This window comes from Mustela nivalis (assembly GCF_964662115.1).
Source record: "Mustela nivalis genome assembly, chromosome: 4".
In the NCBI taxonomy this organism is placed as follows: Eukaryota; Metazoa; Chordata; class Mammalia; order Carnivora; family Mustelidae; genus Mustela; species Mustela nivalis.
Window position 1 is genome coordinate 44,802,144 of NC_139023.1, and position 72,089 is coordinate 44,874,232.

At 35.5% G+C, this 72,089-nt stretch overlaps 1 long non-coding RNA gene across 1 annotated transcript; it reads right to left on the minus strand.

Annotated features, from left to right (window-relative positions):
• Positions 1-8,749: 8,749 nt before the first annotated feature.
• On the minus strand, positions 8,750-35,171 carry LOC309863171. The gene is made up of 3 exons (XR_014310909.1): positions 35,126-35,171; positions 28,547-28,589; positions 8,750-8,773 (listed from the first exon to the last, which is right to left on the minus strand). It is a non-coding gene; the product is annotated as an uncharacterized lncRNA (long non-coding RNA).
• Between the last annotated feature and the right edge of the window lie 36,918 nt (positions 35,172-72,089).

Genomic DNA, 72,089 nt, shown 5'->3' on the forward strand with positions numbered 1-72,089 from the left:
TTTTCCCACCATCCCTCAGAGTAGAGTTTAAAATAGAAATCATTTTGTTGTGCAGTGTTAAAAATCACATTTCTGCCTGCCTGAAACTGTGCCCTAGATTTGTACCTAATGTGGAATGTGTATCAATAGCATACAAAACAAAGCAAAACAGAATGCACACAAGCATCTACCATAGGTTGGATGCTTCTGACTTTCTGTAGATTGCTGATTATCTACATTTCAAATAAATTTTGCTGTGTTAAACCTATTATTTAAAACCTCCTGAATTCTTTATTCCTCCTGAATGCTTTATTTTTTGTGGATTTTGAGCAGTGCTTCCTGTTTCAAAGTCCCCATCACTAGATTTTTTCAGTGTTTGACTCAACTTGGACTTAAAGCATGTCAGAGCTTTCAAGTTGATCCTGGAGAGCCAGGCGACCAAACCCAAGACCAGACCGCTCACACATTAGGCAAATTCAAGTGATTTCTAGTCTTTATACAGCATTAGACATCAAAACAATCAGCAGTTTCACACCCCTCCTCCCCATACACACACAGTTTACCACATTTCCACTATGTATAAGTATGATGGAATACCTCAGACGGGCATGGGATGGAGCTGTATCTTCAATGTATTCATTGATTGCAGGACTGGCTTTTCAGCTGGGTCTAAAGAGAAAAGGAATGAGAAGGTCAATTGGTAACTAAAATTAAATGAAGAGAGAGGATGATCTGGGATCAGGGAAGAGCGGGTTCCCTCTACTGCAGAATAACAAGATGCACAACAAATTTCCTCAGGGGATGAGTTGCTTCAGAGCAAGGACTCCCCCACTTTTCTGCCCTCCAAGTAACCTGCACCCCCCACCCCATACACCAACCAAAAACACAAACAAGCTTAAAAAAAAAAAAGTTAGAAGACAGAGATTCCCTGATAGGGAGTGACCACATAAAGAGAGTTTCTTGTCTTTCATTTCTGAAGATATGGTAAATTATGTATGTTGACCACTACTTCCACTAACCACTGTTTTTTATCTAAGGTGAACCAGAAGATGCTTAACACAGAGTCAAAATGACAGTGGCTGAAAAAAATGGAGTACACAAGTGTATTTCTCTCACCTAGCTGTGTATAGCTCTTAGGTTGCCATACTGCAGGCATGTTTAAGAATTGAGAGGGAGGGGCGTGCCTGGGTGACTCAAGTCAGCTAAGGTTCTGCCTTTGGCTCAGGTCATGATCCCAGGGTTCTGGGATCCAGTCCCTTTTTGGGCTCCCCCTCAGTGGAGAGTGTACTTCTACCTCTCCTCCCTGGTATCTTCTCTAGCTCTCTAACAAGTAAAATCTGAGAAAAAAAAAAAAAAAAATTGGAGGGAAAGGACAGAAGCCCTGTTGCTTACCTACAGTGGAACTGAAATGAAATAATAGGGGTATCCTCATGGGACGGAGGGATCAGCAGTACTCCCACAACCAAAGAATGCCCCAAACCTCACAAAAAGTAACCCCGACCGAGTAGGTTGTACTTCCTGCCTCACAACTCGGTGGCCACTTGCCAGTTGCAAAGAATAAGAATATATTCATGAGCAAGTCAGAATCTGTCCTGTTTAATGCCTGTGGGATGAAGGTCAGCATCCGCTCTGTCTCTCGAATTTGATTACAGAAAAGACAATCTAAACAGAGAATTCTGACCTGGATATCAGAAAAGGAGAGGATTTTTTTTTTTTTTTGAGGGGTACAGTAGGAACTGCTACAAGATCATCCAGACTCATCTGCATATCCATGAGCTACTTGTCATAGGCAGAAGTTAATTTAGCATAGTTTCACTTCTTATACATGTATATACATGAAGTGTATTTCCTTTGAATCTAACTTGTATTGACTAATTTGTAGATTTAATAATTTTACTTACTCTGAGCATTTACACTTCCTTCCTCACTCTGTAGTCATAAGCTGCCCTCAATACACTGTAGTACATTCTGCATCACACACCTACCACAACACCCAGAAAACCTGCAATGCACATCATTTTGAAGAGTGAAAATGGCTGGAGAGCATGAAGTCTCATTATGCAGAGGTAAGGGACTGAAATCTGTGTCTAGATATTTAAATATAAATAGTTCCTGATATCTGGGCTGTGACAGATGTAACTCACATTATCACTTCGTAATTACCCCCATTACTAACTTCATTACTTCTCTTTGGCTTTAGGAGGACCCCATGTGAGCTCATGGGGCTCAACTGCTTCGGGTTAGAGAGAAATGAGCACTTTTCCATGGGTACATTGCTGGCATTTTGTTGACACACATCACACTCGGAGCCCAGGTTTCATTAAACGAGTGGCTGAAATGATGCTTGGGGAGTTCACTGTGGCGTGGGCTCCCACAGCACTCAAGTGCCTAAAGCCAGCCCTGCCTATCGCATTTTCCAGTCTCTGCCTGTTCATATCACCTTGTCTCCTGGAGCCCATGGCGCAGTGTTGTACCTAGAGGGACATTTTGCTTTTCTTAGATAACAGGTCTATTTTGCCATCGACATTCTTTTCCTACCGTTGAGATACAATTTATTTTTTAAGAAAAATCTCCATAGTGTCATGCTATATTAGGCAATGGGACTTTAACTGTCCCAGAAGTATATGAAGTCTGAAGGGCTGAATTGAAAAAACAAGATCACATTTCCTTAGTTGTCGATAGAAATGGGACAATTAACTCTGTCTTACACATGCACTTTGGAGCATATTTTGTTGGTGGTTGATATTTTTCAATAATACCCTCTCTAGAGCTTTCCTGTCTCTGATTATCAACTGATAATCTTCAAATCCCTTTGCCCTTTTCTCTTTCATGCAGATATTTAAGCTCCTTCATTTATATATTTATGTAATGTATTCACTGAGTGCTTGTCAGAGCTGCTGCTTCTATGTTTTTTTTTTTTTTTTTTTCAGAATCTTTCTTGGCAATTGATAACTAAGATTTTTACCTGCATTGAAAGAAACAGTCTATGTTGAAATTATGTCAAAATAGTTTACTGGAAAGTGGAAAATTCAAGATACCTCTTTTGAACTCTATAAGAGATTATTTAACAGACATTTAAATTAGTTTTTTGTCTGCTTTTTAAAATTAATTAATTAATTAATTAATTAGACAGAGAGAGAGTGAGAGAGAGCACAAACAGGCAGAGTAGCAGGCAGAGAGAGAGGGAAAAGCAGACTGAGTAAGAAGTCTGACAGGGGGCTCCAACCCAGTACCCTGACATGGGACTCCATCCCAGGATGCTGGGATCATGACCCAAGTGAAGGCAGTTGCTTAACCAACTGGGCCACCTAGGTGCCCAACAGACATTTAAAAATGCTAAGCACTCTGCCAGGCACTCGTGTCCAATACACACTCCCTGGTTCCAATTAGACAGCTTGGCAAGGTAGAGCAGTCAGTTAGGTAATAGGACAGGAGAAAGGAAGACGGCAGGAGGGCCATTGCCAGGAACCACCCAGTCTCCACCCAGAGACCGCCCCTCTTCCCTTACACCAAGCCCTTTTGCAGTAAATTTAGCACAGTTTGGTAAGCAAGAGATAAGGGCCAGAGGGACCATCCCAACTTTGAAGCCAATATGCCTAAGGAAAACGTTGTCCACTAGTAATCCCAATACTATTATAATATTAGCATAATATCATTTACATTGCATTCACCCACGTCTCCACACTCCTCCCCCTGCTCCACCGTGGGTTTCCCTTAGGTGCTCATGAGAAGATGGAGGATGCAAACGGGCTGAAAATGTTAGGGGTGTGGTAAGAAACCAGGTCAGATCCAGAGGGTGGTGTGATACTGAAAACATGGGTAGAAAAAGACCAAATAGACCCCCATAAAAAACCACAACTCAGAACTCTGCAGGCTGCTACCTTTCTTCCCGTCAACCAGCTCCCATGGCTCTAGAGTGCACTTTCGCTTTGCTAAATATTACCTTTGCTGCTTTAACTCTCTATCCGGTCTTTCCACTGAATTCTTTCACAAGAACCGAGGAGTTTTACAGTCTACCACTGGTAACAAGCATCACATAAATAAAGTGTGAAAATGCAAGTTATATGAACTATAAGGAACGATAAAATGAGTGACACTGACTCAAATTCGGTTTTTGCCATACTAACTGTGAAACCCTGGGCCAAAGTTACCTACTTTGAACTTGATATTCTCCTTCGTATAATGGGATGATAAAAATAATGCCTGCTCTGAGGAAGGAATGGGAGCATAAACATAAAGTTCTTAGAACAGTATCTGGCACACCGTCAGCATTAAATAAACGTTAGTTATTTTTACTATTATCCTTAAAGCAGAACAGAAATTCAGAACTGTGCTCGGAATCATGGGAGCTAGGGAGGGAGAAAATGTCTCTCTTGAATAAACGTAGGAAACAAACAAAACAAAACAGAAACGAGTGGCTGCAAAGGCAATGAATGAATTGCATAGCACTTCATGGATTCGTAGAAACATCCTTTGGTTCTGGCCAGCTGTTAAAGATGGGTGTATGGGTTTGTGAGCATATGTGAGTATATATGTATTATGTGTGTGCTGGAGGATTTCAGAGACAGTTTTATTTTGCATTTTGTATTTTTTCGTTGCCAAATAAAGGACTGTATTCATTAAATTCATTATATCATGCATATACTTTATAACTCTATGATTGCAACATAGTCTAATTTGACTATTTATAAAGAAATGTATCAGAAGTTTGGGGGAATGCACAGGATCAAACAGAACGGTGAGGAACCCAACCCAAAGAAGTGAGAAACCCAGCAGCCATGGTAATAGAGACTATTCAAGGGGATCCTTTGGATTCTTCTGCTGAATTGAATTAACTCTTGGCGGCTTTCATGCTTCCCCTCAAGATTCAAGGTTCTTGTTACTGTCCGACCTCTGTCTCCCTCCAGAGTCTGCTATCCACCCCACTTTAAAGGTGTCAGTGTCAGAAAATACCCACCATGCCAGTGACAGGGTCACAAAGAATTTAGTGTTTAATTCCTCAGGAATATGAAAGTTCCTGAATGACAAGAGCTTCCGGGTCAAGGGATTCACCACCAGCAAGAAGTAGAGGGAGAAGGAGAGGGAAAGAGTATGGTTCTCTGCCCATAAGATGTTTGCATAATGTGGGGAGCAGACTAATCATGGCAGGTGTCTCCTGTTAAATGGGAGGAATTCAGAAGTGTAGGGCTAGTTGCCTTGTCTTGATTTATAGGGCTTAATAGAGATGAGTAGCCTGGATGTCAGACATGGTGTCTGTTGTGGCTACTGTTAATGGCTTAGCTAGATGCTGTTTTGCTGTGAGTGTCTTATTGCTTCCAGTTCTATTTCTCTACAGTTCCTGTGGGACAGAGACTGATTGGTCATGCTTTGGTAATCTGACCACCCCCCATCACAGCACCACACACTGGAGGACGACTAATCCCAAAAGCAAAGACAATGAATAAATACTGGGCAGCCAGATGACCAGAAGGAGTAGTCTGAAGGTGTGATGATCCCCAGTCTTTAACGTCTCTTGAAAAGCTTTTTTGGTTTCCTTTTATGCATTATAATAAATGCAAAAAAGAAAAGAGGGACACATTTTTGGAGGAAGATAGTTTATGTAGGAAGGGACAGGAATAGACAGGACAGAGGGAGTGAGATAGATTAAAAAAATAGAAAAATAAAAATAAAGATAGTATTCAGATTTTAAATTTAATTCATGTCTTTCAAATGTGTAATATACACTAAACTGTGCATATCATTCCCAGGTCCACTGTTGACTAACTTTATATCCTTTGGAAAAGAACTCCTCTTCTGTTTGTTTGTGAAAAGATACGTGACTCTCTTGGGTTGTTTTTAGATGAAAAGTGCTAAAGTATCTCCTAATAGACATGCAAAATATAGTTATGGGCTTTGGCATGCTCCTACATATCCTTGAGAATAATTGCTTTGTGTTCAATATCCAAGAGAATATAAGAGCAGTCTGGCAATTAAAGGAAAGAGGTATCTATAGCTGGTTGAGATTTTCCTTAAAGTATCGACAAACTCTGGGCACTTGAAAATATGTTTTCATTATGCTCCTGTCTGAGAGTCTTAGGGGCCAGTAAGATGAGATAATTCAGGGAAATTCTTTTAAAAATGTTTATTGAACCCTTTTATCTAGGAATTCTGCTACTGTGGAGATGAGTAAACCAACATAAAAATCTTTCATTCTAAAGAAAAATGCAGACACGTAAGTAAAAATAATAATAATATCAATACTTGAAAAATCAACAGAAATACAATGCAAATGCACTAGAGGGAATGTTTGAGTCATTTTTCTCAGGGCATTTGCTCTTGAGATCTTGTGATACAAAATTGTAAAACCGGTGGTGTGCTGGAAACAGCTCCTAAGGCTCATACCTGCTGATTGTGGGCATCTCTTTCCAACTCTTTTTTCAGTGATGTCATGTTAATAACTTGAAATTGGCCATGGCAGGGACATATACACCAAAGAAATAAACATGTATTATAAATAGAGACTTTCCTTTACTGCAATGCCTATTATCATTTTTTTCAAATGTTTGTAGGGCGATGTTTTTATGCTACTGTCTACCATTCTAAAATAAAATAGTTGAAGAGAAAAGGAAAATACTTTTATGTCTTTAGGCTAGGACAGCTTAACATTTTACATATTTTTTCTTATATCTGTGAAGTCATGTTTTGCATGCTGATGATAGCTTCAGAATGATTGTCTTCTTTATGTGTATCTAGGAACCTCCAGGAAAAAAAAAATGTAGTAAATAATTCAAAGCTCTTAATGAATGGTCTCCTTATTAAGATATCAGATAATTTTATGAGTGATAATCTCGTTGGAGGTTAAGTGATTTTTAAGCGTTTTTTCCCTTAGCCTATAGTCTTATCATTAAATGTCATGTTCCAGATCAATGAATGGTAAACATAAAATACCCAACTGGTAGACTGCTACAGGAATTAACCAAGCACTAACTTCAGTGTTCAAATAACCTGAGGTGATCCTCACTTGCCAAAGTACCAACTGAAATTCAGAGGACAGCTTTGTTGGACTGAGTGCAGTTTTGCTTAGTACAAATTAATTTCACAATTTCCCCTTTCACCAGTGATCACCAAAGATCCATGTCCTACTGCCAATAAATAAGACTTCATTTGTTTCTTGAAATAATTATTAGTGTGAAATTGAACTCGCAGAAGCAAGTCGTTGTGGCCTGTGGCTATTTCTCCTCCACTAGAGCACTCTAAATTCGTTAACTTTTAGCAATTACTTTTGTACCAGACGATTATCTTTCTAACCCAATCGATTTGCCCATATTGTTCTCGCTGCACAGTCTGTACACTGGGGAGAAAAATCTCTACCTGTTTGGAGACCTAGTAGAAGCCAAATTTCCATTGTAGCTTTTACTTTTTGGTTTATGAAATTATAAAAACCTGACTTCTTTAGTAATGTTCATTCTTTTCTTACTCAGTTATTATCAGTGATGTGTAATGTTGAGTAATAATGTGATGTGTAATAATGATTCCACCACTCTTCTCAGGCTTCATTAACCATGGAGAAGGGTTTTAAAGAGTTTTAGGTGAGTAAATATAACCTCCTCCCTGAATTACTGCTGATGGGTACAAGTTATAGGATTGAGCTCCTTCTTAGTGGTCTGTACACCTAGGGCAGGTCTGTTAGGCTCCCCGAGTTCTGCTGCAGGAAGCTCTTGATTCCTGGGGGAATGGAAGGTTCTAATTGCTAATACTTTCTGAAGGCAGATAAAGGTTAGCAAGTAAGGGAAGGAGAAAATGTCAGCAACACATAACGACCCTTTTCCCCAGAGTCCTAGCCAAAAAATATATGAAACAGGAGATACCTGTTGCATTTTTCAGAGGATGTTTGAAAGGCATATTTGTTCTGTTCGAGATCTAAGGTTCTAAAAGCATGATGAGTCATGAAAAGGACCTGGATTCATTATTTTTTTTATCGATTTCTCTTCTAGATTTATGAGATGTCCTCCCCACTATTGGCAAGGTAAGTTTCTATAGGACTGAGAAGCCAATACAGTCTGAGAACAGACAGACACGACCCTCTTCCAAAGGGAGTATTGGAAGACAGTGGACTGATTTGGTAAGGGTAAGTACAGGGATTGGAGAACCACAGGGTTTGAGTGGGAAACCTGATTCACAACTTAGGAAATTTGCAACTTTGGCCAAATTTCTTACTTCTTGAAGCCCTGAATGATTGATTTATAGCCTTGTGGTAAAAAGGCTAGCTAGTACAACAATATCTTCCCTCCACCCCCTCCCCTGCCCTTATCCACAGTTTGATATTTGCCTTTCAGTTGCCTGTCTGGAAGCAGATGGTCCTCCCTCTGAAGTATTGTTAGAAGACCAATAGCAGCCTAACCCTCATCATGCTATGTCATTCATCATAATTCTCTTCACATAGGCTCTTTATCATCTCACATCATGGCAAGAAGGGTGAATAGAGTATAATAAGAAGGGTGGATACAAAAAGATATTTTGAGAGAGAAAAATACTACATTAATGTAAGTTTTATTACAGTTTATAGTTAGAATTATTTTATTTTATTATAATAAATCTCTTAATGTGCCTAATTTATTAATCTCTCATTTACCTAATTTAAAATTACACTTTATTGGGGTACCTGGGTGGCTTAGTCGGTTAAGTGTCCGACTCTTGGTTTCAGCTCAGGTCATGATTTCAGGGTCTTGAGATCATGCCGGAGTTGGGCTCCAGGCTCGGCAGGGAGACGGCTTTCCCTCTTCGTCCACCCTCCATCCCCACTCGCACACTCTCTCTCACAAATAAATAAATAAATATTTTAAAAAATATATAAAATTCAACTTTATCATACTACCCACAGTTTTAGGCATCCACTGGGGGTCTCATATCATATTCCCTGGACTCCCTACAAGGGGTAACTTCTGTGTATGTTGAACATGTAAACAAGCCTATCACCAAATTAGCTTTACCTCCTCCAACTGTCTTCATCTTTTTAACAATTCTATGAGGTATATGTTGCCATTACCTGTATTTTCAAGTGAGGAATTGGAATTTTAAGAGTGATTGAATAGTTCTCTCCAAGTCGCATTGCTAACAAAGGGCAGTTCGAATTCGAACGCAGAAAGTCCCTTTGCAAAGATCACACTCTATTGATAAGACTTTAGCAATCCCTGTATTTCTCACCTAGTTGATAGCTATGTGAAGTACATATGAAAAGTATTGGTTGCCCACTGCTGTGTAACAAAATGCCATAAATTTAATGGCTGGAAACAACACCTATCTATTAACTTATAGTTCTATAGGTCAGAAGTCCTGAACAGGCTAGTTTTTCTGCTCAAGAATGAAAATAAGGTGTCAGCTGGGCTGTTTTTTTCACTCAGAGGCTCAGAACAACAACAACAACAAAAACCCAGAAAAATAAAAAAAACAAAAACAAAAAACAAAAGCAAAAATCTGCTTCCAGCTCATTCTTATGGTTGGTAGACAACAATTCCTTTCGATTAAGAGGACTGAAGTCCTATTTCCCCCCAGAACTCTCTTCTGGGCACTACTCTTAGCTACTATTTCTTCCCTGGGGAGTTTGCAACATGGATGTTTGCTTTCCTCCAGACCATCCAGTCAGCTATTTCTGATTTCTTGACCAGTAGGAGAAATCTCTTTGCTCTTAAGTGGTTATGAGATTAAATCAGGCTCACTTGAATAAACTCCCTTTCTTAAAGTTACATGAAAGCCCACTTAATATAACTTGGTCATGGAAATAAAATGCATCTTATTCACAGCTCCAGGTCTTATGCACGACATTTACACAAGGAGCCAAAAGTGCTGAGGACCATGTTAGCATTCTGTCTACCACATGAGGAATGAGTGACAGTCTCAAGGTGTTGTGAGGATTAAGGGTAATAATTGTTAAGTAGTGAATTGAGAATCTTTATTAGCATATTACACTTGATGCATGGTAACAATAATGATGAGACATCATGGAGGGACATGCATGGAGACCAAATCAGGAAATAAGATCAGACATGTAGTGTCAAATAGCCCAGATAAGAAACATGACTGGGATGTGCAGTGAGGTGTTCAGACTTCCTTGTTGGCGACTGAGTATAATATTTATAACCTACAGACTGTATTGATTGGTTACTGGTAGGTAGGGATTAGAACAAATTTTAAGACATAGCATTATCTGTATTGATTTCTAGACTTTGCACTGCCAGTTTAGTTGCATCCAAGATATGCTGTTTCTCTCTGATTCTACTTACTATTCTTGGAATAAACCATAGGCTTCCCTGTCTTAGAAATTTTCTTTGTCTCTTTCCTATATTACCAAAGTCCCTAGTACTAGTTCATTGTTATCTACCATGCACTATTACCAATTCATACATCTACCAAGAGGACATTTTTTAAAGAGTTTATTTATTTATTTGACAGAGATCATAAGTAGGCAGAGAGGCAGGCCGGGGTGGGGGGCTCCCCACTAAGCAGAAAGCCTGGTTTGGGGCTTGATCCCAGGACCCTGAGATCATGACCTGAGCCAAAGACAGAGGCTTTAACCCACTGAGCCACCCAGGCACCCCTACCAAGAGGAATTTTATATCTTCTCTGTGATACATTTTTTTTAGATACTAAGTTACAGTGAGGGAAAATATACATACATATATATACATCCAAATTATGTCTTATTATGCAGATGTGCAATAAAAGCCATGATAGTTGACTAATATAAATTATGATCTTGTCAGATAAAGCTTTGGCATAGCATCTATTAGATCAGGTTATGGCAGCTGTATGGGAGCTCATAATTCTTTCTTGTCCATATTTTATCACAACTTATGTAAAACCAAATTGTAAACAAGAATATAAGATAGGGTATGCTACTATTAATCATCAGATTTTACAACAAAGCAATAATTATCAAGATATAGAGATTCTATATCAAGAACACTTGGCATTAATGAGAATGGTAATTATTGAATAAAAAGAGCTCCCTTCCTTCATAAAACATTTAAGGAGAGCCTAGTTTGTGCTAGACACTGGTGGTATGTAGCAGGGATAAATAATATCTGCTCTCAAAGAGATTATGATGCATTTAGGGGTAAAACAGAGAAGTAAATCAATGATTAAAGAGTATGTTGAGCTATGCCAGAGTTATGCACAGAAAGCTATAGGGACAAGTGTTATTTTAAAATCCCAGAAGGGTTATAACTTGAGTAGTAGACTTTGATTTGACTGTTTATATGTGCCGTCGAGGCATAGATTCCAGATTTATCCCACTCTTCATGTTTCCTATCATATTATCACACATAGAATAGATTTGTAATTCATATATGTTCAAGGACTAAATGAGAAAAAAGTTAGTTGATTATTTATTTGACTACTAGTGTCTTTGTTTCTTTCTTTTACTTATTTATCCTCAAATAAAAATTACGATCTAACCATACCATTTTCTTCCCAGAATCTGCCCTACCCCTGATTTAGGGTTCAGACCTAACTCCATCAGCCTAATCTAGTGGTTCTTGACAGGGAACATTTTCCCTCTATTCAGCAATGCCTAGAGACATTTTTGTGAGGGGACCAATGGTAGTGTGGGTTGTTACCGGCATCTAGAGGGTAGAAGCTCAGGTTGTTACCACACATCTATAATGAAGAGAATCATCCTTCTCCTCATCAAAGAATTATCTGGCCCAAATGCCAATAGTATAGATGTTGAAAACCCTGATCTAATTTCATCTTTCTAACACCAGGAATTGGTGCAGGGAAGAGCACCTGATCTAAACTGATCTACTCAGACAAAAGGTTGGAGGTTTTCCTTGATGTCAAGAGAAATGAAGCTCTATCAGTGAAATATAATTCTGAAAGCATCCATTGAATGTGGAAGTGTCTAGAGCTGAGACCTAAAGGAGCAATTTTAGACCATGAAGAGGAAGTTATAGAGGATTAGCATCCGTACCAAGGGAGATGAGCTAAGAAATGTAAAAAGAGATTAGTATAATTTGAACAAGAAGATAAAACATAGCCTGAAGCATTCATTACCTATGAATGTTTTAGTAATATAATCCAATAGATTCTCTTAAAATTGTTTAAATATGGGGTCCTGACAACTTGCAAAAAAAAAAAAAAAAAAAAAACCTTCAATCCAATAAAGAGTAAATGAGTGCATTACAAATAATACATAGGTAAAGGCAAAAAAGAAAACCATAGGTGAAGGAAGGGGTTAACAAAAGTAAAGGGGATTGTGAATCAACATGATTTATTCCAGCCTCTCTACTCAGACATAGTATAAGTACCATCAAGAACACACATTATGGTAAGAGAAATGCTGGTTCCACTATCATGTTCAGAAAAATCTCATTGATTCTCAGCACAGTCACCTTGGCATTCAGAAATCCCTTGAACTAAAAGATGCTGTGCCCCCTCCCCCAATTCACACAGTCATAAAGATTTCCCATTAAGTCTTCCCCTTCTGTGGAGTCTCCCCAGATACCACTGCTCATAATTAGCACCATCTTTTCCCCACCAATACATATCAATTACTTTAATTTCTTCCATATATGCTATTATAGTCTGAGAATTAAGTGCTATGTTTTTTTTTTCCCACTCACTAGATTTGAGCTACTGAAAACTAAGAACAGTCTTTATCACCTTTGTGACCCACAATTTAGAAGACTATTTATACCTAGTAGAAACTCATGAGGCCTTGTTTAAATAATGCTATATATCTCAAAAACAAAAATAGTTGTTTTTTTCTTTTTTTCATTTGGGGGTAAAATAACATTTTAAAATCCTTATGGAAGATTGTCTTTCAAGTTTAAAGCTCTCCCCTCCTCCTGATGTGATCCTAAAAAAAAAAAAAAAAAAAAAAAATTTGGTTCCTCTACTTTTATCCGTGTTCATTATTTTGGAGCATGGAAATAGAAGAGTATCACAGAACACTGCTATTATCCTCAGAAGGAAGTCAGAGGGCACTGCTATTTCAGTGTGTATTTGTCTCAAACAAATAGAGCAATAACAATCCCCTTGTGCTAATTGAAGCTGACATTTACATACTTTTAGATTCTTCTTGGGAGTAACACACTGTGCAGACATGGAATGTAGCTTCTCTGCTCTATCTCCTACTACTAGGGAAATATCTCTGAAAATTTGTTCAGATCCTGAACCCTATTTATTAGTTTTTCAAATCTCAAAGATACAAGCCAGAATGTTTTGCATAGCATCTTAGGACCATTGGATGCTATTTCTTGCCTCCATCTCGGCCACCCCTTCCTCATAGGCTCTCCTCTGACCATCTGTTAGTATGCATTCATTACTAAAGTTCTTTCAACAAAGCATGCTCCTTCCTACATCACTGGATTTGCATACGATGCTTGCTCTATTAGGAGGCATTCAGCACTCCTTTGGTGACATGACTTATTTCTATCCATACTTATGATTTAATTTTGAACCTTAAAGATCTTCTGACCATCCCACCATAGGGCAAGATGAGAACTCCCTCCTCTCTGCATTATCAGCACCCTGTGGAATTTCTTTTTCTGATTGCTGTTTCCATCCCTAAACTATTTGGAAGTCCTTTAAGGAAGGAAACTTTTTGTAATGATGTGTTTATCCATTAAATGAGGGGCTTTCTAATATTTGGAACTGTACTCCGTATCAATAATATAGGTCAAATAGAGGCTCGGAACACAGGTGTGTGTGTGTGTGTGTGTGTGTGTTTCTAACTGAAATTCACTATGAAATTTTCTTCTTTTCTTTTTCATCTTCTATACATTTTATTTTTATAAAAACTACCCTCTCCCCTACTATTCTGTCTTTCACACTTAAGTAATCAGCATCACCATCTACTCAACTGTTCCTATACACATCATAGGGATCTCTTTCTTTTCCCATTCCTCCCTAGCACCCCAGCTACCCTACCTCTAAGGGTTCCATCTCAATTCAAGTGTTAGTCCAGGCCATAACCACTGCTGCTCTAGGTAATGGAAATAGCCACCATGTGGATTTTGCACTTCCATAATTCTCTTTCCATAATCTTCTAAAAATGCAAATATTAGTTTCCTAGGATTTTCATAACAAATTACTACAAAGTTGGTATCCTAAAACAACAGAAATTTATTTTCTCACAGTTCTAATGGACAGAAGTCCTAAATCAAGGTGTTGGCAGGGCTGGACTCCCTCTGAAATTTCTAGGGAAGAACACTCCCTACCCTTTCTCAGCTTCTGGTTGGATACAAAGTTTTCTTGACTTGTGGCCATGTAACTCCAATCTCTGCCTTCACTTAAACATAGCTTCCTCCTTTGTGCATCTTGGTCTCAATTTCTCTTTTGCCATATAACTCCAGTCTCTGTCTTCACCTTCACTTGGGTTTCTCCTTTGTGCATCCTGATGTCAGTTTCTCCTTTGCCCTTTCTTATGAAGACATCTTTTAGATTTATTGGCCGCTTTCATTCTAGGCTATCTTTATCTTGAGATCTTTAATTATGTCTTCTAAGACCCCTTTTCCAAATAAAATTATAATTACATGTTCCTGGTGGACCTATCTTGGGGTGGTGAGGGAGTGGTACTATTTAACCATTTGATGGTTTCCTTATGCCTAGGTACATCATTTTTTTAAATGTTTACTGCATGCTAATAGTAGGTATAAAATAAAAGGTAAAGAAATTCAAATTGAAAAAAAAATTGTTAACTTTCGTTTTTGTGGCTCCTATTAAAATGTGTTTACATATTTTCATGTGCCCCAGACTAGACAATAACTAAGTTTCATGAGGGCACATAACATATATACAATTTCTAGCAGTATAAACCCAGATGTCTAGAACATCAATGACATTCACTAAATATGTTGGACAAGTAAATTAAATAATTATTGAAGAAAATAGGGAATGGATAGTGTTAAAAATAAGAATTCAACTAAGTAAATTTGAAGATCTTGTTGGCTTTATTAAGCAATTCATGAATTGGGTAGCATCCCATCTAGCAAGCAGAGAGATCCTATGGAAGCTATACAAAATGGAAAAATTTCATAGGCAGAAACAGGAGAGACAACTAGCAAAAGGAAGTAAAAGATTATTTCAGGCACGATCGCCTTCCCTTAGGAGGGAAGAGCATCGGCTCTTATTAGATGGATTATCACATTTCCCTTGGGGAATGAAAAGGGCCCATGTGACATATTACTTCACTGATGATGACCAGAAAATGCCTGACTGACCAGTTAAGACTACATTTCTGGGGGAGGTTGAAACTGCAATTAGATTGGGCATTAAGCCTCAATTGGTGATCTGGCCTTCCCCAAGTGACCCTAATTGGGACTTGGGGTTTAACAATAGAGATAGAATCTCATTGACCCATTCTAAAATAATTATTATATGTTCTGCTACTCCCACCATGTCTGAGGAATAACTTGAACACGCTACTAAAGTTAATGTACTGAGAAGGGCTCAGATTAGTTCTTCTACCTTATAAATGCTCAAAATTGAGGATTTACAATGAGGATAGGGAAACTTACCTATTTAGAAAGAGAAATAAATCTTGACCTAAATGTAGCTTTATCTATCCTTTTGTTTTTTTCTTAAACAAAAACATTAAATATTCTGTAATGAAAGAATTTTAAGTCAACTTCATGAGCTTGATTCATATAACACTTCATGTTTTAATATTGTATGCAAAACAGCTTTTATATAGCTCAAAGGAAATTATGGAATCTGCTTAACAAAATCAAATAATATTAATACTGCCAGAACAAAAAGTTTTATATATATGATAAGTATTAAAAAAGAAAAGCCATATAAGATAATTCCAATGACATCAAAGTGATAACATAGCTAGATATTTTAAATTGACTAATAAGAACTTACAGCCTACCACTTTACCTAAACATTTACCTTAAAAGCAAAATTAGTCATTGTTTGAATTTTAATCTTTGTTTAAAGCTTATAGCATGAAAAAGTATTCAAGTTCATTTAAGCATAAAACTATATTTTTATTTTAATCAAATTAATGAAAAAAAATTCCCAATCTATTTAGAAATGTTAACATTTTTCTCAGAATAATAAATTAGATAGGTTAAACTTTAATTATAAGTATTTTTGAGTCATTGCAATATTCAAATATTTCTCAAGTATTTATTTAGAACTCTTATTGACCTCAAAAGTTAGAAACAGAATAAGAATTACGATTACAAAGTACATTGTTTTTCAGCTTTCACACTTTAAAAGAAAATTGAGCAAGTGAGAATATTTATCAATATAACCAATATCAAAAAGAAAATAGAATTGCATCAAAGTTATTCAATTTTTTATTTTTTTATTAAGTACCCACTGTGTCAAAGAAACTGGATAATGTAGGCTAATATATGTATTTTCATTTTATGAATCAAGTTTGATACAAAACATAAACATAAAAATAGACAGTGAAAAGAAATAGCTAAAACTGAAGTATCATTTAATTCTACAGAAAATGTACTAATTCCTTTCATAGACATTTATTGGGCACCAATATGTGACAGGGAATATGCATTATATAAATTACGCCGTTACGGATGACATGCATTTCCTTTCCTCAGACAAATAACTTTTTGTTCCCTAGGCATTTTATTACCCTTTCTTGCCCTTATTCATTCACTCAATAATTATTTATTGAGTGCCTACTATGTAATGGACATTATGTTATTTGTTGGGTAAATAATGGTGAACATTAATTCCTCAGTGATTCACTCTTCACCATAATGAGGTCACATGGATTATCAGTGAATTCTTTTGATGTAGTACAATTTATTATTATTATTGTTATTATTATTATTACCACCGTTATTTTGATCATGGTCAACATCTTAGACCAGCTCACCAACATCCTCTCAGAGACTTTGGAAATATATTCAAAATCTCCTATCACGTCTTTTCCAAACCACATTCTATATAGCTTATCACACCTTTGAAACCACTTACACTGAAACTGAAATAAAATGCAAACTCTGTTCTAGTGATCAATAAAGACGTGAGATTTAACTGAGGCATTTTCGCTCACCAGCCTATGTAAGTTACCATACTTTTAGCCTACCCTCATTTGCCCAGTGAGTCCGATGACTTTTCCTTTCTAGTACTTTAGGTCTCTTAAATATTATTTCCACAGAAAGATAATCTCTGGTAACTCTACCTGTCTAGCTTCTTATTTCCCAGAATATTATCATCTGGAGTACCATATAAGTTTCTTTCACAGTATAAATGGGAAAATAAATTCATAGGCTTTTAGTTTATAGGAGCTAAGGATAGGTCTACAGAAACTATAAATAAGTAAACAGACATTTATAAATTGAGCGATAAATACTATGTTGATGTAAGTGCAGGCTATACAATCACTGAGCAAAATGTTAAGCATAGCTCTGTCTCTAAATTTCCATAAAAATGTATAAATTAATATGCACAGGATTAGTAGAGCTGGCTGTCCAAAGTTAGAAAGTTGGGGTTTAAAAAAGAAAAAGGAGTTAAAAGCAATATGGAGTACAAAAATATTAGGAATAAACAAGAATAAAGAGGTAAACAAAGACCAGATCATAAAGTACTCTATAATCCGTTTGAAGGAACTTAGTCTTCATCCTGAGTACCATAGTTGCCATTGAACGTACTTTAGCTACCAAAAACTTTGGTGTAGAGGTGCTACATACTTTTCTACTGCTGCTCCAGAAAAAAAAAAAAAAAAAATATATATATATATATATATAATATATATATATATATATTATTCAAATATGTATATTTATACATTTTACACTTATGCATTAAACATACATATTTATATCCTTATACATATATATTTATATAAAATAATATAATGTCTCTTATATTTGTGAAAGTTTTGTACTTCCTTTATCATTAAAGTATGCTATATATTCCCTAGATTTTTGTTATTTTTTATTTCTAGTACACAGAAATATATTGATCTTGAATTACGCAGTTTTATTAAATGATACTAATTTTTTAGGTTTCTACTTGATTTATTTTAATTCATATCAGATAGGGAAATAATGATATGTAGATCAATTTTACTCTGTAAATACTTTGATGATACTACACTTAAAGTTCCTAGCCCTGGGAAAGAAATATTGCATTTTAAACCTTTTCAAATTAAAGGAATTTTACAAGTCATCTAGTGAAGCATTTTTCAAATTTTTGGCCACAATTCATTGTAAAAAAAGAATGTTTTACATCACATCCCAGTATATTTATATACACACATCCCAGTATATTTATATACACACAATCAAACTAAAGCTTTGTAATGTAGCACTTACCTGTTTTATTTGTGATGCCCTGTGTATTTTTTTCTTCTATCTATTTAACCTCACTTCTAAAGTGTTTGTTGCAAAATTGTTTTCAAACCCACTTAAGTGTTGAGAGATGTTTGAAAATCATTTTAGCCCAACACTAATTTTATAGGTAAATTAACTGAGAATCATGGCCTGTAAGAAGCTTGTCCCAGGTTATTCAAATAGACATTGAGAATTCATCTGCCCAAAAGAGAAATTTTAAAAAGACGAGATGAAGAATAAATAAAAACAGAATTGTTTTTCTTTTTACTCTCCAAAGAATCATCTCATCTACCGTATTTTAAAGCCCATTGACTAGAAGAGTATTTGTCAAGAGTTTTTGATTATGTTTATTAAAAACACATATTTGAGGGCCTCATCTCAGATTTACTGAGCCAAAATTGCTCTAATGACTAAATAGTATTCTAACCTTTAATAAATGTTCTAATCTGTTAGGTTTCTACCAAATCTCTCACATATTTCAGTAAATTGGGCAATGCCAATCTCTACCTGCTCACGTTGCATTAGTACATGTGAAATTAGAAACCAGCATTTTACCAAGTTGCAATTGACTAAGGCAATTTCTAGTCTCTACTCTGGCAAACATTGACAGAATATATGTCACATATGGACTTTGATTGGTTGGGAAAGTGACTACATGTGTTCAACCTCCCCTCCTCTTCATGAAATGTAACCATTTCTTTTTTTTTCCCCTTAAAGATTTTATTAATTTATTTGACAGAGAGTGAGATCACAAGTAAGCAGAGCAGCAGGCAGAGAGATGGGGGAAGGAGGCTCCCCGCTGAGCAGGGAGACTGATGCAGGGCTTGATCCCAGGACCCTGAGATCATGACCTGAGCCAAAGGCAGAGGCTTAACCCACTGAGCCACCCCGATGCCCCTGTAACCACTTCTAAGTTAGGATTTAAAAATATTTTTTCCTTTGGGTTTCTGGGTGGCTCAGCCATTAAGTTGCTGCCTTCAACTCAGGTTATGATCCCAGAGTCCTGGAATGGAGCCTGGCATTGGGCTCTTTGCTCAGCAGGAAGCCTGTTTCTCCTTCTCCCACTCCTCCTGCTTGTGTTCTCTCTCTTGCTCTCTCTCTCTCTCTGTCAAATAAATTAATAAAATCTTAAAAAAATATTTTTCCCTTGAATTTCTAGAATTTTCTTGGTTTCAAGATTAAGTTTTGCAATACATTTGTTTTCTGATTATTGTCCACTCACTTTATCAAAATTTAACTTGGAAACTACTGAATGTTAATCACTGAAAATTGGTGTTTGATCTATTTTTTTTTTTAAGATTTTATTTATTTATTTGAGAAAGAATGAGTGAGAGAGAGCATAAGAGAGAAGAAGGTCAGAGGGAGAAGCCGACTCCCCAAGGAGCTGGGAGCCCGATGCAGGACTCAATCCTGGAAGTTCAGGATCATGACCTGAGCCGAAGGCAGTGGCTCAACCAACTGAACCACCCAGGCGCCCTGATCTATGTTTTAAAGACTTACTCTTTCATTTGGGAAATCATATTTTATTGAAGTAAATATATTTTAACACTAAAAGATTTGCTAGGTGGAAAACATAGTGCCTGGAAGAATTAATTACAAACTTTACATTATATCTTTCCTTCAAGAAAGGCAAAAGAATTTTATATATTATCCTACTCACTTCCATATGTCTTCCAAATAATTATAGACTCATTACATAAAAACTGTAAACATTTTGCACTGCAAAAGAATGGAACTGGGTCACTTTCTTATATCATATACAAAAATAAACTTAAAATGGATTAAAGACCTGAGTCCATACAATCCCTAAAAGAAAATAGGCATTGAAGTCTTAGACATTGGTCTTAGTAAAAATTTTTGGATCTCTCTCCTCAGGCAAAGGCAATAAAAGCAATAATAAACAATTAAGATGGTATCACTAGAAAACTTTTCTATTGTAAAGGAAACCATTAACAAAATGAAAATGCAACCTACTGAATGGGAGAAGACATTTGAAAATGATATATTTATTTCATAAGGGGTTATTATCCAAAATATATAAAGAAGACCTACAAGTCAACATCAAAACCAAAATAAAACAGAACAAAAACAATCTCACTAAAAAATAAACAGAGGTCCTGAATAGACTTTTTTTTTTCCAGAGAAGACACACAGATGGCCAATAGACACATGAAAAGATGCTCAAAAATGATCATGAGGATAATGCAAATCAAAATCACAATAAGATGTCAAGTCACAACTATCAGAATGCCTATTATCAAAGACAAGAAGTAGCAAGTGTTGGTGAGGATGTGGAAAAAAGAGAACCTGTGTAGTGTGTGGGAATGTAAATTGGTGTAGCCTCTCTGAAAAACAGTATGGAGAGTCCTCAAAAAATTAAAAAGAGAAATACTGTATGGTCCAGCAATTCTATTTCTGGGTATTTTTCTGAAGAAAACAAAAACACTAATTTGAAAAAGTCATGTGTACCTCTATGTTCACTGTAGCCTTATTTAAAACAGCCAAGACATGGGAGTAACCTAAGTGTCCATAAACAGATAAATGAATAAAGAAGGTTTGGTATACACACACACACTGGAATATTATTCAGCTATTAAAAAAATGAAATATTGCCATTTGTGACAACATGGATAGAACTAGAGGGTACTATGATAAGTGAAATAAACCAGGCAGAAAAAGAGAAATAGTACATAACTTCACTTATATATGCAATCTCAAAAAAAAAAAAAAAAAAAAAGATCAAGCAAAACAAAACAGAAGCAGACCCATAAACACAGAGAACAAACTGTTGGTTGCCAAAAGGGAGGAAGATTGGGAGTATGCATGAAATAAGTGAGGGGGATTGATTGAGAGCTACAAACTTCTAGTTATTAAAAATATCAGCTTCAGTGAAATGAAATAACAGCATAGGGGACACAGCCAATGATGTGGGAAGTTTGTATGGTGACAGATGGTAACTACACTTATTGTGGATTTTTTTTCATAATGTAAATACATGTTGAATCATTATGTTGTATACCTGAAACTAATATAATATTGTATGTCAACTACAGTTTAATAAAAAAGTAATAATGGTTGAAAATATTTTAAAAATCATGAACATGCTAATAAAGACATTGTTCCCTGCCATTCATTGTAACCTTAAATATTCACACATACTCACATCATACTCACATACACACACATATTATAACATGGCTATTGACACATTCCACCAAAAAACACTGCATTTACTATTAATTTCCTGAACTCTACATCTGAAACTATTGATTTACTATATGTTGGCTAGCTAAATTTAAATTAAAAAAGTATTGAACAAGGAATTTTACATGACTGTCTGTTTTAAATATGTAAGTACATCTGTCATGATGTTACCAAAATTAGTGACAGGCATGTCAATAACTTAAGCTTTCCAGATTTCCAGTCAGCTATTTTTATTTTTATTTATTTTTTTTAAGATTTTATTTATTTTATTTGAAGGACAGAGATCACGAGGCAGGCAGAGAGAGAGAGGGGGGAAGCAGGCTCCCTGCTGAGCAGAGAACCCTATGTAGGGCTCAATCCCAGGACCCTGGGATCATGACCTGAGCCGAAAGCAGAGGCTTTAACCCACTGAGCCACCCAGGTGCCCCTAGTCAGCTCTTTTTAATGATCAAAAAGGACAAATAGGATTTATCTTTCAGTTTGCTGTGTTGAGATGGATTGTAATCCTGAACACCATGTCCAGCAGACAGAGTATGATAACTACTTGAAAGATGAACATGTTTTCCAATGTGCATCCAATGTGGAATCCCGAATGGAATTATTAATTATCAAACTGTTTCCATATGCCTGAATGGTCTTAGTAATCTTGCTTAGAATTCTTGGCAGAACACTCCACAAAAATTATTCTACAAGGGGTGCTAATGTCAAGTTTTATAAATGAATAATTCAAAGTAGCAAAAGGAATTTTAAGGAAACTTTTCTTTTAGGCAATTTGTCCTGCCTTTGGGCAACACTGACTAAACAGAAATCATTTTCCAGCTCTATTTATTTGTCTGTTTGTTTTTAGGATATCCCTCTACAACGTTCTGAGGGAATCCTCTGTGTAACTTGAGCATCCATTACTCAAAAACAAAACTAAAACAAAACTAAATATTTCTCATCAGAATTTAGTCATGGAGGTAACACTAGTAGGTAAGTGACTCACAGAAGAGTCAAGTTAGGGAGATGGCTGCATTAATTTGTTAGTTGGATGGAAGACCTTATAACCATTAGCTATCATTAACAGCAGCTAGAAAATGTTCTGGCACTTATTTGGTATTTAATTAGTGGAATGCATAAGTGATCAAATAAGTAATTGCCTGAATAGGGGAATGAATAAAACAAACAGAACTTGTCTTTATGAATCCATTTCAGTTACTATTTTATTATTTTATTTACCAGAGGTCTTTAATGCTTTGTATATTTCTTAGTCTAAATTTTATATTTGCACTCTCATGTGGTCAGTGAATCTAACACTACAGTTTTTCTTATGTTTTCCTCTAGAGTAGCTTTGTTAATAAATGATAGGGTTTTTTAGAAGAAAGGTGGCATCTATTGATGGACACAAGTTGCTTCCAGATCTTGGCTATTGTAAATAATGCAGCAATAAACATAAGGGTGCATATGCCTTTTCAAATTAGCATGGATAAAGAAGATATGGTATATTTATAAAATAGATATTACTCAGCCATAAAAGAGAATGAACTCTTGCAATTTGTACAAATTGGCTGGACCTGAAGGGTATTATGCTAAGAGAAATAAGTCACACGGAGAAAGACAAATAACATAAGATTTCGCTTACATGTAGAATCTAAGGAAACAGAACCTTCCAACTAACCAACCACCACTATAAGCAACAAAATAGTAACAGGTCTATAGAGAATGAACTGTTTTGTTTTGTTTTGTTTTGTTTTGTTTTGTTTTTTGTCAGAAGGGAGGGGAATGGGAGTATGTGTGAAATGGATGAAGGGGATTAGGAGGTATAGTTGTGGAGTGAATAAATCACAGGAACAAAAGGTTCAGCATCAGGAGTATACTCTATGGTATTATAATAACATTGTATGGTGATAGATAAGAGCTCTGTTTGTGGTGAGCCGAGCATAATGTATAGAGTTGTCTAACCTCTATGTTGTACACCTGAAACTAGAGTAACATTTTTTTAAATTTTATTTTACTTTATTAATTATTTTTATTAATATATAATGTATTATTTGCCCCAGGGGTACAGGTATGTGAATCATCAGGCTTACACACTTTACAGCACTCACCATAGCACACACCCTCCCCAATGTCCATAGCCCAACCACCCTCTCCCTACCCACCTCCCCCCAGCAACCCTCAGTTTGTTTTGTGAGATTAAGAGTCTCTTACGGATTGTCTCCCTCCTGATCCCATCTTGTTTCATTTTTTCCTTCCCACCCCCCGAGGCCCCCATTCTGCCTCTCAAATTCCTCATATCAGGGAGATCATATGATAATTGTCTTTCTCTGATTGACTCATTTTCTATCAACTATACTTCAATTTAAAAAAAAAAGGCTGAGGGGTTGGAAGGAAGGTCGTTCAATGAAGCAGTTTCTACCCATTTCAGTAACAGCTAAAACATGTCCTAGGCCTACTATGATTCTGAACATTCTTAGACAATATTAAAGCTACAGTGTTTGTTTTATAGGATCCCATCAATTTCTAGGGAGTAGAGTGAAAGTTTTGTTACTCTTCTGAGACACCTCCTTTACAACTTTGTGGATGCCATTGAATATGTTTCTTGCATAAATATAATTCATCTGTATTCTCTAAAGGGATAAAATATTTTTTAAAAATGACTAGTTTTTACTTATCACTTCCCCACTATAAAGTAGAGTTTCATTTTAAGCATTTTGTTATTTGACATATTTCTTATCTCTGATTAGGAACAGTCAAAGAAAAGAGAAAATATGGTGAAATAATGAACTGAGGATTTATAGGAAAAAGTACTGAAAATATGTCTCTCACTGAGACTTCCTGAAAGGGATTTGCCCTCTGGCTTACTAAGTACACAGTGGTTACTGGTTTTTGAAGGCTGCCTTAAATATTCAAATTCACTTGTGGCTTAAGATCTATCTGGCATAAAAACTGGAATATTATAATAATTATTAACATTTATTGAATACTCACTACATGCTAGGTGCTACACTAACTGTTTTAAATAATAACTGATCATTACTTTTAAATGTCAGCAACCCTGTGAGGTAGACCTATTGTTCCTTCCATTTTACTTACGAGGACACTGAAGTTCAGAAAATAAAGTAGCTTTCTCAACTATTGGGTGGAAGATTTAGGATTTAAAATATTTCTCTCTGATTCCAAATCCCATCTTACTAATAATCTGCATATTCATTAATTTCTTCAGGCATCAAAAGGTTTATTCAAGTCCTGGGCTGGAGAAGACAAGCAAACAAGAGAATGTGCCTACCCTCACAGAGTGATTAATTATGCACCATGAGACTAGTAGATATTTATTAAATAATATAAGTCAATAATTGAATCTTTCTTTTAATGATGTTCTTATCTTAAATAAGTACATCTTACATGCATTTTTTCCCCCAATTATTCTTTTTAGGTCTTGGATACCATGAAAAATGGGCTAAATTGACATATTCTTTTCTTATCATTCTTGGAATTTTAAAAATGTTACCGATTTGTCTTAGAGTAAGTTAAATAAGTAAATTTAAAAAACTGTTAAATTGCTGGTATTTGAAGTGACCCTTGTTCCCACTCCTTCCCAATGCCTAGTTTTTGTAGTTTTAGTTCACTTTCAATGGCTGGAAACACTAGAAACTTCCAAACTGGAATTTCTCTGTCTCATGTCCTGATACATTTGCTCTAATCACTGAACTGCATTTATCCCTTTTACTCTCTTGGGACAGTATGATATAATGGTCACTACAAGGATGAGCAGATTTGATTTGCATATTTTTAAATCCATGCCTTATTAAAGCAAATCTCTCCTGCTTGATCATTCACCCTGTTCCTCTGATTCTATCGCCTAAGTACTTCAGAAATCCATCCATGCTTTCCTATTACTATTACCACTGCTGTCAGTCACACACGCATGTTGTTTTATCTGAAGAACATGAGCCTCCTAATTGGTGTCCCTATCTATTCTTGCCTTTCCCACAGCACCCCCATGCCATGCCCTGTATCTAGAAGCAATTAGGATGAGGTAAGGTGCAAGTCTGTCATAACACTTTCATAACACAGTATTCCAACATTTATAATACTTTACTTCATTAGAAAGAGATGGTTGTATTCCCAAATTATCACAGGTTCCTTTAACTAAGGGTGACTACGTATTGTAACACTGAGTAATATCTATAGTATAGTGTTATTTAGAAAACATTTGTTGAACTGACCTGAAATAAGTATGCATTAACTTTGCATAGAGACTAATTATTTATTTGGCTTAAGATTGCTATCCTCCCTTCATTCCTTGTTTCCATCATTCTCTTCCTTCCTTCCTTTCTCCTTCTTTCCTTCCTTCCTTTCTTCCTTCTCTTCATTCTTAGAGTATTTTTATATGCTTATTATTGACAGAATCTTGGTGTTTGGGATCCAGCAAAACAAAAGTCTTTTCCTTGCGGAAGCTAGGTTATGTAATTAAGAATTAAAAATAAATGCAGAAAATGTAGTAGATAGATTATGTAATATATTATCAGATTTAAGTCCTATGGGGAAAATAAGTAAAAGTTGAGCAAAGTAGAGTTGATCCAGAACGCCAGAGGGGACGGTTGGAACAGGTTGGAGTATGAAACAGGGCTGTCAGAGTAGATCTCATCGAGAAGTAAGACCTGAGCAAACATGTGAGGGTGAAGGGCTGAGCCAAATAGATAATCTCAGAAAAACTCATCTCACGCACAGAAAAGTGCTGTAGCAAAGCCAGCTCATATTTGGTATCTCTCTTCATCTGATTTTCACCAGCTAAAGATACAAGTCTAAGCTACACTGAAGACCTTTAAAAAACTGAATTACAATTGCATATGAATATTGATTTGTCCTATAGTCCATGGCTATAGAACTTGCACTGTAGTTTTCATTCACTTGCATTAGTTCCTGTTTCTAAGCAGCAGCTCTGAGTACTGGAAGGAAGATTGTGCCAGAAGGTAACCGTGTGTGGGAGGAGGGAGAAAAGCTGTAAGCAATTCAACTGAAGCTGTTGTAGAGGTAGGCCAACACCGCAGAAGAGCCAGGCAGCAGAGCACCAGATGAATGCAGAGTGGCTGGAAGTGAGGCACCAGATACCAACATGGGAAAATGCAGCTCTAGGAGAAGAGGAAGCTTTTAGGCATGTTGACTGTGTAACACAAAGACAGAAGCTCAGGTATAAAGAAATGTCAGGGAAAGAAAACAGAGGCAACATTTTTCTGAAGTCGTAGCAAGTCAATAAATAACTAGATTCACAAAACGTTGCTTTTCTGTTAACAAGGGCTTCCTTAAAGATTCACAAGACTAGTAAAACAGATGCAAACAGTAGGAACAATTAATAAGAGCCCTACAGAATCAGGGGTAGGCATTTATGTGCTTGTGATACCTTAGAGAATTTTTTTCAGAACAGTCAAATCAAGAACTTTTTTCCCCTATATACTTATTTTGCTCTTATAGTGGCTGGTGTAGTTTTATTTTAACACTTTAAGAACTCACAGTGGCCTTCCAGAAAAATTTGCAAAGATAAAACATCTAAGATATCATGAATATCATGAATACTACTTCTTTTTCTTGCAATTTTATAAAACAAACATAAACACAGAGAATTCAGAACATCCAGAAGACAGACCATAAGTTTATTCTTGTTGTCTTCTTCATTTTTTTTTCTTTTTTTACCCTTTATTATTTCTTTATTCAATTGGGTTACACAGGGAATCCTTTGATGAAAGAGTTTTGCTTCTTGGGTTTACGTATGACTTTGGGTTGTTTAGTTATGGGTGGAGAGTGACGGTGATGCCAGTGGTTTACTAGATGGGCAAAATAAGCAAATATAAGAAGTGTGTGGGAAAACATTTTCAAGTCAGAGAAAAGGAAGGTTTGTCCATAGTGATTGGCTAACAGAAACTACAGCAAGGGATAAACCAGGAAGATGATGTTTCCAGGGAACATGCATATACAAGGCAAGTATCTAACCACAAAAAAAAAAAAAAGACAAAGATTACCCGGAGTGGTAAATGAAGAATTAGAAAACACTCTCAGGAAACTTGGCAAAGGATGAGTTTAAGACCCTGTGGTCAATGCTTGTAATTGTTGCAGGACAAAGTAAGATGTGATCTAAGAAGTCAGTCCTGTGAATTCAGGAAGTTGGACTAAGCAGCAATGGGAAAATGAAGAAACAATGGGAGATGAGGCCATGAACTCTGTGAGGGCAGTGAGCAAATAAATACTAGGTTTCAGGGATTTAGCAATGCAAGAAAAGACAGAAAGGAAGAAATTGTCTAATTGCAGAGTAGTGTGGGTCAGAGAATTATCTACTAAGAACAGAAGAATTTCTTTCTTCCTTTCTTTCTTTCTTTCTTTCTTTCTTTCTTTCTTTCTTTCTTTCTTTTTTTTTTTTTTTTGCTGAGGTTAAAGTAGGTAAAGGGCATAAACCTAAAGCACCAAAGCAAAAGATGAAACAATTATGAAATTATACAATAACAGTAATAACCACAATTTGAGTACTAGGTACTCAGTTAAGTGGTTTACATTTTCTACTTCCTAATCTTCCTCCAGAAGGGTTATTAATACCTTCTGTTTTCCAAAGAGGAAACTGAAATAATTATGACATGGCCCAGATCACATAGCTCATACTTTGTGGAAAGGATATTTAAATCCAATTTTGTTAAAGCAAAAAACCATAGACTTTATTGCAATTCTCATGAGGTAGAGGGATGGTGTTAGGAGCAAGGGGATGGGGGAGGGGTTTGTATTGAAGCTGAATAATGATGAAAGCTTGGAAAAAAGTATTGATTTCAGTGTGTGTGTGTGTGTGTGTGTGTGTGTGAGTGTGTGCATGAGACAGAGAGAGAGAGATAAATAGTAAGGGATTTAAGCCTGAAATGGTACTGAAATTTAAAGAATTTTATACTTGTGAGGAATCAGGAATGTAGCTGATAAAGCTGAACAAAATATTTGCTGAGCAATATTGAGAGAATAGCTGGGGAAAGATATCAGCTATGTAGCATTAGGAAGTCCATAAAAAAAAAAAAAAAAAAAAAAAGAGTACACAATTGATTCTTCATACTCACCACCTATAGGGCACCAGGCTCTGGACAACTTCCACTGTATCACCTGGAATGAGATAAGAAACACATTTTATTGGAGAATCTCAAACGTTAAAAATTAACAAGAGAGGTTATGAATCAGCTTCTCTTTCATCATCCCAATGATGAAGTGAGTGGGACCAGGTGCACTTAGATCCTCAGAATGTACTTACGGTTCCAAACACTGTGGAATGGTATAGATCTTTTGAAGATGCTTTCTGCATTTTTGGCTTCTTGAGCAAAATGAATTGACATGTTAGAGAATGTCTCCTTCACTTCAGTCCTATTTGCTCTTCACTTTTAAGCACATTGGATCTAAAGCCATCTGCTCCTGTACAAAAGATAATAAAACTAATCCCACCCCAGCAACCACAGGGAAATTCTAAGAGTCGTAAACTTGCAGACTTACCTTCTTTCCCCTCTGGAGACACTGGTTGGTATTCCAGAGGGCAAAAACACAGCCTTTACCATTCTCTTCCCCAGAAGAATACGTTTACATTAGAGAGATTAAATTTCTCTCCTCTCAAGAGTGAAAGAAACAAGGTGTATAAGTACCAGATATCTTCAGGGTCCCTGCCCTATAATACAGACCCTGGTATATTTAGGATAATATCTGACTCTCATCACCTTGCTCTGGAAGAGAGGGGAATTGAGCCAAAGAAGAATCAATGTGGTTATTACTATAATAATAGTAACCTTTCTCTGTCCCAGAAGGACAGGTCTGCTTTTAAATAATAGGAATAAATGTAGGTATGAGAAACTCCTCACTTCGCACCCATAGGCGATTGCCTTTTCTATTTGAAGTTCAAGCTTGAAATAAAATTATCATTGTGATGACAAGCAATCTGTGTTTGAATGCAACTATTTCCAGGAGCTGTCTGAGAGCCAGACATCTAGCATGTAGAGTCATGGGTCCATGAGGAATTGTGAACCTTTCACCGGTGAGAGGGAGAAAGACACTGACTCCATGGAAATTCTAGCCTGGTGCAGCACTTTTGTCTGCCAGATTCCTGATAGTGAGCAATAGAGCTTCAAAGAAGCCTGCTCGTGGCATAACAGAAAAGAAAAATGTGGTTGGTCCATCCAGTACATGGCACAATCCACAGAAGATGAAAATGGAGGATGTTAGTGAGAATATCATTGAAATGACTAAGCAAATTTCTGAGGTTACACTGGAAGGAAAATATGTCAGATTAAATTCTAGAGTATTGGAAAACTGGACAGTAGAGAGTCATTTTGGTAATGTTAAACTGAACACTGAATTCAGTGGGAGAAGTGTGGAGATTTTGGAGGAGTATTTATTTAGAATTGGCCAAGGAATATCAGATTTTAACACATGAAAGATGTTACAACTCTAGACAGTGCGATAGTCTAGGATGTTATGCTAAGAATAGATTGTTTAAGTAGAAAAGAACAGTAGGTGGTTGAAGGCAGAAAGTTAAGGAAAACCATAACTTCAAATGGTCTCTTTGTGAAGATCTTACTGTTGCCAAGCATTAAAGCAAAGGATGGAAACTAGTCTATGATCCAGGCATGGAAAGTATAGGTAAGATGTGACAATGAGGAGATGGAATCTATTTAATTAGGAGATGTTATTTTCAAGAACTTTTTGCAGATGCAACCTAGAAGCAGAAATAAAGTATCCAGAAAAATACTAACTTAATATCAAGACCCTATACTATAACAAGTTGAGAGATGAAGACATGAAAACTGAGAAACCTATATCTGAGACTGTTCCATTAAGCCTTTTTTCTACACAGTCTACAAATTATTGTTATCTACAAATAAATTATCTGGTCCAACTTGAACTTAACCCTCTTTAGAAGAACTGAGTCTGATTCATCAAACTAGGTTTGAAAACTCGGCCACTCACAAGCAAAGGAAAATCATCTGTCTTCTCTACCCATAAGTTTCTTAACCTACAAAACATGGATCTTATAGTCTAACTTATTAAATTAGATACTTCCTTGGATATTAAATGAAGCGATAGGCATAAACTGCATAAATCTTTCAGCACAGGACAAGGCACAGTCTGTGTTCAATCTAGGGCTTTTATCATTATTTTATTATAGTTTCTTTCTCAGCAATGCCCTCATTACCAAAACCATTGGCCTTTTTTGCCATGAAGTGTTTTTGTTTGTCTTTATTTTTTTACGCCTTTTATCATATTCTCTAGGTATCCTAAAGGTTGTGGTTTATGTTTCCTGATATGAGACACTGAAACAGAGATGCATATTCATTTCGGATCAACACCTATAGAAGGGAGGGGAGAGAAGAAATTGAATTATAATACAGACTCAATAAAATCTTGGTCAACTTCCTGAGGAAACATGGAGTGAATATTGCTTATAAGTGTTGACCGATGTTGGGCCAAAATACCGATGTTTACATACCTGACTCACCCAGTCACTAGATATGGACGAACAAAGCAATAGAGTAACCCACCATGAGGTGTCTCCTCTGCAGTTGAGGCACACCCATAGTCATGAAGAGGCCAGTAGGTGGAGGCTGACTGCTGACCATATTCCTGGTAGCTGGGACAAGTCCTTTGTTGAGGGAAAATCTGGAAGGCTCTTTCCTGAGTCTTCCACAGTGGTTTCTGCCTTACATTAGCCACTTACTTAAAAACTAGTTTTTATTTATACCATTACTTTACAAGCTTCATTCTTATAATCCTAATTAGAATATAAGCTACATACTATAGGAACCAAGTTTAATTTTTCTCTTATAGGCATCATAGCACCATACAGAGGCATACATAGCACCATGCAGCAAAAACAAAGTATGAAGAAAGTACCTATATTTTGAATCACAGGTAAAATGATTTAAACTGTAGCATCTCCTTTATCCAAATTGCATTGTGAATATTGTTAGAATCTTTATTATTATTATTATTTATTAATTTTTTTGGAGCAGGAAGTGGGGAGGGACAGAGGGAGTGGAAGAGAGAGAATCTCATCTTAAGCAGGGTCCACGCCCAGTGAGGCACCCAACCTGGGGCTCCATCTTACAACACTAAGATCACAAGCTGAGCCTAAATCAAAAGTCAGACACTTAACTGACTGAGCCACCCAGGCGTCCCATGTTAAAATCTATTCTGAAGTCCCAAAAGTTCATTTTTGCTTTTGTGTCCTTTGCCTTTGAAGACATATCTTGAAAGAAGTTGCTGTGGCCGATGTCGAAGAGGTTACTGCCTATGTTCTTTTCTAGGCTTTTGATAGATTCCTGCCTCATGTTGAGGTCTTTTATCCATTTCGAGTTTATCTTTGTGTATGGTGTAAGAGAATGGTCGAGTTTCATTCTTCTATACATAGCTGTCTAATTTTCCCAGCACCATTTATTGAAGAGACTGTCTTTTTTTCACTGTATATATTTTTTCCTGCTTCATTGAAGATTATTTGACCATAGAGTTAAGAGTCCATATCTGGGCTCTCTACTCTGTTCCACTGGTCTATGTGCCTGGTTTTGTGCCAGTATCATGCTGTCTTGGTGATCACAGCATTGTAAGTAAAGCTTGAAATCAGGCAACATGATGCTTCCAGTTTTGTTTTTCTTTTTCAACATTTCCTTAGCGATTTCTGGTCCCTTCTGGTTCCATACAGATTTTAGGATTGTTTGTTCCAGCTTTTTGAAAAATGCTAGTGGAATTATGATCGGGATGGCATAGGAAATATTGATTGCTCTAGGCAGTATAGACATTTTAATAATGTTTATTCTGATTCATGAGCATGGAATGCTCTTCCATCTTTTTGTGTCTTCTTCAGTTTGTTTCATGAGTGTTCTGTAGTTCCTCAAGTACAGATCCTTTACGTCTTTGTTTAGGTTTTTCCAAGGTATCTTATGGTTCATGGTGCTATAGTAAATGGAATCAATTCTCTAATTTCCCTTTCCATATTTTCATTGTTAGTGTAAAGAAAGCAACTGATTTCTGCACATTGATTTTGTATCCGTCCACATTAGTGAATGCCTGTATGAGTTCTAGTAGTTTGGGTGGAGTCTTTTGGGTTTTCCATATAAAGTATTATGTCCTCTGCGAAGAGATAGAGTTTGACTTCTTCTTTGCCAATTTGAATACATTTTATTTCTTTTTGTTGTTTTATTGCTGTTGCTAGGACTTCTAGTACTATGTTGAACAACAGTAGCGAGAGTGGACATCCTTGTCATGTTCCTGATCTCAAAAAGGGAAGGCTGTCATCTTTTCCCCATTGAGGATAATATTCTCTGTGGGTTTTTCATAGATAGATTTAATGAAGTTGAGGAGTATTCCCTCTATCCCTATACTCTGAAGGGTTTTAATTAGGAATGGATACTGTATATCCGGTCAAATACCTTTTCTGCATCAATTGAGAGGACTATGTGGTTCTTCTCTCTTCTCTTATTGATTTGTTCTATCACATTGATTTGTGAATGTTGAACCACACTTGCACCCCATGGATAAATTCCACTAGGTCATGGTGGATAATCATTTTTAATGTACTATTAGATCCAATTAGCTAGGATCTTGTTGAGAATCTTGGCATCCATATTCATCAGGGATATTGATCTGAAATTCTCCTTTTTGGTGGGGTCTTTCCTGGTTTGGGGATCAGGGTAATTCTGGCTTCATAAAAAGAGTCTGGAAGTTTCATTAAGATGAAAACTTTCTGCACAGCAGAGGAGACAGTCAAGAAAACAAAGGGGCAACGCGCAGAATGGGAGAAGATATTTGCAAATGACACTACAAACAAAGGGCTGATATCCAAGATCTATAAAAAACTCCTCAAACTCAGCACACACAAAACAGATAATCATGTCAAAAAATGGGCAGAAGACAGGAACAGACACTTTTCCAAAGAAGACATGCAAATGGCTAACACACATGAAAAAATGTTCATCATCATTAGCCATCAGGGAGGGTCAAATCAAAACCACATTGAGATACCATTTTACACCAGTTAGAATTGCCAAAATTAACAAGACAGTAAACAGCAAGTATTGGAGAGGATGTGGAGAAGGGGGAACCATCTTTCACTGTTGGTGGGAATGCAAGTTGGTGCAGCCACTTTGGAAAACAGCATGGAGATTCCTTAAGAAATTAAAAATAGAGCTACCCTAGGACCTTGCAATTGCACTAGTGGGTATTTACCACAAAGATACAGATGTAGTGAAAAGAAGGAGCATATGTACCCCAATGTTCATAACAGCAATGGCCACAATCACCACACTGCAGAAAGAGCCACGATACCCTGGAACAGATGAATAGGTAAAGTAGATATGGTGCATAAATACAATGGAGTATTATGCCTCCATCAGAAAGCAGGAATACCCAACTTTTGTATCAACATGGGTAGGACCAGAAGAGATTATGGAAGAGACTGGAAGAGACTATGCTAAGTCAAGCAGAGAGAGTCAATGATCATATGGTTTCACTTATTTGTCAAGCATAAGGAATAACATAGGTGATATTGGGAGATGGAGAGGAGAAGTGAGTTGGGGGAAATCGGAGGTGGAGACAAATCATGAGAGACTATGGACTCTGAGAAATAAACTGAAGGTTTTGGAGGGGGTTGGCTGAGCCTGGTGGTGAGTATTAGGGAGGACACGTATTACATGGAGCACTGGGAGAGGTATATAAACAATGAATTTTGGAACACTGAAAAAAATAAAATAAAATGAAAAAAAAAATCTATTCTGAAGGGCAAGTCAGTATGTATTTTAGGATAAGTACCAATTATCCTAAATGTGTGGCAGACATTGTATAAGTACACCCTCAGCCTGACTGAAGTTACCCATCTAACATATATGTATTAACTTCTGATTTTATGTCCGGTGCTGTTCTCAGCCCTGAAAATGCAGCAGCAAACATGTAGATTACTTATCTGTCCTCACATAAAGGATTTTCTGGTAGTACTATAGTGGCTTTCTGAAGAGGACCACCAGAGCTTTAACTATAAAACGAAGAAATTTATTACCACAGTTGACCTGACAAAATGGCAGAAAAGACACCTATAGGCAGTTCTTACTCTGCTTTGTGGAACAAAGTTTATTTGCCAACAAAGAAGATTCCTAGCCTTGGTAAAGTGTTTTAAGAACAACTTCCGAAGAATGTTCCAAGTATCTGACCCACTTGGTAGGAGAAAGCTGGCATGTCTTTCAGTCCTACTGAAAATCACAGAGCTGGATTTCTAGTATTCCCAATTACATATAGTTTAACACACAAAACCCAACCATCTTCCTCCAGTTTCTGACAACAGGTGTTCAGTGGATTCTGCATCTTGCTTCTCTGTGCAAAAACACAGACTATCCATACCCTGTGTGTTTTCTGCCCTCATACAGCACAGTATCAAACACTCCTTATCTATATGGCAAAAACAAGGAGTTGAGGTAGCGAACCCAACTCAGAAAAAAAGGATGACATAATACAGTAGGTCAAAGTCTGGCTACTGGGTATTATTGATTTCCTAGTTGCCCACCATGAGACAAGAGTCCATTCACACAATTTTAACAATTATTTGATCTACACTCATACCTCTGTTCCTAAATAAGATTTAGAATTACACAACCACCAACAGGAATATTGCTTACCTGCCAGTGGTCAGTTAAGTAGCTCTACAGTTGGCAGAAAATTTTGGAGCTTAAAGCTGCACTGTGAACAAAAGCAAAGGTTAAAAGCATTATTTTAAAAAGTGTTTCACCCCAGGGATGTCTTCTGGAAATGTAAGCCAGCTCTCCTGGGAGAAGCTGGAGCTCTTTGAGCATTTGTGCATCTGTGATTTCATCCCAGGGGAACAAATTTCTTACACACAAACACAGATCTGTCTTAGCAACAGAGCTCTTTTTGCTAGGACTCTAGTCATGTTGAAGGCACGTAAATTAGTGTAGTGCAGTACGGTGCAAAGGCAGAAAGTCATACCAAAGTGTCTTCCAAAAAAAGGAAATGAGTTGACATGAAGGAGGCAAAGAAGGGGACTGAGTAGGGGTCACATGAGCACATAGATTATGCTAACTGTTTATATAGGTTATTATGTGTGTGTGCCTTTGAAGGTATAAAGAATATTGTAAATCTCTGTATAAAGGTATCATCATCATCATCATTACCATCTTCATCATCATCATCATCATCGTTATTATATGTCATATGTTATATGTCAACTTCCATCTGAAAAATATATTCTTTCTCTTTCAGAAATCCTCTTCTACCAAGGTCATTGTCACTCCAGAAACAACAATTACAAAAGGATTGATTACCTTCCCTGAAATCTCCTTGTGGCCCACAAGTAAAATGCAAAGAATTAAAAAGGTAAACCATCAGCAAAAGATCTATGTTGCTCTGAAGAATCTTTCCATAACCTTTCTTTTAAAGTCTTTTCTACATCCAGCTGTCAGCAACATTTTCCTATAGTGGGGGGAACGTACTGGGTATTTTTATTATAAAATATCTCCTTCCTTCCTTTTCCCCTTTTATCCTTTTTTTCCCTTCTTTTCTTAATTTATTTTCTTCCTCACCCCTTCCTTCTTTTCTTTAAATACTTGTGTAGCAGTTTATGCAAAACAATCTAGAAGTTATTAATATGCCTTTGTTCTTGTTTTTGATGACTTACAGTATGAGCAGTGAAGTTTTATCTATACCAAGAATTTGTGCTCAATGGTTTTCTTCTTTGTAAAAAATTCAATTCATTTGCCTCAAGGTCAAGAGACAACATATTGATTTATAGCTGCCAGCTTGATTGTATTTTCTTGCTAAAATATACTTTAAAAAATATTAAAATATGTTAATTAATTATAATTACTTATGTTACCCAATAAATTTAAATGAAAAACTGACTCATTTTACTTCTTATGATCTGATTCAACATTTTACACAAATCTTTTGTTCTTGGGGTTAGGGATAATTGGTGCCCTTTTTATAGGACAGGGAAATCTAAAAATAGTGTAAGTGTGTTATATTAGTTTCCTAGGGCTTCAGTAACAAATTATAAAAATCTTGGTGGTTTAAAACAATAAATATTTATTTAGGTTGTAAAAGTCAGCAATCCAGAGGACTGAGATCAAGTTTTTAATAGAGCCATGCTCCTTCCAAAGGCTGTTGATAAGAAAACGTCCTTATCTTTTGCAGCTTCTGGTGTCTGCTGGTGTTCCCTGGTTTGTGGCAGCATAATACAAATCTTTGGCTCTGTCTTCACATGACCTTCTTCTTGGTATCTCTTGTGTGTTCTTTTCTTAGAAGCTCATTCACATTGGATTAAGGGCCCACCCCAGGCCAGTATGATTTTGTTTCAATCCTTACCTTTATTACATCTGCAAGGACCCTATTTCTAAATACAATCATATTCTGAGGTTGTGGGTAGACATGAATTCTGGAAGAACACTACTAAACCCACTACATGCTTTAATGCAAAAGGTGAGCATTCTAGGGTTGTTACAAGATTAGATGGCTGCTGAGATAACCCACTAAGAGCTTTCTTGAGTAAAGACTCACTAGATTTGCCCCAGGCAGGATACCTTCAAACATCAGTAATTCCATTTGGGAATTATCTCAGCTGAAATGGGCCACGTAGCCCAGAAATCTCTGAGCAGCTTGCATCAAATGACTGATTGAAGGGGGAAGGGGATAAAGATGCAACCCTTTTCACCCCAATTTTATAGTTCTCAAGGAACATCAGGCCTCCTCAGCTCAGATCTCCACTGAGGTTGCATTGCACCTGGACATCTGCATCTGCCTAGTGCAGTTCTTATCTCTCCTATCCTTCTCTTCTCCTCCCTTACTGGGTACCTCCTACATGCCATGCAAGGGCATGCACTTACAAACCTCCCTAATACTAAACTTGTTCCAGATTCCACTTCCAGGGGATTTCCTCCTGCTATATAAGATATGGATACACAACTTATACAGATGTTTCACAAAATAATACTAATCTCCAATATCTATGATACCTCTTACTGTATCATTATTCAGTTTTATTCCATCCTTCTTATTCTATTCTACCTGTCTTATCTATCCTATCCTAACCTAATCTTACCATCTTATCCTATTCTATCATCTTAACTTATCCTATCATAAACTATCCCATTCTGTCCCATTGTCTATTGTGGGCTGAGATTAGAGAATCTTTGTCAAGATAGATTCCATGGGCACCACAAACAACAGTTGGAAGAAACATAGCTCTTGCTTGCTGGCTGTGAAAATAAAGCACATCTTTCTAACTGAAGTTACATTAACTCCTAAAAGAAATTTTTTAAATTGACAAATATATTAATAAATAGCCCTCTAGACTATGCAAATTGTAATTTGGGTTATTAAGTTTTGCCAAAATATTATTATAATTTCTAGAATGCCTATAAATATGCATGTTAGAAATGTAACCAACTACTCATTAGATTCACATTAACAAAAAGTCATAAAATATGAAATATAAACTGGAAACATTCTTATTTAAAATATTTAAATGTCTCATTCTTGTCAGGGTGGTCAAGAAAGTCTGATTCAACAAGCAAATAAGCAAACACATATTTCTTACTCTAAATCAGAATTTGCCCTGTTACTTTTAAACTTGCAAGGTAAATAACACATAACACAATTTCTTATGGTAGCAGATCTCTGAGATTTGCACTACACTTTCTGCTTTCTACCCGGTATACTTTTAGAATGAGTTACACACTCCAACTATGTTAAGTACTATGTTACTATGTTAAGTCAAATTATGTTAAGAACATCATTCCCTGCCATTTATTTTCTCTTCCTTTAAATATGTCAAATTTTATTGTTTTTATTTTCAAAATATTCTTGCTTTGGTATGGTTGTTTATTGGTCTTTAAGATTAAATAATTGGAAAAAAATGATACTTGTGCAATACAGTGGGAAAAATTCTAACTTTAGTCTCCAGGTTGCTCAGTTTAAATTCTATTAGTCAATGTGGGGGGGAAAAAAGAAGAAATAAGTATTGGGTTTTTCCTGTCTGCATTTAAAAATAATTAAAATAAGACTAGCAAAAGTGTTTTAAGGTAGACTGAATGCAAAGATGATTCTTTAAGGAAAGCTTCTGAAAGGAATCTAGAGTTCTAGACACATCATATGGCCTTGAGAGTAATTACAATAATTAAAAAAATAAAGTTTCAAAAGTTGATTTAAAGTCAATTGTTAAGTTGATGTTTGGTGCGTCCTCTTGCAATACTTCAGGAACTATACTGATTTTAGAGAACTATCTTCTTTCCTTTTTGAGAAACTACTATATGTAGGTTCCATTAGGACCAAGATATAAAGATATAAGAATGAGTTAGATATTTTCAGAAGCCATTAAAAAAAGAGAGAGGAAATGGAATAAAAGAGATAATTACCAGCCTGAGTTTGTTACTATTAACAATGGGAACACTGACATAAGAGAGACACAATTGAGTTTTCAAAAATAAAACAGGAAATCAGATGTTAAAAGTTTTCTTAAAAGAAAATGGACCACTGCACATCTGTTATAATGACAAAAGCCAATAATCTGACCATGTCAGATGTTGGTGAGGATGTGGAGAAACAGAACTCTCATTCATTGCCTATGGTAATGCAACTTGGTAGAGCCACTTTGAAGGACAGTTTGGAACTTTTTCATAAAACTCTATACTCTTACCATATAATTTAGCAATCTTATTCTTCGCCATTTACTCAGATAAGTTGAAAAGTTATGTCTACACAAAAATCTGAAAACAAATGTTTATAGCAGCTTTATTCATAATTTCAGAACTTGTAATTCCCAAGGTGTACTTCAGAAGGTGAAGGGATAAGCTGTGGTACATCCAGATGATGGAATATTATTCATCATTTAAAAGAAATAAGCTAAGTCATGAAAATACATGGAAGAAATTTGAATGCATACTACTAAGTGATAAAAACCAGTCTAGAAAGGCGACATACTGTATGATTCCAGCTATATGACTTTCTGGAAAAGATAAAACAATTGAGAAAGTTCAACAATCAGTGGTTGGCAGGGATTAGGGAGAGGAGGACTGAATAGGCAGAATGGATAATATTTTTAGGACAGTGATACTATACTACTGCATACATATCATGACACATTTATCGAAATCTGCAGAATGTATAACACAAGCAATGAACCCCAAGAGAAAGCATGAACATTGAATGATAATGATGTGAGAATGTAGGTTCATTGACTGTAACAAATGTATAACTCTATCCCAAGATGCTGATCCTGGGAGAGACTGTGGGTGTGGAGGGCAAGGTATATAGGTGAACCTTATTTTCTCCTCAATTTTGCTGTGGCTAAAACTAAAACTAAAAGTCTATTAAAATAAAATAAAATAAACCAAAACAAATGTATGTAACAAATTCTAGAGAGTTGTAATAAAACTAAAAGTGTGTCCTTAAAAATAAACAAGCAAACGAATAAACAAAAACGCCAGGGCACCTGGGTGCCTCATCTGTTAAGCCTCTGCCTTCAGCTCAGGTCATGATCCCAGGCTCCTCAAATCGAGCCCTGTATCAGGCTCCCTGCTCTGTGGGAAGATTGCTTCTCCCTCTCCCACTCCCCCTGGTTATAGTCTTTCTTCCACTGTGTCTCTTTCTTTCAAATAAATAAGTAAGTTCTTTAAAAATAAAAAAAAAAGGCATTATAGCATTAAGTGACAAAGAATGATCTTAGAAAATATTTCCTTGTTTTTGGTGAAATCAATTTTACATATTATAAATTATCATAAAGAACTAATGGATATCAGCAAAGATTATTTTATAAACTGACCCATTACTATATTTATATAAGGAATACAATTTAAACTTTCCTCCATATGTAGAAATAGAAGATTCCTTGAATAAAAGATGATTGGTACCACATAGCAGGATATTTTATAGTCATTAAAAATGAAGATGTAAAGCAGAATTAATGAAGGAACAAGTAAAAAGCCAAAAGGATAATTTAATTTTTGATTATCTCAATGGACATTTATATATCTGTTCATTAGTATTTAGAAAAACAATTCACTCTCCAGCTCCCAGGAGACTAAGAGAAAGGCACGCCTTTCAATTGCTGAAAACTTAGTGGAGTTGCCAAGAAACCAGCATGGAAATAAACACATGCTTCTAATAGGGCCATTTTTTTTTCCCCTCAAAAGATGAAGTAATGTTTAAGATAAATCAGCAGCAAGCTATCTTCCTGTCATCAACAGTCTATAAGTAGCAAAAAGAAAGAAGTGGAAAGAGTTGAGCAGCTGAATAATGGATGTGTGTGTGTACATTTTGTCAGATACTACATATAAAGAAAGATACATATGTATAATAAATACATAATATATATTATATATTCAACTTAAGGCCCCATTTTGGTATTATATATAACCAAATTATATGTATTTAGTATATATTTATGTATTATTATACACACACACACATACACACACATATAATAAAATAAAAATGAGGATCCAAAGATTCAAAATCCATTGCAAAAGAAAGCAAAGTGGGAGAATTAAAGTCACAGATTGATTCACTCAGAACATTCAGAAAAGAAAATAAATCTTATAAATGTTCTTCAAACTAGCAGCTGAATGACTTGAAGCTCTAAATTAAATTGGATAAAAAATAACAAAATCTTTCCTTTTTCATTAGGCACTATCCTTAAAAAAAAAAATCTACATTTTCAACATTGAAATATTGACTGAAAAGGTTCTATCTCAAGTCATTTTTTTTTTAAGATTTTATTTATTTATTTGACAGAGACAGAGATCACAAGTAGGCAGAAAGACAGGCAGAGAGAGAGGGAGAAGCAGACTCCCCACTGAATAGGGAGCCCAATGTGGGGCTCGATCCCAGGATCCCAAGATCACGACCCGAGCCGAAGGCAGAGGCTTAACCCACTGAGCCACCCAGGTGCCCCTCAAGTCATGGGTTCTAATGAATGACCAGAAGTACAAGGGTCTGAGATAGCCAGCCAGATGTCGTATATTACAAATGAGTGGCACAAGAAAGGAGATCAAAACAAATTCCAGCTCTTATTTTATTTTCTGGCTTCTTTATATGACATATAATACTAACTTTGTGGTGTTACATGGGATATTAATATTTGACATATTTCTGCTTAGTTAGGTCATAGTCCTGAGTCTCACCCTTCTTGCCATAGATAGGATAGGATATTAAATAGTGTTTTCCAGAGACTACTGGGTCGCTCAGTTTGTTAAACATCTGCCTTTGGCTAAGGTCAGGATCCTGGAGTCATGGGATCAAGCCCTATGTTGGGCTTATGCTTAGTGGGAAGTCTGTTTCTTGCTCTGCCCCTCACCCTCTCTCTCAAGTAAATAAAATCTAAAAAAAGAAAAAAAATTAGCGTTTTCCAGATGTGTGAGTTTATACAGTAACAGATAATAAAACCATAATAACCTAAAGTGGAGGGGGGGGAATCTTAGGAACATTAAGACAACAAAAATGCAAAAAAAAAGCAAAAAAAAATATATCTTTATTACTTTGCCTTAATATACATCAAATTCTTAAGCTGCTCTCAAAATAGCAATCATGCTTCTCTACTTCTGGTAACAAAATAATTTCAAAAACAAACTTTTGGAGTCTGGGAGTAAATTGGGTATTTGTTTGTTTGTTTGTTTGTTTTAAATTTAAGGACAGAGTTGCCTCCACACTCAGTAAACTAGCAAACGACTCTAGCAATTTTGTCCCCAGGATCATTAAAATAAAACAAACTTATGACTTACATGCAAGCACACAGAAAACAGCAACAAACTAAAGACACACAAGTACCAAACAAATTTTAGCCCAAGGCATACCCCAAGTCTAGGATTCTGGCTACTCTGAATTCAAAGTATTTAGCCTTCAATCTTAAAATTCCTCTGTGATATTTGTTGTCCTGGCACAATCTTTAAACTGTGACAATGACTCTCTCTTGTTACCAAAAGCAGAGACACAGAGCCCAGAAGGGTCATAGTGTTCTAATAAACCCCTCTGAGAAAATAGCACGCACGTCCAAGGTTTCAATTCTCTCGAAATCAATAAACTTCCAAATGTCTCTGGGAAGCCATGCTTCTTGTGAGTCAGACTGTCCTTTCCTGATCTACGGGTGTCTTACCTTGGGTGCTCCAGCACTTAGCTGGTCGATTAACTGTTACAAGAACTGATTCCCCTAAGGAAATGGGTCCTTATCTTTTCAGCTCAGCAACCTGAAGGATAGTGATTCGGGAGGGAGAAAGTCAGTGGAGGAATTTGGTGGCACAGCACATAGGAAAGAACAGACTGATAGGGTATATAGATGGGGTTGGCTGCCTGCCTCTTTTCCTTCCTGTTCTGTGCTCATATCTCAGTATTTTATAGTTCCATTTATTCATAATTTTTCTCCCCCATAATGGAAAAATATTATATAAGTCTGGCTAAAATCCTACATGATAGCAAAAGCAGCAAGATCATCTGCAAAACAAAAGCTCCCCTCAGACACATTAGAAGCTGGGCAGAAATTGGTTAATATTTCTCCAGTAACTGTTTTGCTCAATGCTGATTTGTTCAACCTTGTGGACTCTCCCTTGGGAGGGTATAACACTTACTTTAAGTACATTTGCACTCCAAGAAATCAGAGTCAACTGAGCGAGCTATAAATCAATTAATACTTTGCCTGAGCTATGTTTTATTTCAAATATAAAATCAGCAAAATCCACATGTTTGATTAGTGCATTTAAATTATGCTAATAATACCTATCTTCAGAATAAATCCTGATTTATGAAGGAGCTTAACTGAAACTTCATAAAGCAAAAAAACAAAACAAAACAAAAAAAAACAACAAAAACACAACCCCACCCACAAAAACAAAAGCTTCTTTTCCAAATAATTGACTGTATTTAAACTTCTATAAGTTGAAAATAATTTGTATTGATTAAAAATATCTTTTTTCTTTTCTTTCTCTTTTGGTCTTGTTCAGCAATTTTTACTTTTCAATATTTAAATCTCATTTTCTTACGTTTGACCTCCATGATTTCACATACTTTGTCGGAAAAAAAAATTACTATTTTTCATCTGCAGTATGTTCCACATATCCTCTAAACCCTGCATGTCTTTCCTGATCATCGCCTATGCTGCTATCAGGAGGTATACTAAAGAGTAGATTCAGGCACCATGCTGCTTTCTCTAAATCAAACAAAAACTGGCTTTATATTTATGATACAGGAAAAAAAAAAGTTTAAGGATATTTAAAAATTTAAAGAAAGAGCTATCTGCCCTTCACTGTTGAATGTCTGGGTTATTTTATCAATGACTGACTAAGTCAATACATAGCAGTTAAAAGCAGAGATTCTGGAGTCAAACAGGTTTATATCCTATGTCTTCCATTTATTTTCTGTATGACCTTAAAAAAGTCTACCTAACTTCTTTTTGTCCAGTGAGTTCATTTGAAGAAAGGGGATTATAACACTAGTAAATAAATTAGATTATCAGAACTAAATGAATATGCATATAGATACATAGTGCTTAGAATTCTCCTTGGTCATGGAAATAGTAGATAGGTGGACAGATGCAGGCACAATGACTATGTTAGCCATAATTCCTAAATTCATTGGCACAGTATGTGCCCTATCCAATCTTGAAATTATCTTCAAAATAAAAAGACATCATTTACAGTTCAAACTTGTTGCCATAACTCAGAAGAAAGTTACTTGCATACACACATGGAATTACTTTCTAATCGATTACCTAACAGGACTACAAGTACACATGTTATGAAGGATCTAAAACCAATATGCACAGTTCTTGGTACACGGAAGGCGCATAGGAAATGTTCTGTGACTTGAAGGTAGGCAGGAGGAAAAGAGAGTTTTGTCATTTGAGACTGAGTTTTTTCATGTGGATATTGTCTGTTCTGTATGGCACAGTCACTAAAGTTAGATCAGGACCCAAGAATAGAAAAATGAATAATAAATATGAATGTGTGTGTGTGTTTTGATGTTGCAAGGGATTATATTAGTAGTATTAGTAGTATTAGAAGTCTTACTTACAGAACAAGAAGGGAATGAGCATATCTGAAAAAAATCTAGAATGGTTTACTAAATGAGGTTTGTAGTTGGATTTTGGATAGGTAAGGCAATCTGAGTTTGCAAAATGGATATTGAAATGAGAATGAGCAGCATTTGAAATGACATAAGAATATTGGTTGAACCTGAATGACTTGAAAATAATTTTATAGGCATAGCATTTGGACACCTGACATCTAGCAGGAAAAGAGTGTTTTGGAGATAGATAAAGAGAACAGAGCCTACAAACAGTCTTCTGCAACGTGCTCACAAATTTATTCTTTATTTTCTAATATCTGGGAGCTCCTGCAAATGTTAAATAGAACAGTTTTGTAATCAGATTTCCTTACAGAAAGATCACTTTAGTAACAGTGATGTAGGGGTACTCTAGGGAAGGAAGGGTAAAAATTTTGAGAAAATTATTCCAGCAAAACCACTTGAGTATAAATGAATGTATCACAATGAAAAAAGTAGACATGAGGTAAGTTAAACATCCTTAAAAACTGGACTTATTTGAGATGAACTAGAAAAGATGAACAAGTATCATGGTGGGTGCTGGTAAACTGACTCCCTGATAAGAACAAAAACTTGTGTGCTGGATTGTAGGATCTGCCAATTTTTATGGTATAAATATTCCCATGAAAGGGAATTTCAAACTGTCAACATGATGTCACTGAAGATGGATTTGGGAGAAATGTGCCCAATTGGGTCTCACAAGCCAGGTAAGTGCTGGTTCCAGAACACCAGCAAAAGTCAGGTTGACTAGGAAGTAATGAAAACTGGAGCAAATGGAGAGGGAAACACATTTTGAAAAAGAAAGCAATAAGTTGTGAACTTAGTTTGAAATATACTGACTGTATATTTCAAAGCATCTGTAATGGCTGTTGAATGGATGGAATTGCTGGGGGGCTGTGAAGTGTGTAAACCTGGCGATTCACAGACCTGTACCCCTGGGGATAAAAATATATGTTTATAAAAAATAAAAAATTAAAAACAAATAAAAAATTAAAAAAAATTTTTTAAAAAATCACCTTAGTGAAAATTGATAAATACCTGATCTAAGATATAGTCGAGAATACCTGATCTACGATATAGTTGAAAGGATGTATTCAAATGATATTTTTTAAAAAATGGATTTGTAGAACAAGTAGGAGCCAAAGATGTCTTCAGATTTCTTTTCTAGATGGCTTGGGTTTGTTTTGTTTTGTTTTGTCTTGTTTTTTCCTAATGCTGATTTAACCAAGTTACACAAGTCACAGACAGAGGCATGTAGGTTTAGGTGCTAACAAAATGATAAATTAAATTGAAGATACATTGTGTTTTAAATACCTATAACATTGCAGATAGCCTGTAGAGAGTTGTCCTCAGCTGAATAAGTAAATGGAATATCAATAAACAGGAAATAAGAGAAGAAAAACATCCCCAGTGGCGAGAGGGAAGAAGGAAACACTACTGGGAAAGGAAACACAGATGCAAAATAATTTGTAGAACATTTTGATGATGTGAGAAAGTGGTAAAAGATACGACAAGAAATGTTGTTTTATCAGGTTGGGGATGGGCTCAAGTGCAAAAGAAAGGAGGATTTGAGAAAGACAGTGACGATGTTGGAGGAAAAGAGCATGATCCATGATTGAATACTTTTCTGAAGAATTTGCAATTTCTGAGATGACTTAGAATAGGGAGGGCAAAACAGAAAGCCCTAAGGGGACATTTAAAGCAGTTAGTGGGAACTGGAAATATGATGAAAACCCATGATATTTGAAAAGAAGGAAATATTTAAGAATACCATTTCCTTTTATAGAGTAAAACTACTCACGTAGGATGGGTATTTTTTCCCTTCTCTTGGCCATATGTTCGGAAACTGGAATAGTAGCCAGCAAAGTCATTAATAATTTAAAATTAATTGTATGGCTTACAAGTTTAGAAAGAGAAAAATAAGGGCAGGGAACTCCATGCCCATCAGCAGAAACGTGAATAAACTCAAAACTCAGAAGGTTTGGGCTGTAAGTGGGTGGGATGATATGCTTAATGAAGGGGACAGACAGGCAGAGTGATGAGGTGAGCAAACTAACCTGGGGCATCGCAAGGAACATCTTTGCCTTGAGACATTGTGTCTCATTCCTCATGTTGGAAGCATACTTAACATTTTACTTTGCACTACAGCATATAAAAATATAAGTAGATCAACTCAGAGACATTTATGTATTCCCTCTTAGATTGTATGTCTTTCAGAAAAGCTGGCTTATAATTGATTTTAGACATATAATGCATCAGAATGAACAGTTTTTGAAAGTTTGCTATTTACACCATAAAAAATATCAAATGTTATCATTAAGTATCTGATTTCTGAGCATTTGTATTATCTTGCCATTATCATTTAGCTCTGATAGATACATTGTTTTATTATAATTTTTACTTATTATTTTTATATTTTGGAGGACTATTTTTCCCCACCATATTTGGTTCCTCCTTTTGTTAATAAGCTATAATCATGGTATAAACAAATACAGTGATAAATTACTTTCTTCTCTGACTCTCTTAGACCTCTTCTTACTGAGAAATTATTTAGCAATCACTCCTAAACTATTTTTTCACAATTAATATTGAATATACCATAGTAAAAATTTATTATCACCTTGAATACTTTGATTATTGTTTATTGTTATAGAATAAGTACTTAAATTTTTTCTCTTAGCTACCACAACATTTACCATTATAACTTATTTGTCACACAGGCCAGATCTGAGGCCCAGTACTATCATTGTGAATTCATATTAAACCAAGTGTTTGGTACAGAATAATAGCGTCTACATGCATTTGGAAATAGATTATGTGCATTTCACACTCTCTCTTTTGTTCTTTTCTTGACATCTCGCAGAAAATTGTGTTTTTGGATAGTGGGTTCTTACACACATTTTTGGAATTTCCTGATTCAGTTCCAATTTAAACATGTCTTTGCTCATAACCTTTTCCAACTGGCATTCTGGTTGGCACATGCACTTTCTTGCCTCTATTTTAGGGGCTAACTCTCCCACAGTTCTTGCTTGCACCTTTACTTGAAGATAGATTCAGGAAAAGAAAGATGTTATTTAGCTCAATCATTCCCCATTGGTTAAGAGTTACTATATGCCACAAGCAAGAAAAAGAAAAAAAAAAAAAAAACAGAAAAAAAAAAAACAGAAATTAGAGAAATTGTGCACATACGTATGGATTACAATTATCCATGTTAACCTTGTTAACATTTATTTAGATAGTTGAAAATTGATGGCATCAGTAATACTATTATTAGATCTTGCTAAACCCTCTAAAGTAATGTAAATTCATGTAGCCTCTACCAAGAAATAATATTGCCATGCAAATATTAAATTCTCCAAGTTGCAAAAGAAGGGTAATTAAACTAAGACTATACATAAACTATGGTAGATATTAAAATGAAATTTTTAAAGAAATTCACACTATGGAATCAAAGATTATTTTTTACATGTAAGAACATGAACTTTATTTCTTACCTAGACCATTGTACCTTTCCATTTCATGTCCACCTCATTTCTAACTAAAATTTTGTAACTTAAATAATATTTGATTTAGATTTATAGATTTTGAGGGAGTTTCTTCGGGTTGACATTAAATATTTTCATATATATTTTAGTCAAGGAGTAGGTGATGTTCTGAATGACTAATGAATTAGTAAAAAGTTGTTAATAGAGATATTCCTTTAGGTATATGAAATACCACCTAACTTGCATTTAACTCTGTATATTTCTCAAAGAAAAAAGGAGGATAAAGAATTTGAGAAGTTGTCAGCAATATTCAGCAGAACTGATGGTAACTGTTAATGTATGATTCTGTTACAAATTGGAATTAACTAGAATATAATCTTAAAATGATTATCAACTCAAAAAGGATTATTTCTTCATGGGTATAAAATCAGCAGGTGTATATTATTTTAAAGTGTATGAAGAACTTTTATGAACTCTAGATCATCTTTACTTCTACTCTGGAAGCCATTGGAAAGTCTGTTGAAAATCATTTTACTAAGCAGCATTAATTAATACTTCCACTTGATTGAAAGAGTACAGAAAATCAAGAATTTAGTGATTAAGTCCTGTTTAATTGGATCTAGTTCAGATATTCTAAATCTAAACCCTTATACTTCTCTGGAAGAAGATGAATACAACAAGACAATTCTCAACTTGTTTATATTAAACTTCAAATAAAATCTAAAGAGAAAAAGGATGGGGTGGTGGATCTGAGCCCAAGGTATTAACAAATAGGTGAACGTTTGCTCCTATTTGATCCTAAAACATTTTCAGAGACCATAGTTATCACCTGAACAACAAAAAACACCAACCCAAACAAAATTCAGGGGAAAAAAAAAAAAAAGCTCTTTATGTGAGAAAGAAACACTCAGTTGTTCTTATCCCTGGCAGAGTGACAGAGGGATAAGAAAATAATGAACTTTCCAAAGACTACGATAAGGAAAAAAAACAATGGAATGTTAATAAACCAATAATGTCTGGGTGAAATACATACAAAGCACCTTGGGCTCTTAGGAACCAAAGGCTGAGCAGGCAACAGGCAGGAGCATTGAAAGAAACCTCTCTTGAGATATTGCTGGCTTTTTCCCCTAGAAGGCTGAGTGAGTACTGTATATGAGAAATAAAACATCACCAGCATTGCAAAACACAAGACACCCATTTTCTGAATGCTGAGGGAAGAGCAGATCATAGAACCTCTGAGGTATAGAAAGCTCAAGGCAGATCCAGAGAGCAAAGAGAACTATGAAACAATTCTGAAACTTGGTGGCTAGACAGTATAGTAAAGAGATAGCTTTTTTAAAAAAATTGTAGAGCACTCAAACAGGCAAGTAAATATAATCTATATTTAAGAGAAAATAATTAATAGTAGTAAGCCCACAAGTGAAGATGTTAGAATGATCAGACAGCAACTTGAAAAAACAAACATATATGTGGGTTTCATGGGAAATATGGGTATAGGTGTGACATGATGGGAAATTTTAGCAGAGACATAGAATCTACAAAAAGAGCCAAAATTAAATGCTAGGGAAAGATAGTCATAGAAATATATATCTCTATCTATCTATCTATTTGCTGATAGATAGATATGCATCTATATATGTATGTATATAAATGTATGCATATATATAGAGAGAGACATAAATAAACAGATAGGCAGACATATAATCACAAATGAAGAATTCATTGAATAAACTAAACATAAAGAAGAAAATGAATGACCTTGAACTTGAAGGAAGATAAGAAAGCATTTAAGCTGAAACACGAAGGAAAAAAAAAAGAGTAGAATAAAAGAACAGTACATGTGAGAATGGTTGGATATTAGCAGATTTTTCACCAGATATAGAACAGGAGCCATATTTTCCAGGAAACAAAAAGTCTTTTAGCATTTCCTGTTGGCAAGTCTATTAGAATTGAAATCTCTCAGCTTTTACATGTCTGAAAATGTATCTAACTTTTATTTTAAACAGTGTTTTATTTTATTTGGATATGGAATTTTAGGTTGGATAGAGAATTATTTGGATATAGAATTTGAGGGTATTTGAGGTTATTTTACTTAGATATAGAATTTGAGGTTTTTTGTTTGTTTGTTTGTTTGTTTGTTTCTAAATTAATTTTTTATTTTGTATAAACATATATTTTTATCCCCAGGGGTACAGGTGTGTGAGGTTTTTAAGTGGGTTTTTTTGCTTTATTTTTTGTTCTATTTTATTTTTTAATTTATTTTGGTTTATTTTAGGAACAATAAAGATATTATTCCATTCTCATTCAGCCTCCATTCTTCCAGGTTAGTCAACCAGATGTATTATTCTTCCTGAGTTTGTATGCAATATGCATGTTTTGGTCTCTGGTCACTTAATATTTTTTAATCTTTGTTTTTCATAAGTTTAGTGACAATGTTTCTGGCTTAGTAAGACTTTCTTTGTAGTTTTCCCTTTTTTCAGATTTTAAGTTTCCAAAATCTGTGGAGTATGGGCTGTATGAAATTTTGACATTTTATTTTTTTCTGACATTTATTTTTCCCCCGTGGCCTATACTGTCCTTCTCATGATATAATTATATGATGGTAGATTTGACAGATTAAAGATATATTATAACAAAGGCTATAGCTAAAAAAGTAACAGTAAGATTTAGATTAAAACCATGTCAGCTGATAAAGTCGTGTTGCATGGGATAAAGGAAGAACATTTTATTAAAATTGCAGATATCAAGATATATGAGTGTGCTGATGGGTATAATCCAACAAAAGGGAGAGGTCAATGTTGGAGGAAGTGAAGTAATTAAAGGTACACTTCATTGAATGTTGAGAGACAAGAGGATCTACAATGCAAATAGAGGTATTGCAAAGGAATATTATTCAGTCTTAAATTCGCAGTGATGTGGATGGAGCTAGAGGGTATAATGCTAAGTGAAGTAAGGCAGTCAGACAAAGATAAATACCATATGATTTCACTCATATGTGGAACTTAAGAAACAAAACAGTTGAAAAGGGGGAAAGAGAGGGGAAAAAAAAGAGGGAGGGAGGCAAGCCATAAGAGACTCTTAACTGTAGAGAGCCAAACTGAGGGTTGCTGGAGGGGAGGTGGGTGGAGGGACAGCTAAGCATGTTATGGGCTTTAAGGAGGACACTTGGGATGAGTGCTGGGTGTTATATGTGAGTGATGAATCACTAAATTCTACTCTTGAAACTACTATTAAGCTATATGTTCAGTAACTAGAACACAAATAAAAACTTGAAACATAAAACAAGCAAGCAAACAAACAAAAAACAAATAGAGGTGTTGGATTTAGATTAAAGCAGGGAGATTCTTTACTTTTTATAGAGAAAAGCAAGGAATTGTTCTAGAGATTAATGTAAGCAAAGAGATTTGGTGCTGGTATGATGAACTAGTTCTAATGTGAACCCTTGTGCTTTCGTAGAGTCAATAGGGAGAAGAATTATGAATAGTTTGATTAGAGGAGAGATAAGGTTCTTTTTAAGGGTGGTTGAATAGGGTTTTCAGCATTGATAGATCCCTAGTAGTTATTTACCCTGAAGAAGTTTGCCTATTTTCTAGCCATATTCTCCTGCCAGGTATAATAAGGGGTTGAGTCATGTCAGGCTAGTGTAATAGACAGTGACAAAAGAGACAGGGAATGGGGAACTTGTGCAGGATGACATTCACAGAGAAGGGCTAGGAAAGATAAATCGGTTGAGGAGGCATGCAGTGTTTTCACTATAGGCACAAACAGTGGAAAACTGATAAAAGTCATGGGTTGAATTTCAATGGGAAGGTCATGGAGATGGGACCATGGGTGAGATTAGTATAGATTCAAAACCATTATGGTAATAAAATGTGTTACAATGGGGAATTTTTGAAAAAAAAAATTTAATATTTTTAAATATTTCATGGGTTTGACTAAGACAAATCAGGATGTAAGCCACAGTGAGATTGGTGTTGTTTCCTATAGTAAGTGGTGGTCATTTTCTCCTTTTCCTCCTCCTATTCTTCCTGCTCCTTTTAATCCTTCTCTTGTTTTGTTTCTTGAGGCAACTCTCAGCATAAGAGTGGTAAGTTATAGTCAGACCTTCAGAAGTATAGTCTTAATGGACATATACTAGGAAAACTTAAAAAGTTGCCTGAAAACTTTCCATTTCAGGGACTGTTCTCCAGAGAGCAGGCAATATGTAGTTATGGTATTGAACCATGGTGTTACCAAACCATGTTAATGGGTGCTTCATGGGTGCTTCGTTTGTTCAACTAGAGGCACCCATACCTCCATTGTCATTTGGCGTTTTGGAAATGTGAATGCAGGTTTTAGTTGAAAAATAACTGGAATAAATGGCCTGCATGTAGCATCTAAGGTGCATGGATATGACATATCCTATAAAACACAGTTTTCCTGCCTAAAATGTCAATAAGCACACCAGTAAGAAACATTGGTGTAAGGGAAGAAAATTATGTTCCCATTCCTTCCTCCTTTGTCCTGATGGATCCTTATGTAAATAGACATGGGTCAACTTCAATGTTATAGAATTATTTTCTAAAATTTTACCAAAAACAGAAATTTTTTACCTTACTTTCATTATCACTAACATACAATTTTGTGTTGCTACTAGTATTTTATGTTATAAATGGAATCCCATGAAAATTGCCAATGAACTGACTGTGTTTGAACCTGCTCCAGGATAAATTCTTCATGAGAGTTCAGCTACTTCCTTACCTTGAAATCATCTTGTTGGTCTTTCACACTCACTAGACATGTAAATGTCTTTGTGAAGATTTTTCCAAGGCTCTTATGTCAGAGTTAATCACTCTCTTCAATGTTCCTATAAAACTTTGTACTGAAATTCTATTACATGAGTGGCATTTGTATGGCCGTCTTTCCAATGTATACATCTCACATAGGATTATGAGTTCCTCAAAGAAATGCAGTTTATCCTATTCATTTCTGAATCTCTTCTGTTTCATTGCCTAGAGCTCAGAAGATGCTCCATAAATATTTGCTGTATGAATCTATTTTGTTAAGCAAAGAACACTTGCAATAAAATGACTGCCCCAGAGTTTTTAATAAAAGGCATATCTTTCTGCAAATATTGAAGTGAGATCAGATTTCTTTAGGATAGGACATACATATATTAACTAAGCACAAACAATCAAACTTCCAAGTTTTTTCTCTTCCTTTTTGGACTGAGAGCTTTCTAAAGCCAAATTCAATTATTCCTATCATTATAACAATAAAAGGATAAGTAATTTGTGCATTTAAAAGGGTACTTTTGTCTCAACAAAGAATTTAATGATCACCTATTAAATGAAAGACTCAATTAATGAAGCTGGATTAATCTGTAAAAAAAATTTTGGAAAATTATTTTAAATTCATTGTTGTTTCTGACCTATTTGTTGTTCTTCCTCTCCCCTATTTCTTTATAATTTTGTTCAGAACTCTGAGTCATGATCCACACAGACCTAGAGCTTGTATAAAAATTAGGAACTACCAAATAATTATTTGATAGGATTGTACAGAGCCCCATAATTCTTAACCTCCCTAAACTGCAATCAATATTTACTTGATTTTTATTTGATCACCTAATATTCCATTATTCTTAGAAGCTAACAAAGGATGATTCAAGAACAAGTGAAAATGCCAGAAAATACCTTGATGCTTATGTCAGTGCTAAATATCAAGGGGGATATCCATATATTTTTTAATTGATTAGATTTTTCTACCTGTTAAAAACAATTTGGATTTTAAGTGATTTCCTTCACTGATTTGATTGATGGTGAACATTGCAGCAAAATTTCCCAAAGGAGTACTTCAACCTGCTCTCTCAAAAGGGACATGTCATTAGAGCAGCTACCATTTGTTGCTGCATTCCAAAGAAACTTGCCTGGTACTGTCATGAATGAAGCAGGAGTGAAAGCAGCTGTTTCCTTTTTGTGGGGTTATAGAAGCCCTGAAAGAAAATAATAGATTGGGGGGATTATCAGGCACAGGGCTGTTGCCCTTCTTGGAGAGCCAGCAATACAAGCTTCTGGAATACAGATTTAGAAAATGTGAGATCCTGGGGCACCTGGGTAGCTCAGTCTGTTAAGCGTCCACCTTCAGCTGAGGTCATGATTCTAGCATCCTGGAATGGAATCCTGCATTGGGCTCTCTGCTCAGCGAGGAGACTCCTTCTCCCTCTGCCCCCTGCTCCTGCTCTGTCTCTTTCTCGCAAATGAATAAATAAAATATTAAAAAAAAAAAACAAATAAACAGAAAATGTGGGATCCTAACTCATTTGTCACATGTAGTCACAGACCCATTCTAGGGCCAGAGAATAAGTTCTCCCATATCACTTTATGTTTAGGAGATACAGTTGGCACAATATTTGCAAGTACTACCCCATGATTTTATTAACGCAGATCTAATTCTTTTACTTTTCATTAATGTGCATGTCTTCTTGTGAGAACAATACTACAGTCATATAACAACCCAATGGATTGTTGTATTCATAACCGAATATACTGATAAAACTTAAAAGAGAAAGAGTTTCCCTGTTCCATCCAAATTTAGGGCACTCCTACATCATAGACATGCTTACTCAGGGTTTTGTGGCTTTGTATTTTCAGATTTATTTCAGAAAAGATGCTAAAGGAAAGAAAAACTAAAATTAGAACACAAAGAATCGTCGCTCAGATTGAGGTAGGAGAAACAAATAGCATCATTGTGTCTTAACTTTGAAGTCAGTACAATTTGATAGTACCTAGTAAGAATTCATTAATAATGTATTTGGGAGAGGTTTGCAATATTAAAGGTGACTTGTTCTATTTCTGCTTATAAGACTTTTGTTTAATACTTACTATTGCATTAATTTTGCTAAATACATTCACATAATTAAAAGGACAAGAAACACTATACAGACCTCTTGCCATAAAATCATACGATTTTTGCATTTCTCTATGTCCTAGCCGAATTTGGATAAGTCACTTATATTCCCTGTTATCTGCTCTGTATATTTTTGAGTGATTGATAGTTACATCACAAATTTGTTTATTTATTTATTTTTATTTATTTTTTAAAGATTTTATTTATTTGACAGAGAGAGATCATAAGTAGAGAGAGAGAGGAAGGAGCAGGCTCCCTGCCTAGCAGAGAGCCCGATGCGGGACTTGATTCCGGGACCCTGAGATCATGACCTGAGCCGAAGGCAGAGGCTTAACCCACTGAGCCACCCAGGCAGCCCTGTTTTTATTTTTATTGTTATTTAAAGTTATTTTATTTAAATTCAGTTAGTTAACATATGGCATATCATTAGTTTCAGATATAGAATTCAGTGATTCATCCATTGCATATAACAACCAGTTCTCATTACATCACGTGTCTTCCTTAATGTCTGTCACCCAGTTACACCATTCCCTCACCCACCTCCCCTCACACACAGAAAAGTTTGTTTAAAAAAAAATGAATGGAAAGAATCACTGGGTGCCCTTTTGGAATTTAATCTGTATTAGATTATTCGGATAGTTTTTCTGAAAATTATCACTGAATTAGAAGGGATATGTGAATAATATAAGCAGAAAAAACAAACAAAACAAAACTCAGAATCATGGACGATGTTCTTAGACATTTTTGGTATAATGTAGTGTCAGAATATCTATCTATCTCCCACATTTTAAGTCCAATGCAGACCTGATGTTATTGGCACATCATTTTAATCAGCTTTTTATTATACCTCTGAGATTCTACAAGTGCCTTGGAGTCTATGACACATTTTCAACCGACATGTGCACTACAAACCTGACTATTGCTTTTAAACCTGAAGAACCAAGCGTTACCTGCATTGGTAACTTGCACATCCTAGGGTTCCCGAAGAAGTAAATAACGGCAATAGGCAAGATATTCATTCTAAGACGTTGACTAGATCGCCTCCTTTCATATTAAAACACAAAACAAAGCAAAACAAAAATCCCTGCTTCATTAGCTACCAGAGAAGGCAACATTATTTTCAATTTTACCTTCGTTTCTCTTAAACAACTATAGACATCATTATGTCATTGTGGCCATTTCCCACATCTAACCTTAAGGATGACCTTGGCTTTATGGTCCTTGTCCTCTAGCAAACGAAATCTTTGGCAGTAACAGCAATTGATAGCAGCATAGCTCATCAACCTCCCATGAGAGAAGAAACAAGCATGTCAACTACTTCATTCTCCTCTGGATCCTACTTCTTATAAAGCTCAGGTTATCAAGCACACAAGTTTGTAAACAGCTTAAGATAATGGAAAAAGAAGGACTTACTGAAGTGTTCAGTATGTGATAATTATCCTTTTCCAAGATTCTTAGGTTTCCATTTTCAGCCAACTCTTTTATTTTTCTTAGAATGAAAAACTAACCACATTGGTGGGATATATTTGTTTTCTCTCCATGACATAACATTGTTGGGTAATGCTTGCAATTTATTAAGCTCGCTCATGGCTAAATTTGTGGTGGAGTTTCAGAAATAATGGAGGCAATTTTAAGGCTTAATTTATAAGGAAACAATCAGAAAATGACATTTCTAACCTGGCTATGAGACATAATGAAACTTAGCTTTTGGAAATTTATAATAATAATGCCCAGAAATGACACTATATTTTGTATTAGACAAACATCAATATCTCAAAGAAGAAGTCTTAGTTTATATCATTTACGATGGGACTTTATTTTCAGAATATTTAAATAAAACTGGGCAAGATTTATATATCTGTACTTTTCTTTTATTTTATCCCTCATGTACATCCATACGTGAGGCTATGACTCTACAATTGACTTTTAATGAGGCAAACCCCTGAGATTTAGAGTAGAATCCCTACAGGCCCACTATCAATTCTTTTCTATTAAGATAATGACTTTCTAAAATGAAATTTTTTAGGGAAAAGAACTAATGAGCTTGAAAAACTGTTGTTTTCACCCTAGTCAAAGAATCTTCAGGCAAGACATGCTTTATGAAGAGATACATTTTCATTTCTAAGAAATGTGCATTCTAATTAGTAATAATAACAATAACAATAATAATAATAAGATGAGCCCAGGGCCAGGAGTTACTCCTGTGAATCTTGTGGTTCTTCAACTTGCTTTTGACCAAAATTGTAAAAAATATTCAGCACAAGCGGAAAAGTATTAATATATTTTATCTACAAATAGCTTTGTTAAAATGCATTTTTATCATTCCTTTTCAGTGTGTTATATTGTTTCAAAAGCCAGGTTAGTTAAAAGTTTGTCTCCAATATAAAGCAGTTTTTATATGATTTTAGTGCAATTCAAACATTACATTTTCTTGCTCAAGACTGAGGGTTAAATTGTGAGTCCTTTTTCCCTAAAACTTAGTAAACCAACTTATATTTTCCTCATTGGGTACTTTTCAAGACCATAAACCTGACCCTCTTCTATATATTCCTAGGCTCTTACTATCCCTTTTGAATAATGAAAATTTCATAGTCTATATAAGATATTTTTATCACTAGACATCAAGTAATATGAAACTTAACATGAATTAAAGTAGTTTTAAAGTGGAATTAAAACAGTTACCATTAGTCTCCTATTTATAGGCAAAGCTGATAAAGAAAATATGCACCCATAATTGCTGGGTTCATAAATAGAAACCTGGGCCTAGGAGCAAATACAAGGGAATAAAGTGAAATAAGTGGTGGGGGAGATGTTGGAAGAGAAAGCATTTGAGATGAGAAAAAAATTCTATCAATAGTGTCTTACATAATTAGTAAAAGACACTCTTAAATGATGATTTCCCAAATACTTAACTAGAGAAAAATTTGTCTAAAAAATGTTTTAGGGGCGGCTGGGTGGCTTAGTCCTTTAAATGTCTGATTCTTGATTTCAGCTCAGGTCATGATCTCAGGGTCCTGAAAGAGATCCCTGCATCCAGCTCCCTCTTTCTCCACCCCTCATCTCTACTCTTTCTCTCTCAATCTCCCCCCCCTGCCCAAAAAAAAAAAAAAAAAAAGAAAAAGAAAAAAAATCGATGACATAATTTCTGTTTACTCTTAGCCTTTTGAAATACAAATTAAAAAGCCACATAAAAAATTACAAATAAAATCTGAAATTAATGTATGTGGGGCAGTTACCTACCAAAATGAAAAGCTGTTTTGTTTTATTTTGTTTTTTGTGGATTTGGTTATGTAGATACCTTCTTCTTGTGTTATGTGAGTTCTATTCCAACTCTTCAAGTGTACTGATGCAAATTAAGCCTCTTCTCCTACTTGATTTACTTTCTCGTCCCTCCCTCGATAATGGCCAAATAAGCCATATGCCAGCAAATGAATCTTCAGTGCATAACCCTACATTACACTGCCCTGTGTGTATCCTTTGCTCTTTTGGGAGACGTAAAATGGGTAATGAGTAACAAGAATCCAGGCTCTGGAGACACACAGTTCACCTATTAGCCTTGTGGACACATTACTCTGACTCCCAGTCTCTTCATCTGTTAAAAGGGTCTAATTATTTATATCTTGTCGAGTCACTGTGAAAGGAGACTTGAATTTCTGTCAAGCAGAGATCACACTACACAGCATACTTCTACATTTTGTTCATCTGTGGATTTCCATCACACAGAACTAGGCTCATCACACAGAATCAATATTAGTTTTTTATTGTGACAGATTACCAAAAATTCAGTGGCTTAAAATAATATGAATTGATTATGTTACAGTTATAAAAATATGGATTTATTATTTCAAGTTTCTAGAGATCAGAAGTCCTAAAATCAAGGGTTGTGCTGTTTCTAAAGATGATACAATCTGTTTCCTTGCCTTTCTCAGCTTTCACATGTTGCCTATGTTCCGTGGCTCATAAACTCTTCCACTTGCCATTCTAACCCCTGTGTCCTTCATCACACCTCCTCTGACTCTGACCCTTCTACTTGTCTCTTGTAGGGCTATTGTGATTATATTAGTCCCACCTGGATAATCTTTCCGTCAAAAGATCCTGAACCTAATCCCATCTGCAAAGGACCATTTATCATGTAAGTTAACATATTCACAGAGTTGAAAAATTAAGACATAATGTCTTTGAGGGGCCTTTAATATGTTTGCAACAGTGTCTTATCAATAAAAATCTGTTGCATAAATTATACATTGTCAGTAAAAAGCTGCTTCTTTCATTTATGCATTTGTACAGTCATCAAACAATTATCAATTTAATTCATGTGCCTGGGGTTTACTGAAAGCGTGGCTTGGTAGAATAGAAGTAAATATAACATTATTTTTCCACAACAATGTCTATTGCAAACCATTTTTATCATTTTTCTAACACTGAAAAAAAATTAGGTATCATAGGTATTTGTAGTTATTCTCAATGTGTATGTGTGTGTGTGTGAGAGAAAGAAATCAAAGGTAATTCCATGGTTTTTAGGTCATGCAAACTGAACAGAATGAAATGAGGTATGTTTGTGAGAGGTGGATGAAGCTATAGAAATTCAGTAATATAGTTTAATGTTGCTTATTAGCCACTCAACTGGAGATGTACTGTGGGCAAATGGATATAGTATATTAAGTTAAAAGAAGAGAAATATTTGAGTGTGACAAACTTTTATGTGTCTTTTGTTGGTATTTAAAACCAATCCTAGATGCAATCACCTGGAGAATGAGTATAGACAGAAAAGGCAAGAGACACAAGAACTCAGACTGGGCAGTCCAACATTTAGGGGTTGGAGAGAAAAATGACATCACTAAAGAGGCTGAAAGAAGAGGCCAGTTAAAAAAGAAAATTATGACTCCAAAAAAATCAAGTTAAGAAAACAAGAGTTTTACAAGATTAACCAATTCTATCAAGAACAGAAGAGTAAAGGGCAAGGTTGAGATTTGAATAAACAGTCAAATTCTATTTTCCAGGAAGTGAGAACATGGCTCTCTGAACATCTTTTTGAAATGTTATAGAATACTTATTTGTGGGGTGCCTAGGTAGCTCAGTGGGTTAAAGACTCTGCCTTCGGCTCAGGTCATGATCCCCGGGTCCTGGGATCGAGTCCCGCGTCGGGCTCTCTGCTCAGCGGGGAGCCTGCTTCCTCCTCTCTCTCTCTGCCTGCCCTTCCACCTACTTGTGATCTCTGTCAAATAAATAAATAAAATCTTTAAAAAATTAAAAAAAAATAAAGAAAGAATACTTATTTGTCCTTGGTTTTTAAGGTTATGTCTCATAATCATTTCATAGAGAATTCTTAATAGTTAAACTTAATTGGCTTACATTATTAACTTGAAGTATATGATTTATTATATTTTGCTTCCTTTCTTAATGTTTCTGATTGTATGTGTACTTAAATAAATTAAGATAAAAATTAAAGGATAGATTATGAAAATAAATTGTTTTTATAGTATGTAATATTTAAACAATATTACTTTTTAAGTGAAAATTTTCTATATAATCAAGATTTTTCATTTTCCTTCTATTTCCCATTGTGTTTTAATTTATCTTCTCATTCAACTTTTTTGGAGGAATTTTTTTTAAGATTTATTTATTTGTTTTCTTATTTTTAAAGATTATTTATTTATTTTAGAGAGAAAGGGAGGGAGAGAATCTCAAGCAGACTCTCTGCTGAGCATGGATTCCCAATGTAAGGCGACATTTTAGGACTCTGCAATCATGATCTTAGTTTAAGTCAAAAGTTGGACACTTTTATTATTTTTTAATTGTTTTATGTTAGTTACAATACAGTGCATCATTAGTTTTTGAAGTAGTGTTCCATGATTCATTGTTTGCGTATAACACCCAGTGCTTCATGTAGTACATGCCCCGCCTTAATGCCCATCAGCAGACTTATCCATCCCCCTAGCGCCCTCCCCTCTAAAACACTCAGATTGGTATCTCTGAGTCCATAGTCTCTCATGGTTCATCTCCTGCTCTGATTCTCCCCCTTAATTATTCCCTTGCTTCTCCTAATGTCCTCCATGCTATTTCTTATGTTCCACAAATAAGTGAAACCATATAATAATTGTGTTTCTCTGCTTGACTTATTTCCCATTGCATAATCTCCTCCAATTCCATCCATGTTGATGCAAATGTTGGGTATTCATCCTTTCTGATGGCTGAGTAATATTCCATTGTGCATATGGACCACATCTTCTTTATCCTTTCATCTTTTGAAGGGCATATCAGTTCCTTCCACAGTTTGGCTGTCATAGACATTGCTTCTATGAACATTGGGGTGCATGTGGCCCTTCATTTCACTACATCTCTATCTTCAGGGTAAAGACACAGAAGTACAATTGCTGGGTTGTAGGATACTTCTATTTTTAACTTTTTGAGGAAACTCCACACTATTTTCCAAAGTGGTTGTACCAGCTTGCTTTCCCACCAACAGTGCAAGAGGGTTTCTCCTCTCTCCACAATCTCTCTAACATTTGTTGTTTCTTACCTTGTCAATTTATTTTTATTTATTTATACTTATTTATTACCTTATTTTTAAATATTTATTTATTTATTTACTTATTTAGGAGAGAAAGGGAGGGAGAGACTCTCAAATGGACTTCCCACTGAGCACAGAGCCTGAGGAAGGAGCAGATGCTAGGACTCTGAAATCATGACCTGAGCCTAAATCAAAGGTTGGATGCTTAAACAACTGAGAAACCCAGGTACTCCTAGAGAACTGTTTGGTTTTTCCCCTTCTTACTTTTTTTTTTTTTTAAAGATTTTAGTTATTAATTTGAGAGACAAAAAGACCAAGAGAGAGAGAGAGCATGAATAGGGTGGGTGGAGAGGGAGAAGTAGAATCCCTGCTGAATAGGGAGACTGATGAAGGGTTGGATCTGAGGAGTCGAGGATCATCACCTGAGCCAAAAGCACATGCTTAACCAACTGAGTCACCTAGTCTGTAGGGCTGGAGAACTGATTTAAAATGTAAAATTGCAGGGGCACCTGGATGACTCAGTGGGTTAGGCATCCAACTCTAGGTTTCAGATCAGGTCATGATCTCAGGGTTATGAGATCAGGTCAGGCTCAGCGTGGAGTCCTCTTGAGATTCTCTCTCTCTCTTTCCACCTGCCCCTCCCCCCACTCATGCTCTCTCTGTCCTCTCTCCCACAAATAAATAAATAAAGTCTTTTTAAAGTATAAAATTATATCATTTCTTTCTCTACTTTTTCTGGCATGATTTCTGTTGATGCTTTCTATTTTTTTTTAATAATTTTCTAGTTTGTCTTTCTTTTTTGAGATTTCAGTTTCTATACAATTATTTCTTTAGTTCAAAAAATAGGCATTTTAACGAACTATTTAAATTCATATCCCAACCCCTGTTTTGTAATCAGTGTTAGTAGGAAATTACAACCTCAACATCTAGTTCTGAGATCTTCACAGATTTTTCATAAAGTGTTGAGTATCCACGATGAAGGAATCATGAGCTCCAAAATTTGTTTGTGTATTTACACAATAACAATGGCTAATCTTGGAAAATTCCATAGGAAATGTTGAAGAAGCACACAAACATACGTGATGTTTTAGAGAAAGGGCTCTGTCTTCAGTACTATTGTTTACAAAATGGCACTCACTGAATATTCCTAAGGAAAAAGCTACAGAGATATTTTATAAAGCAGCGTTTTCAACCTATCTCTTGGTGAAATTTTTTTTTTCCACTGTGTTGTTCACCTACATTTCATAAAATACAGTAAAAATGAATCACTAGAAAATGAAATAAAAAACAATGTCATGTAAAATACAGCCCTGAGTTTTTATTAGATTCAACAGACATAAAGTTATTCTGCCAACATTTTGTAAAAAAAAAAAAAAAAAAAAAAGTCCAAACATTTGCTCTCAGTTTTTAAACTTACATCATCATGGGTACTCATCTGTGGACCTCACTGTGAGTTGAGCATTGTGGGGTGGGGATGGGGGTATATTTCTACAGAGTCTCCTCTTCTTGAATTACCTTTTTTTTTTTTTAAGATTTTATTTATTTATTTGACAGAGATCACAAGTAGGCAGAGAGGCAGGCAGAGAGAGAGAGAGGAGGAAGCAGGCTCTCCGCGGAGCAGACAGCCCGATGTGGGGCTCGATCCCAGGACCCTGGGATCATGACCTGAGCCGAAGGCAGAGGCTTTAACCCACTGAGCCACCCAGGTGCCCCTTCTTGAATTACCTTAAAAGATGTTGAATTTTATAAGCATATGTTACAGAATCTTATTGAAAATTATGTTTTAAACTTTTTTTTAAAGATTTTATTTATTTATTTGACAGAGAAAATGGGAGAGCACAAACAGAGGGGAGCAGCCCAGGGAGAGGGAGCAAAGAGCCCCATTCAGGGCTCGATCACAGAACCCTGGGATCATGACCTGAGCTGAAGGCAGTCGATTAACCAACTGAGTCATCCAGAGGCCTCTGAAAATTATTTTTCAGAGACTCTGATCACACAGAAAGATATGCTGATAATGACTATGCTAGTCTTGGAAGTTATATGAGGAGAGATTATGCAATGGAAGCAAATGTTTTCTTCCTACCAAATAACAGTAATTATTTTGATAATGGTAATATCTTTTATTATAATGTGCTTCAAATTCATTTCAAATACTTTTTTTGGGAATCCTTACAACTTTTATAAGCTTGACAAGATTTTTCATATTCTACAGAGGAGAAAAACAGAGTTCTCATGGCTTTCCAAGATAATAAGTCTCATCACTGTCAGTCATAGTTCTAGAACACAGGCTTTTTGCCTCTTGTTCTCTTCCAGGTTAATATAATAATTAACACTTGATTTTTTTTTAAATTTTACACTTGATTTTGAAATTTGAGTTGATGAAATATTGAAACCATAATGAGCTAAATTTGAGTTGAGGAAATATTGAAACCCTAATGAGTTAAATTTGAATTGGGGAAACATTGAAAAAGGCTGTAGAAAGGAATGTTTTTTATGATGCTCATCTTTATTCATATGGAGGAAGTACACAGTAAAGAAAACCACAGTAGTGTGGAATTCAGGGTGTGGAATTAATGTAACAGGGTATAACCACAATAAGTAGTGATAATACTATGGTCTGTGCGCAGTGCACTCCCTTCGAAAGAGCGCCAGGAGTGACATGATACTCTACAGATACAGGCTTCCGTGTGGAAGTACATTTCCATGGTTAGAACATTAAATTTAGTTAGCTCTTTCAGAAACAGACCTGTTCTTTTTCATTTTCATTCCAGAAAAGATTTTCAGGGATTTCTATTTTAGGTTCAGCTCTATTTTTAGGCTGAGTTAACACAAGTTAATAACTTAACACAACATCCTAGACATTCGCCAAGATGATACTTGAATGTTGCATTTTTGTGCTTACAACCAGATTTTGAGATGAAAAACAGATAGCTGCTGAGATCTCCAACCTGAACTGGTACTTCAAAGATTGGTGACTGGTTAGAACTGGTTCTGTAGATAATATTAATGTGCGTGTTTGCATGTAGGTGTTAGGGAGGGAGTTGTCCAGTGCCAGAAGACTGGTGTAGGATACACCATGACCTGAGGACACTGGATTAAAGATTAGACCACTTCCAACATGTAAATGCACTGTGAGGGGGATTCAACTCTACGGAGTATTAATTCTTTAATATCATGCATTTTAATCATATTCTCACCCTATTGAAATTAGCCTCAGGAAGTAGGTTTTGAAGATGGAAATGAGATAGAATAAGGAAGAATGAAAAGAGGAACATTTTCTAAACTGTTCAATCTCCAACTTTCCTTTGAACTTCTTTTCCTTAATTTCCCCCAGAGTTCCCCTCTTTAAATTTTAATGACTCCAATGTTCACCATTTATGCAGTGACACACTCTTCCTGTGCTCAGAGTGCTGAATATTTTCTGTACATGAGACGAGCCCCTCACTTCCCCCCCCCAATAAAGCACTAATCTACCTTCTGGCTCACCAAGTATCATCTACCTGTTTAAAATTCACTATTTCCAAAGTAATCACACTTTTGTAAGCTGGTAATGAAACTCCAGTTAAAATAAGTAAAATTTGTATAAATTGGCAATTTATAATACTGCAAAGTCCATGAAAACCTTTTTTCAAAAATATAGTGGAGTTAGAGTCTTATCAAGTCAGTTAAAAATAATACACACCAGGTTGTACAGAACAAAATTAAAAGAAGTTCACCTTACTTTATCTATTCTATCTCTGCTCTATAGTGTGGCTGTCATAATATATTTACATTTTTTACAAACTTTTTGTTATATTTCCCCTGTCAATACTGTATTATTCATTTTTAAAAAATTTTTGCTTATTAACACATACTATTTCCTGACTTATTTGTGAATATAGTAGATATACCTGTGCTTGTACCAGACCTCTATTCTATTTCTCAAAAACACTGAATTCTTGGACTGGAGGGATGACAAAAGATTACCACATATTGTCAATTTTTTTTTGAAGATTTTATTTATTTATTTATTTGACAGACAGAGATCACACGTAGGCAGAGAGGCGGGGGTGGGGGGAGCAGGTTCCCTGCTGAGTAGAGAGCCCCATCTGGGGCTTGATCTCAGGACCCTGAGACCAGGACATGAACTGAAGGCAGAGGCTTTAACCCACTGAGCCATCCACGTGCCACATAATGTCAATTATTATAATCAGCAAAAAGAAACCTAAGTTCAAATTTATAGATCTTATTCTCATAGATATGTTGAGCTTAATGTAGAGCATGAAATGAGCCGTAATGCAGGATTTGTTAAAATTTAACACGGAGCCACTACGGACAAATGGTTTCAGAGAAAAGCATGGGCCTTTGAGGACCATCCTGCCTTTGAAATGGCACAGGAGTTGCCTTCCCTGAGGCTTCCTTAGCCCAAACAGCCACCAGGTGATCCAAGAGATGTATACATTGTCCCTTAGGCTGTGTTTAGCCGAGATTAGAATATCTTGTCTTTCCTGTACACAGATCCTCCTAGTTTCAGTAAGAACCCTTGTCACACCTAGCCAGCTTGAGAAACAGTGATAAGGATTTGTAATTATCCTGAAGGAACAACAAAAGTGAGAGCAAAGAGGAGCAAAGGGTCTTCTTCTCTGAGACTTGATTCCCCTGTCTTTTCCTCTCTTTCACAACAAAGCAGAGTAATCTTTCACCCATCCATACAGGGATTCCTGGCCATTCCTGGCAGGAATACATGAAATAAATCAGAATATTTATTTTGTTGTTCAGTGGTATACAAATATCTGCATATGATGATGGGGGTGTTGGTATTGAAAGAGCTAATTATACCTTTCAGTAGATTGGATTATGCTATGTATGAATCTTCTGAAATGATATCAAATCTGTAATAATTCTGGATGTATGTGTGTGTGTGTGAGTCTGTGTGAGGCCGACATCAGAGTATAGTGGTTGGATGCAGATGTGTATGGGTAAGGGGTTAGTTAGAAAGGAGAGAAAAGAGTCATTTGAAACATCTCATAATTCTTTATTATTATTTTTTAATGAGGGCATTTAGACTCTGAGGGAGTAAAATAAAGGACCCAAATAACAGCCTGTTCTTAATGAACACAGTTTTGACTATGCCTAAATGAAAGGGGAGAGGGGTTACAAAAAGAATGAGAAGGATGGGGGTGGGGTTGGGACCTACAGAGGAATATAATCACGGTTGTAAAATTATGCTTTGCATAAGTACTCTCATTATATTCCCTAGGCTCTTGCTTTCAGGATTTTATAAGTGTATATACTTTATTTTATGGATGACATAAAATATTTTAAGGACTTTTTTTTCAAGCTATAATCCTAGTTCAGTAATTGTATACACATTTTTTTTTTTTTACTATACATTTCAAAATCATGTCTTAATTAATTCTAAGAAATTAAGTCTTCTGGTATTAAATAATCTTAGTCAAAATCATGTTTTTCCTTTTTTTAAAATTTTCTGTCATACCCAAATGCAGTAGCAATAACATATTGACTGGATTTTTATCTAATGATTTAGATCACAATTTAAAACACTACAGCATCTCATGGTCATCATTAGGAGTTAAAGCCTATAATTTTGGCAAATTGTTGGCTAACTGATCTGTATTTAGTTATATTTAGATCTACATTCAGTTCTTTTCTTGCTCTTCTTTTCATTCTATTCTCCTCATTCCACTAATTAAGTTTTTTCTCTAGGAGTTATCCTTTAACAGAATTACCTGAGAATTTGCTTATTTGGAGATTCCAGCCACACTTATCAAATATAATCTCTGATTCAGTAATACATATTCCTCAGATGATACTGAAAACAGTTTCAACACTTAGATCTTAGTGATATAAATAATATCAATTCAGTTATTTACACAAAGAAGTAAATAATTTAAAAAAGTAAGGAAGGAAATTAATTAATTTAATGGACTGTTCTTCTGGCTATTATTTCCATTTTACAATAAGACAGCTGGAAATGAAAGAAGATAAATATGCAGACACAGATTTTCTTTTTGTGGAATTTAGCTTTTTTTTTTTTTTTTTTTTTTTTTACTGCAGATAATAATACTAAGCCCAAATTATTATTGATGGCAGATTTGGAAGCTTTTGAAGTAAACAAATTTTGATTGATAACGTGACAGATAAGTCAATTATTTGTAAGGCTTGTACAGCATCACATTTTTAAAAATAATTCTAAAGACTTTGCAAGATATCAATTAATGTTCAAATCCCATTAGCAAATTAATTAGAATGTAGTTAAAAATCTGCCACAGAGATTGTAGAACAAACAAATCAAGTAATTTATGACTACCCACCGGTGACAATAAAGGAATGTCCATTGGGCTCTAGAGAATTGACATATTATTAGTTAGTGTTAATTTAGTTGTTCCTTTGCTATTTAGTAATTCATATAGTATGACTCATATTGTATCCAATAAACAGAAATTAAGTACAGTTGACCCTTGCACCACATAGGTTTGAATTGCATGGGTCCACTTATATCAGCTTTTTTTTCATTAAATACAGTGCAGTACTATAAATGTATTTTCTGCTCCTTACGATTTCCTTACCAGTATTTTTTTTTCTTTAGCTTTCTTTATTATAATAATATAATATATAATACATATACAAAATATGTGTTAATCAATTGTTTATGTTACTGGTAAGATTTCTGGTCAACAGTTGACTATTATTAGTAGTTAAATTTTGGGGGAGGCAAAAATTATAAATTATATAAATTTGGGGGGAGTCAAAAATGATAGATTTGCAACTATATGGGGGCCATCCTAACCCCCATTGTTCAAGGGTCAGTTGTGGGGTTTTTTTTTTTACTTTTATTTATTTATTTGACACAGAGAGAGATCACAAGTAGGCAGAGAGCGAAAGAGAAGCAGGCTCCGCTGAGCAGAGAGCCTGATGCGGGGCTTGATCCCAGGATCCTGGGATCATGACCTGAGCCGAAGGCAGAGGCTTTAACCCACTGAGCCACCCAAGTGCCCTCAGTTGTGGTTTTTGTACTTCTTCTTCTTTTACTCTTTCTTACATTTCCATTTTCCTTTCTAATTATAATTTTTAATGCATTATCTCTTTATTTTTATTTTTAAATTTTTTACTGAATTCTAACTAACATACACTGTTATATTAATTTCAGGTGTACATAAGATTTAACTATAAATGTTTTAATTATGAGCCAGATAAAAAAAATTTAAATTGTCTTCTAAATCCTACCATAATTCTATTTAAGTTAGAATGATATAAGTAGCAACTAAAAACATCCCAATTTAGATTTTTCTTAAGTATGAGTAATTTATCTCACAAAAATGGAAACCCAGACATGATGAAGTTTTCAGGATAGGTTGACTGAGTGGCTCCCTGCTTTCAAAAAACCAGGACCTTTCTATTTTCAGCTCTGAAGTTCACTGGGCTAAATTTATTTTAAAAGTTGGTCCTCTCTTGATTGCAAGAAAGCTAGCAGCATCTGTCAATGCTATAGGCTTTCTTATTCATTGTGTAACATTAAAGATGACCACGAAAGGTATACCTTCTTTCCATCTTGAGATCAAGACTCTAACCTCTTCTTGAATCTGGTGGGATCCCTGACTAACTGAGCAGTAGAATATGGCAGAAGTGATTCTGCACCTGCTTCCAGTACCAGACCTTGAAAGACTGGTACTTTTGACTTCTTCTCTTTGAACACTTGCTTTCCGAAGCCAGTGGCCATATTATGAAAAAGCTCAATCAGCTCTTGGAGAGGCCCACATGAAAAGCAACTGAAGACTGCCAGCTAGGTTCCCAGGGAGCAGCCAGCACCATTTTACAATCCTTGTAAGTGAACTATCTTGGAAGTCAGTTTTCCATTTCTACTCCAACTGACCAGCTAATGCCTCATGGAACACAGACTAGGGATCCTCACCTAGCCTTGACCAAATTGCATATTTGGATAATATAAATGATTGTTGTTTTAAGCACTGAGTTTGAGGGATGTTTGTAATAGCAATAGATGATCACAAGAATCATCCTTGTCAAGAGATAGAGAAATATAAGTCCTTATCTTCAGTGTAATGGGCTAACATAGTTACAGTGCTCACCCTTGGAGTCACTTGGTGAATTCCAAAGTTGATTGTCTTTGCCTAAACTAACTTAATGCCAAAGTGGAAATGAAATCAGTTTTTGCAGATGCACCTGGTATATGGAGCAGGGCTAGATTCAAAAAGAAAGGAAGAAAAATTGATGCCACAAGAAAAATCTGTAATGTCCATTGTTATCTATATACTTTCTTTTAGGAAGATAGAGATCTCATATTCCTTATTTAAAACAGAGATGTTGAAACAGAGATTTTGAAACTTTTATAAATGTCATTAAGTCATTAAGGTAAGAAGGCACTAACGGAGCATATAGAGATTTATGAAAGACCATCTTAAAATAGAGGATCCATTATTTGGAAACCTTATTCAAAGAGAAAAGATCAGATTTAGGTGACTCAGAAATTCTAAAGGCTTATTCTAATTTGCTTTTGAAAAGACTCTCAAAAACACAACAAATACTTGCACAAAATTAAAATACTTGCACAATATTAAGAAAAAATAACATTTTTAGATCAACTATCTAGGTAAATAGAAATCATGCCTTCATGTCTAGGTGAAAGAAAAGATGTCTGAGCCTTTAGGCAAAAGAGCTGACTTACAAATGAATTTTGAGAACTTTTCTTTCACAAGGCAGATAACTATACTCAGTACATGCTTTCCCAATTCTCCAAGGGTAGATTATATAAACAGGAAGATGGTCCAGTTTAGAAACTAGAACATGAAAATGACTCATTTTCTATATGAATCACTTAGTTTTTTAGCTTTCTTTATTCATTTATTAATGACTTATTGAGCAGTTATGCTGTAATAGACATTATACCTTCATCTATAAATTTTTAATTGCTGTAATTATATGAGATCCTGTTTATTTAAAAGTGTTGTTTTTTTTTTTTTAAGATTTTATTTATTTATTTGGCCAGAGAGAGAGTGCATACACAAACTGGGGGATGGGCAGGCAGAGGGAGAAGCAGACTCTGTGCTGAGTCGGAGCCCAATGTGGGAGCCCAATATGGGCCTCAATCCCAGGCCGCTAGGATCATGACCTGAGCAGAAGGCAGACGCTTCATGGAATGAGCCACCCAGGTGTCCCTAAAAAATGTGCTTTTAACAATGTTTGATTATAAATCTTGTTTTAAACTTTTACACACTTATAGCTAGAGAGGACTCAAAAGCAGAATACCAAATGCATCTCCAAGCAAACAGAATGCCTTAACTGTGAGCAAATTCAGAATTATCAAAGCAGAAGAGAGACCACATATCCAGTGTCCTGTGGAATGAAATGTGATGTTCTGGAACCACTTCTATACACAATATGGAAATTTGAAACAACATGGTTTATCTTTCCATTACTCGCGTAAGAAAAATGGCACTGAACACAGAGGAGGACAAATTCATTAACTTGAACTCTAGGGCTTTGTGAGTATTTTACCTTATAACAAGACTTTTACTGAATTATGTATTTTAAAAAAAAGGAGTCAACTGAAAATTAGAAATAATAATTTATTATTTTAATCAAGCTTGTAGAAGTAAAAACTAGCCAGGTCTAATGTCTTTAAAACAATTTTATAGAGGTTTTGTTTTTGAAATCAGTGTCAGGTCTTCTTTAAAGGACTCAGGTCCTCAGACTAGGAAAAAAAAAATGGGGTTTTACACTTTAGATGATAGTTGTTTCTTCTTTATTATGCTCTTTCTTAAATGATGTTAATTTGTTCGTGACCTTTTTGTTTATCCATTTATTTATTGTATACCAACGTATGAGCACTATGCTTGGTGCTGAATAAATTTGTTAATAAGGAATCAATTTATTTTCTTAGCTTTTTAGGGCATGGTAGCGGGGAGCAGGGGGAGGTAGAATATGATTTTAACTAGATTTCCATGATGGAATTGAGTGTTGTGACTTGTAATTATAAATCAGCCTCACTGATACCCTGATTTTAGTCTTCCTTGATTTCCTATTAAATTTAATATGAACAAATTCCATGAATGGAATTTTTAGCTAGCATTAGAGTTACCATGCATACAACCCAAACAAACATACACCCAGGTGTATTTCCACTTATCTTTGCTGAAAAATAAAGAAAAATACAGAGATCCTTTTATAACATATGTTATATTCCACTGCATGGTTGCCAGGACGTCTTTCAAGGTAAATTTTTACTTGACAACATCTACCTTTTTCTCTCCAGCAGAAAAAGCAAGGTTTTGACCTCGTAGCAAATGCTTTCTTCCACCGTTGCTACAATTTTTCACTCCTGAGTAATTTGGATTGCAACAGTAACAAGTAGCTTTGAAGAGCTGAGGTGGAAGGTAAAAGGTTATTTTGCCCCAAATGGAAATCTCTAGCTGTCCCTGTGATAATTGAGAGGTCTACAGTAATAAGTGATTCCAACAAAAAGAATATCCTGAATGTGAAATGAGAGCTTTGATAGGTTTATTTTGTGGAAAAAATGAACTAAAGAAAAGCGCACATTCTGAACTGACTCGCGGCATGCTCTTAATAAAGGTGAACAGTCTTCAGATTTCATACCGAGGGCTTAGGCAATACAACTTCCAAATGAAATAACTACTCCAAAGA